General features: G+C 41.7%; 1 protein-coding gene across 1 annotated transcript; it reads left to right on the top strand.

Annotated features, from left to right (window-relative positions):
- The first annotated feature begins 16273 nt into the window (after window positions 1–16273).
- Window positions 16274–62754, top strand: lrfn5a (leucine rich repeat and fibronectin type III domain containing 5a). Its single transcript, XM_047157493.2, has 3 exons — window positions 16274–17314; window positions 51637–53044; window positions 60635–62754. Exons 2-3 carry the CDS (start codon window positions 51657–51659, stop codon window positions 61578–61580), a joined length of 2334 nt encoding a protein of 777 aa, XP_047013449.1. The 5' UTR covers window positions 16274–17314; window positions 51637–51656; the 3' UTR covers window positions 61581–62754.
- The last annotated feature ends 9335 nt before the right edge of the window (window positions 62755–72089 follow it).

The raw sequence follows: 72089 nt of genomic DNA, 5'->3' as shown, positions 1-72089 counted from the left end.
CACGACATCAAACACAAAATCAGACATCAAAAGGTAGGAATGAGTTGAGAACCGGAGTGTACGGGGAACCAAGAAAACAAGGCTTGGATGGAAATTTACAAAATGCATGATAAGAATTTACAACATCACACTTAAACGACATGGTATGAGTAGACAAACTAATCAAGGACTAACACGGTACAGGTGAACACGGTCAGGCAACAAACATAGACAGGACTAGATAAAAAAAATAAACAAGAGCACACACTATTTGTTACTTTGGAAAGCACATCACAGAAGTGGAAAATGTACTGCTCTGTGCGCATAACGCATAACATACCATTATTTTTACTTAGATACAAACTGAACTAGACACTTAACAATAACTTACATGTTTAATGCTAGCAGAAGTAGCAGAAGGAATACTTGTGGAATAATATATGGAATTAACATATGGAATAATTAAGTTATGGAAAATTATGGAAAAATTCCTTAACATATGGAATAATTAAGTACCATTCAGAAACATTATGTAGCATTCAGTGTAGTTAAGTATAATTTGTAGTATTTAAGTAACAGTCGGAGTAATTAAGTACCAGTCGGAGTAATTAAGTACCAGTCGGAGTAATTAAGTAACAGTCTGTATAATTAAATAACAGTCGGAGTAATTAAGTAACAGTCAGAGTAATTAAGTACCAGTCGGAGTAATTAAATAACAGTCGGGGAAATTAAGTAACAGTCTGAATAATTAAATAAAAGTCAGGGTAATTAAGTAACAGTCGGAGTAATTAAGTAACAGTCGGAGTAATTAAGTAACAGTCTGAATAATTAATAACAGTCAGAGTAATTAAGTAACAGTCAGAGTAATTAATAACAGTCAGAGTAATTAAGTAACAGTCAGAGTAATTAATAACAGTCAGAGTAATTAAGTAACAGTCTGAATAATTAATAACAGTCGGAGTAATTAAGTAACAGTCAGAGTAATTAATAACAGTCAGAGTAATTAAGTAACAGTCTGAATAATTAATAACAGTCAGAGTAATTAAGTAACAGTCAGAGTAATTAAGTAACAGTCAGAGTAATTAAGTAACAGTCGGAGTAATTAAGTAACAGTCTGAATAATTAAAAAACAGTCGGAGTACTTAAGTAACAGTCTGAATAATTAAATAACAGTCGGAGTAATTAAGTAACAGTCTGAATAATTAAATAACAGTCGGAGAAATTAAGTAACAGTCTGAATAATTAAAAAACAGTCGGAGAAATTAAGTAACAGTCTGAATAATTAAATAACAGTCGGAGAAATTATGTAACAGTCTGAATAATTAAATAACAGTCGGAGAAATTAAGTAACAGTCGGAGTAATTAAGTAACATTCAGAGTAATTAAGTAACATTCGGAGTAATTAAGTAACAGTCTGAATAATTACATAACAGTCAGAGTAATTAAGTACCAGTCGGAGTAATTAAGTAACAGTCTGAATAATTAAAAAACAGTCGGAGTAATTAAGTAACAGTCTGAATAATTAAATAACAGTCGGAGAAATTAAGTAACAGTCTGAATAATTAAATACCAGTCGGAGTAATTAAGTAACAGTCTGAATAATTAAATAACAGTCGGAGAAATTAAGTAACAGTCTGAATAATTAAATAACAGTCAGAGTAATTAAGTAACAGTCGGAGTAATTAAGTAACAGTCTGAATAATTAAAAAACAGTCAGAGTAATTAAGTAACAGTCTGAATAATTAATAACAGTCAGAGTAATTAAGTAACAGTCTGAATAATTAATAACAGTCAGAGTAATTAAGTAACAGTCTGAATAATTAATAACAGTCAGAGTAATTAAGTAACAGTCTGAATAATTAAATAACAGTCGGAGTAATTAAATAACAGTCAGAGTAATTAAATAACAGTCAGAGTAATTAAAAAACAGTCAGAGTAATTAAGTAATAGTCTGAATAATTAAAAAACAGTCGGAGTAATTAAGTAAAAGTCTGAATAATTAAATAACAGTCTGAGAACTTAAGTAACAGTCTGAATAATTAAATACCAGTCGGAGAAATTAAGTAACAGTCGGAGTAATTAAGTAACATTCGGAGTAATTAAGTAACATTCGGAGTAATTAAGTAACAGTCTGAATAATTAAATAACAGTCAGAGTAATTAAGTACCAGTCGGAGTAATTAAGTAACAGTCTGAATAATTAAATAACAGTCGGAGAAATTAAGTAACAGTCTGAATAATTAAATAACAGTCGGAGAAATTAAGTAACAGTCTGAATAATTAAATACCAGTCGGAGAAATTAAGTAACAGTCGGAGTAATTAAGTAACAGTCGGAGTAATTAAGTAACATTCGGAGTAATTAAGTAACAGTCGGAGTAATTAAGTAACAGTCTGAATAATTAAATAACAGTCAGAGTAATTAAGTACCAGTCGGAGTAATTAAGTAACAGTCTGAATAATTAAAAAACAGTTGGAGTAATTAAGTAACAGTCTGAATAATTAAATACCAGTCGGAGTAATTAAGTAACAGTCTGAATAATTAAAAAACAGTCGGAGTAATTAAGTAACAGTCTGAATAATTAAATAACAGTCGGAGAAATTAAGTAACAGTCTGAATAATTAAATAACAGTCGGAGAAATTAAGTAACAGTCTGAATAATTAAATAACAGTCGGAGAAATTAAGTAACAGTCTGAATAATTAAGTAACAGTCGGAGAAATTAAGTAACAGTCGGAGTAATTAAGTAACAGTTTGAGTAATTAAGTAACAGTGTGAATAATTAAATAACAGTCAGAGTAATTAAATAACAGTCAGAGTAATTAAATAACAGTCGGAGTAATTAAGTAACAGTCTGAATAATTAAATAACAGTCAGAGTAATTAAATAACAGTCAGAGTAATTAATTAACAGTCTGAGTAATTAAGTAACAGTCTGAATAATTAAATAACAGTCAGAGTAATTGGGTAACAGTCGGAGTAACTGGGTAACAGTCAGAGTAATTAAGTAACAGTCGTCGTAATTGAGTAACAGTCGGAGTAATTGGGTAACAGTCGGTGTAATTGGGGTAACAGTCGGAGTAATTGCGTAACAGTCGGAGTAATTGAGTAACAGTCGGAGTAATTGAGTAACAGTCGGAGTAATTAAGTAACAGTCGTCGTAATTGAGTAACAGTCGGAGTAATTGGGGTAACAGTCAGAGTAATTGAGTAACAGTCGGAGTAATTAAGTAACAGTCGTCGTAATTGAGTAACAGTCGGGGTAATTGGGGTAACAGTCAGAGTAATTGGGTAACAGTCGGAGTAATTAGGTAACAGTCGGAGTAATTGGGTAACAGTCAGAGTAATTGGGTAACAGTCGGAGTAATTGGGTAACAGTCGGAGTAATTGGGTAACAGTCGGAGTAATTAAGTAACAGTCGGAGTAATTGGGTAACAGTCGGAGTAATTGGGGTAACAGTCGGAGTAATTGGGGTAACAGTCGGAGAAATTAAGTAACAGTCTGAATAATTACATAAAAGTCGGAGTAATTAAGTAACAGTCTGAATAATTAGATAACAGTCGGAGTAATTACGTAACAGTCTGAATAATTAAATAACAGTCAGAGTAATTAAATAACAGTCTGACTAATTAGGTAACAGTTGGAGTAATTAAGTGACAGTCGGAGTAATTGGGTAACAGTCGGAGTAATTGGGTAACAGTCAGATTAATTGGGTAACAGTCGGAGTAATTGGGTAACAGTCAGAGTAATTGGGTAACAGTCGGAGTAACTGGGTAACAGTCGGAGTAATTGAGTAACAGTCGGAGTAATTGGGTAACAGTCGGAGTAACTGGGTAACAGTCGGAGTAATTGGGGTAACAGTCGGAGTAATTGAGTAACAGTCGGAGTAACTGGGAAACAGTCGGAGTAATTGAGTAACAGTCGGAGTAATTGAGTAACAGTCGGAGTAATTGGGTAACAGTCGGAGTAATTGGGTAACAGTCGGAGTAATTGGGTAACAGTCAGAGTAATTGGGTAACAGTCGGAGTAACTGGGTAACAGTCGGAGTAATTGAGTAACAGTCGGAGTAATTGGGTAACAGTCGGAGTAACTGGGTAACAGTCGGAGTAATTGGGTAACAGTCGGAGTAACTGGGTAACAGTCGGAGTAATTGGGGTAACTGTCGGAGTAATTGAGTAACAGTCGGAGTAACTGGGAAACAGTCGGAGTAATTGAGTAACAGTCGGAGTAATTGAGTAACAGTCGGAGTAATTGGGTAACAGTCGGAGTAATTGGGTAACAGTCGGAGTAATTGAGTAACAGTCGGAGTAATTGAGTAACAGTCGGAGTAACTGGGTAACAGTCGGAGTAATTAGGTAGCATTCGGTATCAATAACAATCTGAATAATTAATTATGGTCAGTATAAGAGTGTAATGTTCTGAATAATTGTTTAACGTAGAGAATAAATTAGTCGCATTCTTGGTAAAAATATTTGACAGAAGTCAGCCATCATTATGTTGCTTTCTGAAAGCGTGAGGCTGGAAAATGCAGCCTGCATCTCGACTGGAACAAAAAGCTTTTCTCTCTGAATCTTTTCTCCCTGCGTTTCTTTTCTGTCGCTCCCTTCGGACGGTGCATTACCGAGTAGCTGTAATCACAGCGTGTGCTGCTTTTAAGCTGTGTTTCCTCAGGAACGCCTCAATGTGACTGACAGCGCTGAGAAAAACACAAAGCCACAGACACACCGAAAGAACACCAACATCTTACACAAGCATCACGGTTTATTTACCTCACAGCGCTGCGGAGTTCTGGACTGTGATTGGTCAGAAGGCGTTGATGAATTTTCTGTAACAGCAGCTCTGACGGTAGCGCAGCTGCACATCACAGGTTTGTTTATAACTAGCACACTCGCTCTAATTTGTTATTGTTTCTATAGCAACAGCTCATTCACCGTGTGATGCTGGTGATCCAGTGAATGTTTATGTAACATCTTTGGAAGGAGTCTCCAGTGTCAGTGGTTTGTAACAGTGAGAGGTAAAGTGCGTGTATTCCTGCGTGTATTCCTGCTTCATACCTATTGTTCCCGGGATACACGCTGGATCCACAGACCGTCTGTCTCTCTGCCTGTCTATCTCTTTTCTCAACCGGTCTGTCTGCGTATCCAGCTGTTTCTCTACCTGTCTCTCTCTGGCTGCTGTCACTGTACCTGTCAATCTTCATGTATATCTATTGACCTATCTGTCTCTGTACCTGTCTGTTTCCCTACTTGTCTATCTGACTATATTTGTGGTTCTCTATCTGACTACGTCTCTGCCTGTCTATCTGAATAATTCTGGTCTCTGTCTTTCTTTCTATTACACTATTGTTCCTTTTTCTACTCTTTCTTTCCCTTTCTGCCTCTCTATTTCTGGCCCTCGCTGTGCCTCTCTCTGCCTCTTTCTTTCTCTGTATTTCTGTCCCTCTCTCCACCTCTCTCTTTCTGTCTCTTTCTCTGTCTGTCTCTTTCTGTCCCTCTCTCGGTCTGTCTCTCTGTCTCTTTCTGTCCCTCTCTCTGCCTCTCTCTTTCTGTCCCTCTCTCTGCCTCTCTCCGTCTGTCCCTCTCTTTCTGTCCCTCTCTCTGTCTTTCTCTTTCTGTCCCTCTCTCTTTCTCTGTCCCTCTCTCTGTCCCTCTCTTTCTGTCCCTCTCTCTGCCTCTCTCTTTCTGTCCCTCTCTCTGTCCCTCTCTTTCTGTCCCTCTCTCTGTCTCTCTCTTTCTGTCTCTTTCTGTCCCTCTCTCTGTCTCTCTCTTTCTGTCTCTTTCTCTCTCTGTCTGTCTCTCTGTCTCTTTCTGTCCCTCTCTGTCTGTCTCTTTCTGCCCCTCTCTCTGCCTCTCTTTTTCTGTCCCTCTCTCTGTCTCTCTCTTTCGACTGTCCCTCTCTCTGCCCCTCTTTCTGTCCCTCTCTCTGCCCCTCTCTTTCTGTCCCTCTCTCTTTCTGTCCCTCTCTCTCTCCCTCTCTCTGCCTCTCTCTCTGTCCCTCTCTCTGTCTCTGTCCCTCTCTTTCTGTCCCTCTCTCTGTCTGTCTCTTTCTGTCTCTTTCTCTGTCCCTCTCTCTGTCTGTCTCTTTCTGTCCCTCTCTCTTTCTGTCCCTCTCTAAGTCTGTCTCTTTCTGTCCCTCTCTCTGCCTCTCTCCATCTGTCCCTCTCTCTGCCTCTCTCCGTCTGTCCCTCTCTTTCTGTCCCTCTCTCTGTCTCTCTCTTTCTGTCCCTCTCTCTTTCTCTGTCCCTCTCTTTCTGTCCCGGTCTCTGTCTGTCTCTTTCTGTCCCTCTCTCTGTCCCTCTCTCTATCTCTCTTTCTGTCTCTTTCTCCATCCCTCTCTCTGCCTCTCCTTTTCTGTCCCTCTCTCTATCTCTCTTTCTGTCTCTTTCTCGGTCCCTCTCTCTGTCTGTCTCTTTCTGTCCCTGTCTGTCTCTTTCTGTCCCTGTCTGTCTCTTTCTGTCCCTCTCTCTTTCTGTGTCCCTCTCTCTGCCTCTCTCTTTCTGTCCCTCTCTGTGTCTCTCTGTCCCTCTCTCTGTCTCCCTCTCTCTGTCTCTCTATTTTTGTTGCTCTCTGTCCCTCTCTTTCTGTCCCTCTCTCTATCTCTCTCTTTCTGTCCCTCTCTCTGTCTCTCTCTTTCTGTCTGTCTCTTTCTGTCCCTCTCTCTATCTCTCTTTCTGTCTCTTTTTCTGTCCCTCTGTCTATCTCTCTTTCTGTCTCTTTCTCTGTCCCTCTCTCTGTCTGTCTCTTTCTATCCCTCTCTCTGTCTGTCTCTCTCTCTGTCCCTCTCTCTCTCTGTCCCTCTCTCTGTCTGTCTGTCTCTTTCTGTCCCTCTCTCTGTTTCTCTGTCCCTCTCTCCATCTCTCGCTCTCTGTCCCTCTCTCTTTCTGTCCCTCTCTCTGTCTCTCTCTTTCTGTCCATCTCACTGCCTTTCTTTCTCGCTCTCTGTCTGTCTGTCTCGTTCTGTCCCTCTCTCTCTCTCTCTCTCTCTCTCTCTCTCTCTCTCTCTCTCTCTCTCTCTCTCATCAGCACTGGTGCTGCTCATTAGCTAGTCTTTTTTTTTTTTTTTTACTCCTGCTGCAGACTTTTGTGTGTGTGTGTGTATCTTGTGCGTGTGTGTGTGTGTGTGTGTATGTGTGTGCGCGCGTGTCACACTAACCATGCTCTCGTTACCCGAGTAGGTTGAAGGATGTTCCCCTATTCGCACACATAGTCGCTCAGTGTCACATTGACACACACACACACACACACACACACACACACACACACACACACACACACACTTTCTCTGTCTTCTCATTTGTGCCATGTTCATGTCACTGTATCCTGCAGTGAAATATCACACACACACACGCTGCACGAGGAGAGCCGAAGTGGACTCGCACACTCTTTCGATTACGGAGATTCACACACTCTTCCTTAAAATAACACAAGCGCGATTATCTACTTTACACTCCGAAAATGGAAACTAAAAACGTCTCACACCTGCTCTCTCTCTCTCTCACACACACACACACACACACACACACACACACACACACACAAACACTTTTTAATCACAGTGCCGCTCTGGAGAGAAATTAGCTCTGTGTTCTTTTGTAACACGTGTGTTTTATTAGCCAGATAGCTAAAATTAGCATGGATCACCTTCATAAACACTTAAATAAATACATAAATAACAACCTTTAACTCCTCTCCAAAATCCTGCCATGTTAGCTCATAGCAGCACGTTAGCATTAGCATTATAAACATTTTATTAGTATGACTTAACACATTAGCTAGCATTGTAGACATTTAATTTAAATGACATAAAAATCCTCTGAGAAATCCTGTCAGGTTAGCTCATAGCAGCTATTTATCTAGCATTAGCAATGAAGATTATAACTATGAATGCATATGACCTCTCAAAAACCCTGTGAGGTTTGCATGTGGCTAACTGTATTAGCAGTAGCATTATTATCAGTAAATGTTATGCGCATGCATGATTATGACTTAAGAATTCACCAAATATGTTGAGCTTGTGTTAGCAGTGAAGATATAGATTTATGTGCCTTAAAATTTCTCCCAGAAATTTTGTCAAACTAACATGTTTGCTAGCTAGTATTATTAGTGAAGAGTATGGACATGACTTCAAAATCCTCTGAGACGTCAAATCTAACCCTAAATCTGTCAGGTAAGTAGATTGATATAGCTAGCATTAGCAGTGACGATTAAAAACCATTTATAATGTATATAAATATGACCATTTTATTTTTGGAAATCCTGATCATAGCATTTGTTTGCTAGTATCAACATTAAATATTAAATATGAACATATTTATGATAATGATTTAAAAGCTTGTGTTAGACAGTTAGCTAGCATTAGTAGTGCAGATTATAAACATTTATAAATATGGCTTACAAATTCCTCTCAGAAATCATGCTAGCTAACTGATTAGCATTAGTAGTTATTACATTAGCAGTGAAGATTATAATAATTATTAATAAGATTTAAAATTCCTCTCAGAAATCATGCTAGCTAACTGATTAGCGCTAGTAGTGAACACAAAAGCAGTGAAGATTATAGTAATTATTAATAAGATTTAAAATTCCTCTCAGAAATCATGCTAGCTAACTGATTAGCGCTGGTAGGGATCACATTAGCAGTGAAGCTTTAAAATTACTCTCAGAAATCATGCTAGCTAACTGATTAGCGCAAGTAGTGAACACATTAGCAGTGAAGATTATAGTAATTATTAATAAGATTTAAAATTCCTCTCAGAAATCATGCTAGCTAACTGATTAGCGCTGGTAGGGATCACATTAGCAGTGAAGCTTTAAAATTACTCTCAGAAATCATGCTAGCTAACTGATTAGCGCAAGTAGTGAACACATTAGCAGTGAAGATTATAGTAATTATTAATAAGATTTAAAATTCCTCTCAGAAACCATGCTAGCTAACTGATTAGCGCTAGTAGGATCACATTAGCAGTGAAGCTATAAAATTCCTCTCAGAAATCATGCTAGCTAACTGATTAGCGCAAGTAGTGAACACATTAGCAGTGAAGATTATAGTAATTATTAATAAGATTTAAAATTCCTCTCAGAAATCATGCTAGCTAACTGATTAGCGCTAGTAGTGAACACATTAGCAGTGAAGATTATAGTAATTATTAATAAGATTTAAAATTCCTCTCAGAAATCATGCTAGCTAACTGATTAGCACTAGTAGGGCTCACATTAGCAGTGAAGCTATAAAATTCCTCTCAGAAATCATGCTAGCTAACTGATTAGCGCAAGTAGTGATCACATCAGCAGTGAAGATGATAAAAATGATGAATACGATTTAAAATTCCTCTCAGAAATCATGCTAGCTAACTGACTAGTGCTAGTAGTTGATCACATTAACAGTGAAGCTTTAAAATTCCTCTCAGAAATCATGCTAGCTAACTGATTAGCGCAAGTAGTGATCACATCAGCAGTGAAGATTATAATAATTATTAATAAGATTTAAAATTCCTCTCAGAAATCATGCTAGCTAACCGATTAGCGCTAGTAGTGAACACATTAGCAGTGAAGAAATCCTTCCAGTTTTCTCACCTCGTGAGTGTTAGCTTGGTGCGCTAGTTTAGCCATGAGTATCAGTAGATAACTCCAGCTCAGTGACTCTTTTTTTCTCTACTGAACTCCTCATCAGATCATTTCTATCCCCTCATATTGAACAGGAAGTTTCCTCCTCGCTGCGTTCGCTCGCTAATCCTTCTCTGTTTTTCGTGACAGTTTGGACACTCCAGTGAGCTGGACTCTCCTGTCCCGAACCCATAATAATAAGTGGCTTTTCTCAGGGGAAACGAAATTCTCTCTCTCTCTCTTTCTCGGTTCCTCTCCTGGTTTCTGCAGCTGACCGATCTGCCCTGCAAGCTTCAGAGAAAAAAGATCCATTTTTTTTACATATTTTTTTTTCCATCAGGACTTTCACTCACTGGTGAAAGTCATTTCTCTTTATCTTAAAAAAAAAAAAAAAGTGAAAGAGAACAAAAATGGAGCTGCTTCTGAAATGCTCACGCAGGCGATTCAGTCTTTATCGTCATTAAAGTGTGTTTACATGCACGCTGATTGATTAATAAAGTAATATAATAGATTAAAGTCGATCATTTTCGCATAACAGTGTTTTTTTCCTTTTATTCCACAGCAACTTTCCAACTGTTACATTTTTAAATTCATTAAAACAACAGTTTTTTTTAATCCATTTATAGTTACGTGAAACATTTGTACTCACGCTATAGCAGCTATAAGCAGATGTTCCTTCACACCGCCTCTCGTTTTTTTCTCAGAAGAGTAAACTCCTCTGAAAACTCACAGCTTCACCTCTGACTGTTACAAAGCGCTGACACTGGAGACTCCTTCCTTACACAAGTTACATAAATACAGAAAACTTCACCGTATCAACGATTACACATTTAAAATCCGTTTACATTGGCGCGTCCCTTTGAACGATGCTGTTACCATGGAAACGATAATGTATTGCACTTTAAATGAACATGGCAGGATGACAGTTCAGCTCGCCTGTTTTTTTTTTGTTTTGTTTTTTTTAACGTATGACGTAATGACATTATGAGTTTTCACACCAGGCAGTGGGCGTGTCTACAGGACGTCGGGTCGTAAACACTGGTCGGATGTGTGATCGATGTGTTTTCCCGCCCTCTTTTGATTGACAGGATATAATCGGTCCTGATCATCAGATGTTTTTGTGTGTTTTTTGGGCCCGTCTGTGTGAAATCCACCAGAAATGCACGTGTGCCAGATTTATCAGTATAACTACAACCTCCATGAGCAGGCTGTTAGATCATATCCAGCTGTAATACATGAAAACGGAACGAAGCTTTCATGTCATAATGTTTTATTTTTATAGTCTTTGCTTCTAAGAAACTCTTCAAGGTGACGTTCAATTTCAAAATATTTGAATCTAGAAATTCAAGGATCTTTTTTTTTTTATCGTGGTGTTTTTTTCTTTATTTGTTTTTTTTTTTTGCTGAGCTTCCTGATGGTGAAACATAGCTGTCTCTCTCTCACACACACACACACCTCTCTCTCTCTCGGTCTCATTTCAGGTGCTCGAGGCATGTGAATGAGCGATGAGGTTGCTCTCTTTTTAAACGAGTCCCATTCACTTTGTTCTCTCTTTGACTTTTTCTTTTCTGTTTCATTGCCCATCCAAACAGCGCTTGAGTACAAACCTGCTGAGCTCGTGTTCCCATCATTCCTCTGCAGATCTTCCTCTGATCCGTAACCCCCTCGCAGCTGCTTCTCGTTCCCTTCTTTTACTTTTTAACCCTCGTGGGCACAAACGCCTGCTGTGAGGAACACAGGAAGTGATTCTGTGGCTTCATCTCGTTCTGTATTATATAAATAATTCCTTAGATGTCTATAGTGCTTTTCTAGGACTTAAAGCGCTTTACATTGTATGGGGGGTGGGGGGGGGGGATCTCGTCAACCACCACTGCCATCCACCTGGATGATGTTTCGGTAGGACACCGGGGTTACACCCCTACTCTTTTACGAGAAGTGTCCTGGGATTTTAAATGACCGCAGAGAGTCAGGACCTCGGTTTAACGTCTCATCTGAACGACAGTGCTGTTATTACAGTCTAGTGTTCCCCGTCACTAAACCGGGGCATTAGAACCCACACAGACCACAGAGTGAGCGCCCCCTGCTGGCCTCACTAATACCATTTCCAGCAGCAACCTTAGTTTTCCTCAGGAGGTCTCTCATCAGGTACTGCCCAGGCTCAACCCTGCATAGCATCAGTAGGAAACCAGGCGAGAGCTGCAGGAAGATTATGGTTCTGGCCATTTTTAAATAAAATGTTGTGCGTGCTCTTTCGCAGTGATGTTCGTCGGTAAACGAGACCTTTTAGCTGTACTCATGTTCGACACACGTGAATCGAAGAGGGCATCATGACATCACATGACTCATCTTGGCCCAAATCTGCACAAAATCTGTGGTAATTTAGAAAAATTCAAACTCCTCTGGAATATTGGGGACTTTGCTGGATTTTGCTTTCATTTCTGAGGTCGCAGAATCCCGGAAGGTCTTATTTAATGGTGTTTTTTGCTCATCAGAATTTGATACTTTACTAAATGTGAACAGCTTGTAAGAAATGTGCCACAACAGACCCGCATTCCGTCACATCTCTCTTAGAGGAATAAATGCTGCTGAATAAAAACGCAGCCGTGTATTAAGGAAGTGGCATTCTGTAGGTGTCACTCTGTCTGTGTACAGTAGAGGAGGTAGAGAAAAGACTGAGAGGCTAACCTTGAAGCAGAACTCTTTATCCATTCCCTGAAGTCCTGAGAGAGCTACTTAAATTTAGAAAGAGAGAGAGAGAGAGAGAGAGAGAGAGAGAGAGAGACCCAGAGAAGCACACAGCAATGAGAAACAGAGAGAGAGAGAGAGAGAGAGAGAGAGAGAGAGAGAGAGAGAGAGAGAGAGAGAGAGAGATGGAGAGATGGAGAGAGACCCAGAGAAGCACACAGCAGTGAGAAACAGAGAGAGAGAGAGAGAGAGAGAGAGAGAGAGAGAGAGAGAGAGAGAGAGAGAGAGAGAGAGTGAGTAAACAACCTACCCTCTCAGACAAAGTGTTCTTCAGTGGGTTCTTTGTAAACTTCAGGATTCTTATGTTCCTGAATGAGTTCTAGTTTGGAACCCTTTCTCATAGAGAAACACTCTGTTGTAAGGTTCTCCATTAAGTTCAGGGTCCCTCCCTGAGGGACAACTGGAGAACTGATGTTTTTTCTAAGAGTGTATAAAACGTTACTCGCACCTTCAAGCCTAATTTAAAGAGCAGAAAAGCGTAACGCTTATTAAAGACGTATACGATATATTTAACGATATGTTCGTTTGTACGTCCAAGACAAAAGAAACCAGTACACAATCTTTCTACGAGACAGCCGGATCACTCGGGGCCGCTAGACCGGATCAAACACATCCCCAAAATGGACTGGATCTCTCTCCGGTGTGCAACGAGAGGAACGGCTGAAATGAAAACAGCCTCCTGATTGGCTGCAATGAACAGCTGCAGCCCTTGACGTAAAGCAGAACCGTTTTGTCCTCAGAGTGACGATAATCGCAATCGTCCGTATTCATTCATAATCATGAACATGAACGGACTTCTCAAACTGTAAACATTTAGTCGTTTAGACACGTTTTACTGTCAGAGCTTTTTTTTAAAAACAAAAAAAAATCACTCTCTGGAGAACTGACCGAGTCCAAGGCCATGTCGAGTCTCACCGCTCAGCTCCGAACGATTTCACATTCCTCCAGGCGTTAAATCAGGCACAAGCCTGATGTCGTAAACATGTGTTGACTGGCACGTCGGTCTGTTCTGGGTAATTATCTTTTTTTTTTTAAACCGTATAATCCCAATGAAGCGTAGTGAAATTAAAAGCACTCCTTACTTCAAACCATCAGCTCAGAGTTAAACTGAAAGGTCGACCGAGATGTTCAGTCTTCTGTAAATCCATTATTATTATTACTATTATCCATCCATCCATCTTCTATAGCGCTTATCCTTTTCAGGGTCACGGGGAACCTGGAGTCTATCCCAGGGAGCATGGGGCACAAGGCGGGGTACACTCTGGACAGGGTGCCAATCCATCACAGGGCCCAATCACACACACAATCACACACCCATTCATACACTACGGACACTTTGGACACGCCAATCAGACTACCATGCATGTGTTTGGACTGGGGGAGGAAACCGGAGTACCCGGAGGAAACCCCCGCAGCACGGGGAGAACATGCAAACTCCACACACACAGGGCCACGGCGGGAATCGAACCCCCGACCCTATAGGTGTGAGGCGAACGTGCTAATCACACATTTATACTTTTACGCCCGTTATCAACCCCTTTTTGAAATACATTGATTTACTTTGAGCTAAATGCACTGAGCCTAGCCTGTCAGAACTTCTTCACTGGTCCCTCTTTGGAGAACCCTTCAATTCCGTGGTAGAACTTCTACACTAGTGGAGCTCGTACAGTACGGTACGGTACGGTACGGTTTTAGAAGCTTTTCCGGACGTGAGGAGCCTCTTATTACTCCAACGATCCACTGAGAAACCCTTAAAGAACCCTTCGCATGTGCTTTCTGAGTGTGTTTATTGTACTGTGACGTCATGCGCTGTTTTTGATTGTTTTCAGGATAAATAATAGAAAAATAAATCACAGGGACCAAGAGGACACGGCGCCGTGACCGTACAGGAATACGACCAATAAACTTTTATTTACACAGCGCTCTTTCATTTCTTTTCAGGTTGTATTGGACACGGAGAAACGGACAGTGGAGTATGAATAAAAAAATGTATTATTATTACTATTATTATTATTATTATTATTATTATTATTATTTGTGGACGGACACCCTGGTGTTGTTCTCCATGAAAAAACAAAACAAAACAAAACAAAACAAAAGCAACAATTTCCCTTCTCATTTTGTCCCTGTGATTGATTTCCCCCCATATATATACGTATTTATATCATTTTTTTCAGGGCAGAGCGTGAGACGCCGCGATGTGACGAGGTTTCCGCTCGGCCGCTCTCAGCGAGTCGGATGAAGGTGTGCTGCAGGAGTTTATTGCACACGAATTCAGGAAATCGGTTTCTCACCAGCAGAAGGACAAAAAAAATGTCGTAAATAAGAAACACAAGGTCCTGCTGTAACAAGAACACGTTCTCTTCACACACACACACACACACACACACACACACACTGTGAATCATTCACCATGATATTATTCTTTACGCCGTAAACACGAACACGTGAGAAGAGAAAAGCAGGAAGTAGCGTTCATTCGGCATTGTTCAACACGTTTATTCGACTCCACGTGAGCGAGTAATGTTCACGTTCGTCCTGTACGCTTTTACAACAAAAATGGATCAGGAATTCGCATATGTTACCACCCCGACGTGTTTGGTTCCTCTTACACCGCACCCGTTCGCCGAAAAACGCGATTTTTAATTCGTTAAAGAGCGACACGTCGTACCTTTTTATCCGCTTATACTTACAAGTTACTTCCTGTTCTCGTTTACGTCGTTCCCTCACCGTTTCCATTTACTGACCGTTACAACGCGCGGACACCGGAGCCTCCTTCCGTAAACGTCAAATAGACACGTTTCTCCTCACGGAAAACGTCACCATTTCAACCATTTTGCGTATTTTTCTTTGTTGAACATGAACGTTTTGAAAAACAACAACATCTGTTTAGTTAGATTACGTGGAGCGTCCGCTGTACACGTCCCTGTGAATGAGCTGTTACTATAGAAACGATAACGTATCAGAACGAGCGCGTAGATTATAAATAAACCTGCGATTCACGTTACGGCCGGAACGACAGTCCGGATCTTTGCGTACGCCGTCATACAAACATATCGCACACGTTCTGACCAATCAGATTGGAGAATTCAATCCACTACACCGTGGTGTATGACGAACAAGAAAGCAAAACGTTACAGTTTTTTTACGTCTGACACTGGAGACTCCTTACATACATGTTGAATATTAAAGATGAACTCTTTATAGCTTGAAAATCTATTTAAAGTACGTAACTGCACCAGTTTCAGTTTTACTGATCTCCACTTCCAGGGGTTCATCATCACAGCATCGCAAAATGGCCAACCTGGACTTCATTTCCCATCAGCCTCTTCACACTACTCTACAGCCGAATCACATGACCCTGTCCCATGCTAGTGCTGTTCTGATTGCACTCACCTGTGCTGTGTTTCTCTTTGATTAGTGGATCTGTTTGAAGGCCTGCTGAGTCTGGGTTCGGTGGTTAAGGTGCTCTTGTGGCCAGGGATCTATAAATTCTAGATTTGTGTTACTCTGTTAACTACTGCACGTGCACGATACACATTAAAGGCGTGATTATGTATACCAGTGGACTTTTATTTCTGAGGGTGTACATGTCCCTGTGAATGAGCGGTTACTATAGAAACCATGGTTTATTATTGATATAGCTGTTGTAAATTAGTTCTTTTATTTGTAAGTGAATGTTATACTCTTTTTGTTTCTCAGCGCGCGTGCGTGCGTGCGTGTCTTAATCTGCAAGAATCCAGATTAAAAAGGACGACACACACACACAGTCACTCTGAGCCAATCCAGGACTCTTCTTCTTGCAGAAGACAAACAAAAGCGTGTCTTCTCCACTGTTTCAGTTTTTTTTTTTTTTAGGGGCGTTTGTAGATGTGCTGAATTTGTGCACGCGAATTTCGGTCTCTCTCGCGCGCGCGCGTTTACGGGCTTGCTTGCTTGCTTGTTTGTACGCACGCGCGCTTGCTTGCTTTTTTTTTGTATAACAAACACCTATAGCACATATATATAAGATTTCTAAATATTTCTTCTCGGAACTGGAGAGAAGATGGTGAGGAAGAAATTGGTGATGTTTGTCAGTTAAGGAACGCGGATGAAGGAAAGACGCAGCGATCCGCGGCGGCGTGCGTGTTTGTGTGCACGCGCCGGCGCCCGTCTGCGCGCACGTGCGTGCGCGTGGACCAAACTCGAGTCCGCGCGGAGAGCGGCAGAAGCGGAGCGCCGGGAGGAAGCGTATATGCGCTCGAGTAAGAGATCCCAGATTTTTACCCCCCACCTCCCCTCTTCGGCTCTCATCCGGTTCTAATGGTGGGGAGCTGTACATGTATGCTCGTGCGTTATTAAAAAAAAAAAAAAAAAATCCTCGTGCATCCTTACATCCATCTTCTTCACCATCTTCTCGAGAGGAATGTAGAGGGGATGTAACTCTCTCTCTTTCTCTCTCTCTTTCTCTCTCTCTCTCTCTCCTGAGATTGAGGCATGATCTAATCCGGATCCTGGTCTTCTGGACGGAGGAAAGACGTGAAGGGAAATCTTTTTGCGCGCGCTAAATTTCATCTGAAGCATGTGGAGGTTATAATGCGTTATAATGCAGGGGTGTTCGTATCATGCAACTTGATATAATGGAGTTTTTTTTTTTTTTTCCATGAGTATGTTTTCTGCTGCACCAAATGGAGAAGCTTTTCCACTCTCACACCTTCTTCTTCTTGAGGAGCATCACGGGATTTTGACTTTTTTGGATTTCTGATTTTTTTATTATTATTATTTAAAAAATTTTTTTCTTTTCAAAAGGGCGGATTCGTAGTTACATTTTTTGTGTGTGTGCTCGGAGTGAAGGATATGTTCTGCTGCTTTATCGGATGCTCCAGCAAAATGGTTTTAGGATCGGACCGGATGGAGGAGAAGCGAGCAGCAGGAGGAAATCCGACATGTGAGGAGATCGAGCTGCTCTGACCCTAACCGATCTCCCGAGCAGAGCTGACATTACTGATCTAAGGTAAAGTTCATGCATGTTTATTAGATCATTTATCATTTATAATATTGATTCGGGGACACAGAGCGCGTGCCTTGTGGTGTGTGTGTGTGTGTGTGTGTGGTTTGGGTTTGGAGCTGTCCGGTTAGTCATGATGTGCTGTGATGCATGATGATACCCCTTCTTAAAATCTGGGGTGCTGCACGGTTCTGATAAACGACTAGAGGTCTAAAGGTGTGTGTGTGTGTGTGTGTGTGTGTGTGTGTGTGTGTGTGTGTGTGTCGTTAACGCAGCACCTTCTCATCTACAGCCTCACCCCGTGCTGAAATCCGTATCAGCAAAATGTACATGTGCACTCTGATCTCATATTCCTCTGCTGTTCTGTGTGTGTGTGTGTGTGTGTGTGTGTGTGGTTTCTTGGCAGAGGTCCAGAACGATCATATAGTCATCTACTCTCTTCACCTCCATAGAAGACATGTGTGGGTTTCACCAGCGGTGTGGTTCACTCCAGAGACACCATCGCCCGTCTCAATTAGAGAAGTGTGTGTGTGTGTGTGTGAGAGAGAGAGAGAGATAATTAGCAAGATGGAGAAATGAACCAAAGATACCTAGCGATGGTGATGTGGAAAATGGAAAGAGAGGATGAATGAGATGATGATGAGAAAATTGTGTACAGGATTCATTAGTGCATGAGATGGATGGATGGATGGATGGATGGATGGACAGCATAATGCAGATCTGCCACCTGCAGTCGAAATCCCTCGTCTTCCTCCCTTCCACTCAGTTTAATGTGATCAAATCCAAATAATAATGATTTATTTTTATTCAAGAGGCCAGAGAATGATCCGCTCAGACGGTGAAGGTTGTCTCAGTTTGGTGTGAAGTTCTTGGCCTGAAGAAGTGCAGTGCCTCTTCACTTGGCTGGTGGTGCTGTAATGCAGTTTACGCTGCAGCTGCATGCAGTGTGTGTGTGTGTGTGTGTGTGTGTGTGTGTGTGTGTGTGTGTGTAACCATACCACACTAGTGTGTTTGAAAATTCCCAACAGATTGATTGATTAAATCCGTTTCTTATACGTTGCATTTGATTCCATCACCTGAGGTAGAACGTCTCGGGAATGTCCTGCATGGTGTAAAGATTATTTTTCCCCTGGCTCACGTCAAATCTTTTCCGAAAATACAACCACCTTCTTTTTTTTTTTTTTAAATTAAACAAAAGAAATTGCTTCAGTGCATCTAACCGGAGCTCGCCAGCAGATGACCATGGCTGCTACACATGACCGGTTAGCAAGATTAGCCACATTGCTAATGTTAGCACAGCTGGGTATCACTGCATGTGGTGTGTAGAATCAGTTGGAGTGGAGCTTGTAGTAGTAGTAATAATAAAAACGAATCAAAACCCCTCCATCCTCACTGTTTCGTTGCAGTTCACAGCGTATTAACGTTTCTGCTTCCATAGAAGCTGATTCCAAAAATGACCCCATAAAAAACCGTCTAAGTCAGGGGTGTCCGATCTTATCCGGAAAGGGCCGGCGTGGGTGCAGGTTTTCATTCCAACCATCTAGAACCCACACCTGAGTCTACTGATCAACTGATTACACAGGTGGAATAAGGTGTGGCTCCTGCTCGGTTGGAATGAAAACCCGCACCCACACTGGAACTTTCCGGATAAGATCGGACACCCCTGGTCGAAGTGCACCAAGAGCTAAATGCTAAATCCCTGTCAAGTTCTAGCTATTAAGAAGAAAACAATGAGCAGTAATTTTGTAAAAGAATTAGAACCTGTAAAGGTTCATTGGTTGTTGAACCCATTACGTTTACGGTTAATACACACACACTTTAAATAAGATATAAAAAGAAGTGGAAGGGGTGCTTGAAGCGTTCTTTAAGGGTTAATTGGGTAATTAAACGTCCTTAGCATTTGAAAAGAGCGCTAATTGGAAGCGTTTCAAATAGGAAAACACTTTGTTGTAGTTCCCCCCAGAGAGTGCAGCTGTTATCATAGTGAGCGATTGATGAGAACACGCAAACGAGAAGGACGTTGTGTTTGTGTTCTTTTTGCTTTCGTTTCCTGCGTTAACGGATCGAATGTGAAGTATGTTGAAGCATGAGCAGCGGGTTGGGAACCCGGGTTGTACCCAGGGTTAAAAAGTGTCTGAAAGTGAAATGATTACTGATCCGTTCAGGCGTTATTGGATTATTCGTGCACGTATGCGTTTGCTATGACTCGGATGGCTTTATCCTAGGATAAATAAATACGCCTTAATCGTGTTTCTGCTCGTTCTCGCCGAGCCGGAAACGCGCCGAGTGTTGCTGTGGGACAAACAGGGCGGAGATGCAGGATGTAGGGCTTCAATTTCGCCTTCAGCGGCAGTTATTTCTCTTCAGACACTCAGACGGCGACTCTAATGTGCACCATTTCCTGTTTGGCAACAAATGATACAGATCATCAATAAAATCACCAGCATTACCAGCACATGGCGATAAACTGTACTGTTTAACATAGTTTAGTGCTGGAGAAAGAGTGTGTGTTTTAACTAGGCTTAACCTTTTACTGTGTGTGTGTGTGTGTTTTAACTAGGCTTAACCTTCTACTGTGTGTGTGTGTTGGATAGAAAAATGACTGACTAATTCATTGATTCGTGCCCTTTCGCTGTATAAATTCACGTTCGGATGGTTTATTAGTGTATGGAATTGCTTATTGATGGCGTGTTTATTGTGTTTGCTGTACGCTTGCCGCAGTTTGGCTTCGAGGGGAACTACTTCATTATTTTTCACTTCCAGCTCCACGGACACGACAATCAAGCTTGACGTGACGCGATGCAAACGAACTTTATTTAACCTTCGTGATCGTTCGGGACCACTAGGGGCTCGAGACGAAACAGGTTAAAGCAAAGCAAGCAGAGGATGTTAATATTTCACACGCAGGGACCGCCGTGTGAGCCGGAGTGCTCATTATTAATGAATCGGCCGCCATTAGAGAACTGAGGGAGAGTTGTTTACTCGTCTTATCAAGCAGATCTGCACTGGCATCATCATCGCCGTCAGGACTGGTTTCTGGTGGGGGGTTTAGGTAACATGGTACTTCTCTTTTGTTCTACATTTTGCACTCGGAGAGATAACGTTGCTTGAAACGCCTCAGTATTGGAGGAGATTAGACTTCAGGTGCCTTGCATCATGCCTACTTAAAGCGTTTACACTGCGTTCACTACAGTCTCTCTTGTCGCTTGTATTTTGTCTCGTGTGTGCGCTGTCCAGTGGATTACCAGATTAGCATAGCAGGCTATCTCTACAAGCTACATACAGTCGCCAGAGGCACTAACGATCTCTGCTACTTCCTTCCAAGCATTATTTTTTCTTCATAACGTCTCTAAACGCGTTTAACGCGAGGCCGTGTACGAAAAGGTATGATGAAACCGCAGTTATACATTTTTTTTCTTCCATTTTTTTTTTTGTGTGTCAAACAGTAAAAGGAAACTAATTGAAAGTAGGAACTAAAGTTGTGACTGGGGAACTGAAGAAATGTTGCACCACATGAGCCACGGGATCGGACTGAGGGGTCGCGGGGTTGAGCACGCAGAGACGTCATTATGAACCGAATGGCATTAAAATGGCTGCCGTTATTATCTAGCTTAACGTTAACGTCATAGCCTGTGCTCTGCACATGAACATACCACCATTATGATTGTTGCTATGGTTACATCTCGTTCTGTTTTTCCATCACTTTTAATCAAGCATCGTAGCCTATAAATAATCAGCTATGGTGATGACAAAGCATAAACACAGCGCCAATTGTTTTTTAAAAGTTTTTTATTATTATTTTTTATAATGCATGTAGGCATAGTTAGGCATGGTCATATGAAATATGGTACAAATGATCTAGCATTTTTATATATATATATATATATATATAAATAAAATATGGAAGTTCAATGATACGTTTATTTAACGATATGTGAAATCGATGCACATGCGTATTGTGCCGTCATTATTCCGTGTGTTGAAATAGTAACACATTTTTGGCTCTGAACTCTGAAATCTTGTTGTTTTTATGATTGGTATTTACATAGCTCTCCATAACTGTTATTAGGAGTCATCAAAAGCTCACATCATCATACATCACTTGGATTAAGTGCGTGTGTATCCTGCAGCGTTTTGCAGATGCAGCATGACCTGAATCCTTTGTGGGCTATTTTAGAGAATGAAAGGACAGAGTCAGGGTTTTAGAGCTCAGCAGGCACTTTAAGTTTAACAGGAAGTTGAACGAGAGAGAGAGCGAGAGCGAGTCATATACCCCTACACTGTGACTGACAGCACAGGGGCCACTCCCCTTACACTGAGCCTGACAAAGTCAAACGCAAAACCTTTTTTTTTAATGAGACTTACAGAATGGAGTACAGAGGCCACACCTCCCTCACCATGACAGGTGCAGAGGCCACACCACTTTCACTAGAACTGAAAGTATAGTGGCCATGCCTTCTGAACTAGGATGGGTGCAGAGGCCACACCTTTTTCGGTAAAACTGACAGCACAGAGACCACACCTCAACTATGACTGGTGCAGAGACCAGACCTTCTTCACTAGAACTGACAACATGGAGGCCACGCCTCTTTTTCCTGTGATGGGTGCAGAGTCCATGCCTCCTTCATTACTCCATGTCTTCCTTACTAAGGTTGACAGGCAAACACTTCCTTCACCAGCTCTGACAGCAGAGAAGCCACACCTCCTTCAGAGGAACTGACATGTGCACAGGTCATGCCTTCTTTATGGGAACAGCTGCAGTGATCACACCTTCACCACAACGGCAAGTTCAGAGACCACACCTCTTCTGGTAGAATTGATGACATCTTTTTTTGTGACTGGTGCAGAGGTCACACCTCCTTCATTGACTGAGACTGATAACATAGATGCCACACCTCCTCTATGTTGACAGGTGCAATGATCACACCCACATGACTCGAATTTCATCCTCGAAGCTGTACCTTCTTAAGTGGGTCTGAGCCACGTGGCAAAAATATCACTTGGATTACATGAAAACATTTTTTCCACATTACCGCGTGTCACATTATTTCCTTTTGTATAAACTAAAATAAATTTAAGAAATGGTAAAACATGAGCCCCATATTTGAGAAATCCACCAAAGCATTTAATTTTCCTTTAACCTTTCATTTCTTTTAACCAAAAAAAGGGTTTAATAAACAACAGGAGTAAAATTTTAATATCGACGGTATTGGGGCATTGCCCGGCACTGTTTGTTGCCCTGAACATGGTAAATGGTGTATTTTGGAGTGTTGGCATCACAGGTGGGATGAAATGGTGCAGTAAACAGCAGGGTATCTGTCTGTGATAATGAGCTGTCAGCGGTGAGCTCTGATCTCGACGACCTGCCAGTGCGAACTGTGGGAAAGTGACAGCTGTGGATAGAAATAGACACTGTGTATAAAGGCCAATGAGGTTGTAATGTAATTAGACGTGTCTGTGAGTGTGTTCTGTTCATTTGCGTGTGTGTGTTCCGTGTCCTGTGCCCTCTGTATAGACAGGGTTGAAGAAAAAATGAGTGCTTTCCTTCAGCAGGGTTTAACACAGCTGCATGAGAAAAGTTTTGTAACTACAGACACGCAATGTCATGAAAATGTCTGTGGCATCATGTATCGCAGTATCGTTATCTAAAAACTCACCTGAGCCTGTAACTATGGTGGACAGAACACAGGATCTGGAGTAGAGTATTACTTCAGTAAAATAGAATTTACAGTTGAATACTGTAGGCGATTTAATGTGAAATGAGAATCGATGCATATTCCATCATGTATGGGCTATCATTATTCCGTGTGTCGTGTTGAAGTAGTTGTAATACCAAATTGTTGATTCTGAACTCAGTCAAAAGTTGTGATTATGACTGGTGTTTATGTCTCCGTCTACATATGTGTTATTAACTAGATTAACTCATTAAACTGGAAATGACAAGTACACAGGCCACGCCTCATTTATTAGTACTAATATAGTCCCTGGAACATAGTTAATGGGTCACCCGGGACTGACTGGTAGAGAGACCACACCTCTTTCACTTGGACTGACAGTTAGGCAGGCCACACCTATTCCACTGAGACCGACTGAAACAGTGGTCACGCTTCCTTCACTGGGACTGATGGGTAGAGAGACCACGCTTCCTTCACTGGGACTGATGGGTAGAGAGACCACGTCTCCTTCGCTGGGACTGATGGGTAGAGAGACCACGCCTCCTTCGCTGGGACTGATGGGTAGAGAGGTCACGCCTCCTTCGCTGGGACTGATGGGTAGAGAGGCCACGCCTCCTTCTCTGGGACTGATGGGTAGAGAGGCCACGCCTCCTTCGCTGGGACTGATGGGTAGAGAGGTCACGCCTCCTTCACTGGGACTGATGGGTAGAGAGACCACGCCTCCTTCACTGGGACTGATGTATAGAGAGAACACGCCTCCTTCACTTGGACTCATGGGTGGAGAGACCACGCCTCCTTCACTGGGACTGATGAGTAGAGAGGCCACGCCTCCTTCACTGGGACTGATGGGTAGAGAGACCACGCCTTCTTCCCTGGGACTGATAGATACAGTGGCCACATCTCCTTCACTGGGACTAACGGGTAGAGAGGCCACACCTCTTTCACTTGGAATGACAGTTAGGCAGGCCATGACTCCTTCACTGGGACGGACTGAAACAGTAGCCACGCCTCCTTCACTCGGACTGAGCTGTATTTCTCGGGTTGAAACGCTTCACAGATCTCTTCAGGATCTTCACTCTGCTGCTGATCAGAACTGATTATTCAAGTCTAATTCCGTCTGATGACTCCTTCCCCATTTTCCACTTCATGCTACTTCATCTTTAAATGAGCTTCGCCTCTGAACCGCGAGTGCTGGAAGAGAAAAAGCACCAATGAATCAAGACTCATTAGTTTGCTTTCCACTTACATGTTTTTCTGGCTAGAGAAGACAGAATTTCAAAAACTGGCTAAATATCCCAGACAGTCTTTAACTGTGAGGGAATCGGGTCAAACTCGGGTTCTTCCTTTTACATGCCCAAATGGAGCACGATCATGTAGTAGACGTAATCCAGACAAATCCACGTAAACGGATCAAAAGAACACGTTTGATCTGTGGTTTGCTGAAGATATCTCGAAGATGTTGTTTATTGAACATTTAGGGAAGTGACAGCTCTTTGTCACACTCCGATGTTTTCTGACATCCCGCACTTATTTCTAATCATGTACCACGTTCCCAGATCGCGTAATGTTCCTCTCTGACAGGTTCTAGGCATCGAGGGGGGGGAAAAAAATAACGAGCAGTAATTGCTTTGAGTTTGTCGGCCGCACTTACCCAGTTCAAGTATTCTTGAAGCGTTCATCAGATAATTAAGGTTTTTGTCTTCTGAAAGACTTCTGCTCGGAACTCTGTGAGAGAATGAAACACCCTGTCGTAGGATTCTTCACAGAAACTTTATTTAATAAGCTTTCATTCAGTAACGGTCATCTCTCTCGGTAATATAGACGCGGTTCCTAGAACTGGACGTTCAAATGGATTTTCATTAGTCCGCCATTAGAGAAATCGAGTCTCTCACATCCAGCATTTCATTTCGTTTAAAACATTAAACAAATGAATAAATAAATAAATAATAAAGCTGGCTTTTACTGTAGTCCCCATATTCGCTTTTTGGCTTCTGAGATTGGAATAAATTGCAATAAAAATGTTTATGTTTAAAGAGTGAGGTGAAAGGTGGAGCAGTGATTGGATTAGGGATAAGCTTAATCTGGCCTCAGAGACACACACACACACACACACACACACTAGCGTCTAGAGCATTTCCCAAGCTGAACATGTGGTGCTGTGGGATTATTACAGAATCTCTTTATGCACCGTGTTTATGTTTGACCTTCTGCAAGTGATACAATAATAAAAATGCTAAATAAAATAAAAAAAAAACTTATACCGCAACGATACATTTTAAAGAAGAAAATTCTTTGAGCTATGTGTTAACAATGCCGACATTACTAAATGTTTTACTTTCAAGCCTCTGAACCTTCAGAACTCATCACATGAACAGAGTGTATATGATTTGTCTTTATTTATTTATTTATTTATTTATTTACTCATTTATTTTTTGTGGATCAGCTACGCGATTCCTCAACATGTAGTCTATTAAAATCTAGCATGCTGGCTAATACATTAGCTAATACAGCTTTAGTTTCGGGTTAAACCCTGACCCAAGCAAGATGAATATTCATGAGCTGTGATGGCTGAATTTCAATAAACCGAATGAGACTTCATTTGAAACACTGATTGAATCACAGTAGCTGTTAATACAAACCGAGCCACAGGGTCCATCCTAAAATGGCTTCCTGATCCACGCCGTATAGTGCACTGTGGAGTAGTCATGCACCGACATGAAAATTCTTGGCCGAAGCCGAACACCGAACACGTTTCTTCCATTTATTTTTCCATTTTTTTTTTCACCACTGCATAAATTAAATAGTCAAAATGTGCTTTTTACTATTTTGTCTTGCTTTTCATAGAAAAAAAATCAATTACAAAAACTACACTTTCAAAATATTTATTTAACGCTGAACATTTTTTTTTCATTCCAGCAGGCATCGGCTACCAACGAGGCACAATATAACTTTAAATGAGTAAAAAAAAAAAATATTTTGATGTGGTCATCTTTGAGCCCCCTTGATTAGCTGATGTTAGGCCTATAACTGACTGCTGAAAGAATGCAACACTCTGTAGCCTACAACTAAAAGTGCATTGACGAGTGCAAAAAATGGTTCTATTGGGTTCTGAAGGGCTGATTATATTGGGGATATATACCGCTCGCGTCCCTGTACACCGCGCGGAGTATTATTGTAGATATAGTATAGATAGATACGTTGTTAATGTTATGTTCCTTGATAGATTTAGTCAGTTTAAACTATAGATCAGTTCATTTAGTCCCCGCTGGTGTTTCCGCTCCCAGTCCGTAGTACTAGTTCCTGTTTCTTGTTTTGTGTTGCGACCCTGTTTTCTGTGACCGCGACTCTGATTCCTGCTTTGCCCCGTTTATGCCTGCTTGCCGATCGCCCGACCCTTCGCATGTCTTGACTACGTTTTCTGGATGACGATTTGGATTCGTCTGCCCGCCCTTAAATAAATACGTCTTTACCTGCTTCCGTACTCTACTCCCTTACGTCTCGCGACGTGACGGAATACTCCGGAACAGAAACGAAACGAACGCACGTGTCCGCGGTAAACAACGTCACGGTTGTCAACATCCGAAGAGCATGCGCAGCTACGTCTCTCCGGTTTTATTTGTATCCGCCGGTGACCACCATGACCCTGACCAGGCAGTTGCTAACGATGATGAAAGCACAAACACTGGAAACGCGATACGTCACACAGCATTGCGGTCTCATGTTAACGTTCACATTAACGTTCCCTGGACCTCTCGCCTCTCGTTCGACTTCTCACCTCCTCCGCCAGGATCCCGGTCTCGATCCGTACCTCCATTCTCAACCTGTGAACCTTTCTGGCAAACTTTCTTTCTTTCAAAAAACAATTCACAATAGTGCCTCTGTAGTTGTATATCTGTTTAGAACACTTCATCCATTCAGTCCTTATCTGTTTCCGTCCTGAGTGTACGAGCCGCTATGCTAGGTTTTACGCTACGTAGGGAGAAGGAAGTCATTTAGTAATTCTCTGGATTGATGGTTACTATAGAAACAGCTTGCATGCACAGTACCTGGGGAAATAAAAATCTGAACTAATATCCTTTTTTTATTTGCGTGATATTTGAAGCAAACCGTTTGAACCTTCATGCTTGAATCGGTACAGAGCGTCTCAGCACCTGAGCGCTTGCAGTACAAACACACGCGGAACCCTGAGGAGGTTCTTTTCTTTACTCCGGATCGCAACGTGAAGGTGCTTCTTCTGTGGAAGTCTGTGTTTCTTCGGGGAACTTCTCAGAGTGACGCGCATGAAAAAGCTCATTTAGGACACTCACGGTTGAGGAGTGTGTGTGTACACGCACGGTTATGAATAACTGCTTTATTTATTCTCTTTTTACACGATGTACCCCTGTGAGAGATGAAATGTTCTGTACTCGTGGACGGAGAGTTTGCTCTGCATGCCGGAGGTTTCTGTGCCGTGGAGGCGGCCATGTTTTGATGGTGTGACCACAGGGGAAGTTTTGCACGCTCAGCTGGAGGCAGTGTTGCTGTTGGTTGGTGTAAAACAGCGTCGCTGTCCGTGGTGCTGAACTCCAACTCTCATTGGTTCTCTGATCAACATCCTGACCAATCACACGGCAGGAAATACAGCGTAACAATCTCTCTCTCTCTCTCTCTCTCTCTCTCTCTCTCTCTATTGCTCTGTCAGTCTTTGTCTTTCTCTCTAGAGCTGTCTTTCTCACCGTCTCTTTCTGTCTCTCTATCGTTCTGTCACTATCATTTCCTCTTTCTCTCTCTTTCTCCATCTTTCTCTTTCATCTTCTCTCGCTTTTACATTCTGTCTTTGCCCTTTACACCTTCTTTTTCAACGTACTTTCTTTTTCCTGTCTTCTTTCTGTTTCTTTTTCTTCCTTTCTACCGCTCCCAACAAATGTTTTACAACATCATCTTCACTCTTTTTTTTTATTTTATTTTTTTTTATTTCATTTTGTGTCTCTTGTTCTTTCTCCCCGTTTCCATGTTGTTCTTTTATCAACCTTGTTTCTCTCCCTCTTTCTCTCCGGCTCTTTAACCCCGTTCCGCTAATTCCTGCTCGCTGTTTCTATTTATCCTTTTTAAAAAAGTATATATTGTTTCTCTTTTCCCTATTTTGTTCTCTATCTTTCCCTCTCTCTTGCCTTTTCATTGATCATCTTTCCTCTCTTTCTACTTTCTCAACTTTTCACCACTCCTCCGTTGTTTCTTTCTTACTCTTACTATATTCTCTCTCTCTCCCTCTCTCTCTCTCTTTATCTTTCTCTGTTTCTGTTCCTCTTTCTCCCTCTGTCTCGTATCATTCTTCACTTTTTCACTGGTTCTCTCTCTCTCTCTGTCCTTCTCACTTTCTCTGTCTCATATAGCTGTGCTAAATCCACACACTCGTCCTCCAGCTCTCCGTCTCTCCTCTGTGATTAATCACACACTGCAGGTGTGTGTGTGTGTGTGTGTGTGTGTGTGTGTGTGTGTGTGTGTGTGTGTGTGTGTGTGACCTGCATGCTGAGATAACTTTTATTTACTTATTTATTGCAGAAACACAGGAGATTTCTGAGACAGAACAAAGGGACAGAGTGAGATTAAAACGTGAGTAATTCAGGCCAGTGAACATCAGGGGAATTTTCTGAAGTGTGTGAGAGAAAGAGTGTGTGTGTGTGTTTGTGTGTGTGTTTGTGTGTGTGTTTGTGTGTGTGTGTGTGTGTGTGTGTGTGTTTCAGCACTGTTGTTATGAGCGAATTCCTCTGAGCGCAGATTAAAGAAAGATTTAATCTGCTTATTTATCGCGACAGTAAATGACTGCATGGTTTCCCAGTAAAGGTAATTAACTGACTGAACAAACAGGACAGAGGCCACGCCTCCTTCGCTGTGGCCGGTGTGCAGGCCACGCCTCCTTCGCTGTGGCCGGTGTGCAGGCCACGCCTCCTTCGCTGTGGCCGGTGTGCAGGCCACGCCTCCTTCGCTGTGGCCGGTGTGCAGGCCACGCCTCCTTCGCTCTCTCTCCCTGCCTCTTTCTATTTTCTTTCACTTTCTCCCTTTTGACTTTTTTCTCTCTCTCTCTCTGTTTTGTTCTTTCACTTTTCTTCTTTTCTTTTTCCTTCTGTCTTATTTCTCTATCTGGTTCTTTTTCCTTTTTTTCCACCCACCTTCTCCCTCTCTCTTCCTTTTTTTCCTTTCGCCTCTCTGCTTCTATTGTTTCTATGTCAGTCTCTCTCTTTTTTTTATTTTTTTATTTTTTTTATCCCTCTCTGGTCCTCTCTTTTTTCCAGCTCTCTATTCTCTTTCTATTTTCGTCTTTTGTCCCTTTTGTCCTCTCTTTATCTCATTCTTCTTTCTTTTTTTTCCCTCCTGTATTATTACAGTATCAATCTCTTTCCCTTTCACCGCTCTATCACCCCCTGCCCCCCCCCCCCCCCACCCCACACACGCACACTTTTATTAATGTCACTGTCAAGAGCAAAACTCTCTCCTTTAGTGAAAGTTCATCTTCAGCTAACATGCTAATAACAGCTGGTTAGCTTGCTAGCCTCGACTGTTTTGTGAGCCAACGACCTGATCACCTGATCGCAGTCCTGTATGTGAGACGGTCAAGGCTGTCTGCTTCTTCGTCGTCCACTTCTAACTAGCTAATCCCATGTTGAGATGTTTCTCTGTGATCATTCGTTAGCGTTGTTATTGTTGTTGGTGGTGGTGGTGTTAGTTTACAGGTCTACGTAGTGCATTTGTGAATCAATCTTTAGCCGTACTACTTCCAGGTCTGCTGATGTTGGACGCACTCGAGCTAATGTTTTAGAGTATATTTTTCTCTCCTGACTCTTATTAATATCTAACAAAACTATTTTTTAAGAAAAATCCTCCATATTGTAGCTTTTAAACATTCAAATGTTCAAACGCTTTGGCTTTGAAGACGTAAACATTATGTAAATTCAGACAGTGAACTAACTGTGAAAATTGTTCTGACAGCCCTGATAGATGCTGAAATATTCCAGAAGTACAATTTGTAAAATCCTCCATGTTTGATGATGATGATGATGATGATGATGATGATGATGATGGAGTCAGTTCAAGTCTTAAACCAGTGGGAACGCGAGCCGGGTGTTAAACCTCACTGGGTTACTCTGTGATCATCAGGGCTGTGATGGAAAGCTATAACCTGCTTTGATCTGTGTCATGGACCCCCCTCCAACACACACACACACACACACACACACACACACACACACACACACACACACACATTGTCGATTGGCCGCTTGGTGCAGTCCGGGTCGAGGTCTTTCTGCTCTGTAGCTCCAACCGTGATGCATAACTCCATTATTTGGCAAACTGGGTCACGGTAAATTTATCATTGGCTCTCTCTCTCTTCTCACACACACACACACACACACACACACTCACACTCACACTCTCTGCGCTACACATCTGGGTCATCGAGAGACAGACACAGAGATGGAAGTGTTCACGTTTGAACTATTATTTGTAATGTTAGTGTTACAGAAATGAGAGTAATAATAATAATAATAATAATAATAAGTGAGATTATAATGAGTACTTCCATTCCCACTCTATATTTAGATTAAAAAAAAAAAAGTAAATCTGGAACAGGGAAGAAAAAATTTACGCATAAAATCATCACACACAACCTACGCTCAGGGTGACGCTACCACCACCGTGCTTCCAAGATGTTCTCAGGATGATGTGCAGTCTTGGGTTTTTTCCTGATCAACCTAGCGCTTTGTGCTAGTTCTCTGTCGATCTTATCTGAGCAGAGAAACTTCTTCTTTTTTTCCCCCTCATGCTAAGTGTTGTCATGTTAAGTAACTTTCAAAACAAAAAAAATCTTAACTTTTCCATCCGACAGTGCAGCCTCATCGATCGAGAATATCCATAATACAGGTTTTTAGGAAGCAGAAATCAGGGTCTAGGACGCCGTTCCAGTCTCGACTACGGCACGCGGTTATCAAAACGCTCATTTATGATCGTTTCCTCGCAGCACATGTCCGGCGTTAATCACGTGCTCCCATCTGCATGTCCCGTTTCCATTCAGATCCTCCAAACGTGCAATACCGTTCAAGAAACCGCACGTATCAAGCTCCACAAGCGCACATAAATCCGAGCTTTTGAGTATTATTTATTTATTTCCCCCTCCGTCTTCATCCGCGGTGTGTGAAACGTTATGATTAATCACGCGGCGGCCGTTAATGGCCTCCGGACACCACATGATGTACGATCTCCCCTGTTCCCTTCTCTGAATATGAAGGAAAAGCCATAAAATTCGATGACAGCATTCCTTTAACATCAGGTCACACATCAGGGAGAATACAAGGAAATATACCGAGTGCACGCGGTAGCGCCTGTAAAAAGCACCACGGCTTTAAAAACGATCGACTCGGACGCAGAGCCAGTCATTTCCATCATTTTACAGTTTATTAGATTCAGATCGGATTATTAGATTCTCATATTCTCAGATGTTCGTTGTTAAATGTGAAATAACAGGTTTATTTCGCCATGAATTCATCATTTCCTTCAACTATGTAGTCTTTAGTGCAGAATTTGTGGTTTTCCAAACGCATAATAAAGTGAAGTCTATAAAAAACCTTTTTATTAGATTAAAGTCTTCTCACAGGACTCAGTAGTTTGCTTTCCACGCCGGTTTGAGGACATTTGGGGGGGGAGGGGGGGGGATACTGTGAGTGGTTTCATGTTTCTGTTAAACAGTGAGATTATGCTAAAGTAAGATTATGATCAATTTAATCGATTTTCAGTAAACTGAGATTATGCAAGTGAAGACAAAAACCACCCTGAAATGCTACTAGTTAAAAACATTTGCTAGCTTTGCTGGACTGCGATTATGCTGCTGTTGATAAAATCGTTATGGTAGTTTAAAAAACCTGAATATGTTCAGACAAAAAAGGTTATGCTAGTTTTGTTAAGATGAGGTTATGCTAGTTTTCATAAAATGGTTATGCTAGTTCTGCTAAAATGCGGTTATGCTAGTTTTGACAGGATGAGGTTATGCTAGTTTTGCTAAGATGAGGTTATGCTAGTTTTGTTAAGATGAGGTTATGCTAGTTTTCATAAAATGGTTATGCTAGTTCTGCTAAAATGCGGTTATGCTAGTTTTGACAGGATGAGGTTATGCTAGTTTTGCTAAGATGAGGTTATGCTAGTTTTGCTAAGATGGGGTTATGCTAGTTTTGTTAAACTGAGGTTATGCTAATTTTCATAAAATGGTTATGGTAGTTTTGCTAAGATGCGGTTATGCTCGTTTTGCTAAGATGAGGTTATGCTAGTTTTGTTAAACTGAGGTTATGCTAGTTTTGACAGGATGAGGTTATACTAGTTTTGACAGATGAGGTTATGCTAGTTTTCATAAAATGGTTATGCTAGTTCTGCTAAGATGAGGTTATGCTAGTTCTGCTAAGATGAGGTTATGCTAGTTCTGCTAAGATGAGGTTATGCTAGTTCTGCTAAGATGAGGTTATGCTAGTTCTGCTAAGATGAGGTTATGCTAGTTCTGCTAAGATGAGGTTATGCTAGTTTTTTTAAACTGAGGTTATGCAAATTTTCATAAAATGGTTATGCTAGTTTTGCTAAGATGAGGTTATGCTAGTTTTGCTAAGATGCAGTTATGCTAGTTTTGACAGGATGAGGTTATGCTAGTTTTGACAGATGAGGTTATGCTAGTTTTGCTAAGATGAGGTTATGCTAGTTTTGACAGATGAGGTTATGCTAGTTTTGCTAAGATGAGGTTATGCTAGTTTTGACAGATGAGGTTATGCTAGTTTTCATAAAATGGTTATGCTAGTTCTGCTAAGATGAGGTTATGCTAGTTCTGCTAAGATGAGGTTATGCTAGTTCTGCTAAGATGAGGTTATGCTAGTTCTGCTAAGATGAGGTTATGCTAGTTCTGCTAAACTGAGGTTATGCTAGTTTTGCTAAGCTGAGGTTATGCTAGTTTTGCTAAGATGCGGTTATGCTAGTTTTGCTAAGATGAGGTTATGCTAGTTTTGCTAAGATGAGATTATGCTAGTTTTGACAGGATGAAGTTATGCTAGTTTTGACAGGATGAAGTTATGCTAGTTTTGACAGGATGAGGTTATGCTAGTTTTGCTAAGATGAGGTTATGCTAGTTTTGCTAAGATGCGGTTATGCTAGTTTTGACAGATGAGGTTATGCTAGTTTTGACAGATGAGGTTATGCTAGTTTTGACAGGATGAGGTTATGCTAGTTTTGACAGGATGAGATTATGCTAGTTTTGCTAAAATGAGGTTATGCTAGCTTTGCTAAGATGCGGTTATGCTAGTTTTGCTAAACAGGTTATGCTAGTTTTGTTAAGATGAGGTTATGCTCGTTTTGCTAAACAAGTTATGCTAGTTTTGTTAAACTGAGGTTATGCTAGTTTTCATAAAATGGTTATGCTAGTTTTGCTAAACTGAGGTTATGCTAGTTTTGACAGGATGAGGTTATGCCAGTTTTCATAAGCTGAGGTTTATGCTAGTTTTGATAAGCTGAGGTTATGCTAGCTTTGCTAAGCTGAGGTTTATGCTAGTTTAAAAAAAAATTATATAGATGTTTCAATATACTGAAGTAGTGTTTGAAGTGTGTTTAACTTTTCCAGGACATTCGTACAGGATGCCGACTCCTCGTTCTTCACGAGCTGTGTGTAGTTTTTCATGTCCTTCGCATGGATACTTTTCCCTCGTCTGCCTGTAGCCTACTGCATGTCTGAAGCGAAGCTGAGGGAAGAGTGTGAATGCTAAACCATTTTCCTGTCATTATGGTGTGTTTGCTAAAGCTAGACCTCCTGGGGTGCACATGACACACACACACACACATACAGGATCTGACGCATCACAAATACTCTCCTCTCATGTTTGTTCTAAGATGGTGAGAAGTTTGGAGAAGTCAGCTCTGCTTTTCGGACTGATTGAATCTGAGGTTGAACCGATTAGCTTTATTACATTTATTATTAGATCGAAGTCCTCGAATTGACTCTCAGGACTGGAAAACTTCCAAATCTTTCTCGAAATGAAAACGTGAATGGTTTTATTGGTTTCCGTTAAACCCTGAGACTGTACGCATTTCGATAATCTGATGTTTCAGCACAGAGTTTCATTCAGTACAAATGGCTACTATTGATAAACTAGGATTATGCTAGTTAAAAAAAACAAACTCCTCAGATTATACTAGTTTGGAAAACCTGACCTTGTTAAATGCGCGATCAACTGAGATTATTTTAGCTAAATAAAGCCAATTGTGCTAGTTTTGAAAAACGAACATTATGCTAGCTAAGATCATTTGAAGCAGTGATGGTTTCAATCAATTGAGATTACACGAGCTTTGATAAACTAAGGTTATGCTAGTAAACAAATAAACCCCCAGATTTTTTTAGTTTTGAAGATCTGATATTCTGCAGTCGGTGATAAACTTCAGACCGTGCTAGTTTCAATAAACCGCTCTGCTAGTTAAATCTGCGTCTTAAATTCTAAACGAAACGACCCATTCAGGTTTAAAAGTCCTTGTTATGATGATTGTTCTCAGAACATTTTTGTCGGCTAGACGAGCGAAGAGGAGGAATACCTGCTGAAATAGGAAGAGATTAAACACCGATCAATAAACTGCAGTGATTATTGGATTGAAGGTCGAGCGACGAGCTGCAAAGAGCGCTGACTAAACTCAAAGAGCAAAGAGAACGCTGTCGAAACCGCCCGAGCACTAATCCGTTACACACGGCGCTTCATTAAAGGGTCATTACGCCTTAATGACACTAACGATTCAACCTGAGCAATATGAGACTCGCACACCTGGGGGAGGTGAGATACCATAGAGTGAGTGAGTGTGTGTGAGGGAGTTATAACTCTTTTCAATGACTCGGATCATTTGACTCCATCGGAGTCGACTCCCAAATGACTCCCTGGCATTTTCTGGCCAAAGACGTTGGTCTTTTGTTCATCGGCCACTTAAATGATTCAATATAATCTTAATTTGTACATGAGTTAGTTTAGTTCTAAAAATCTCACCGTTCTTGCTAAAAACAAATCTAGATTTGATTCATTGAATTCATTTCTTTCATGACTGCACTGTATGTGATTAACTTGATTACATTTTCCAACCTGATTCAATTAAAATCATGAAATTTTCACAGAACAAGGTAAAAGGTTTCAGCAAAAAATAATATACTAAAAGTGTAAGCATCCATTATATAGTTCTTCAGATATGCGAGTTGACTTATTTATTTCTTTTTTATTATTATTTTTTACTAACTTTTGGCTCATTTTAAACAGCATCCCATCGTATTACGCTACATGATGAGATTTTGGCCATCAGGTGTGCTAGCTCTAACAGGATAGACGTGACGAAAAGATTCGACTCTGAATCGGCTCGTCTGCAGGAAGTGAATCGAACGTGTTGCATGTCGGGTTTGAAAGAAAGGGAGACCGTAAGTGAGAGAGAGAAAGTAAGAAAGAAAAATGGCTCATACATCTACATTACTCTTACTTTCTGAGTCGTATCTTAACGTTCAACTAAAAGACTCGACTCCAGGAGTCGAATCGGAGTGTCGACTCATTCTCCGAAGGACACATCTCCAAACTGATGTTTCGTGTTCGCTAAAATGATTTGCTCGTTATTACTGTACGTAAAACGAGGAAACGGTGCAGTGTGTTAATGACCAGTTCTGTATATAGTTCTGTATATAGTAATGGCTTAAAAAGCCAAGCACGACAAAATAGCTTTATTTCTTTTGGCATAAAATATCTTCTCAAAAATAACTAAACGAAAAGGTTAACGAGCAATTAAAAATCATCTTTCAGAAACTCCTCTTTATTGATAGACGAACATTTCCACCTCAGCGGGGTGTATTTTTCTTTTTTTTTTCTTTTTTTGTTGTCGCAATATTTAGGCTTTAATTTAAAACATAAAAAAGGCTTTCATTCAAACGGTTCTTTCAAAATTTCCCAAAAAGACCTGGAAGGAACCGGTAACGTTAATTGCTGTCGTTTCTTTCTACGACGAACACCTGTGCCATAAAAATACCCCTTTTATAGATTTATATTTGTGACGAATCGTTGAATCTTCTTCATTTCTACGTCCAGATGTTGCGTTAGTGTTTGATGATCTGATGTCGTTGGACCTCAGATTTCAAGACGTCAGCAGGGAGAGAGGAAAAATCCAAAAGTGTTGATGCAGCCATTTTAACCACACACACACACACACACACACACACACACACACACGCGCACACAGAGACCATGGACACACAGAGACTAAGTTCACGCCACTTTGCACAGCAACATCTGGTCCACACTAAACTGCACATCCGACATTTTTTTTTTTTATGCTGCTTTTCTACTTTTGATCACCTGCAGATCCACAGATTCTGATCTACTTAAGTGAGCATTTTAAAGCATAAAGCCTGAAATGATGGAGAAACATGCGCGTAATGCTGTTTCATGGAGACAGGTCAGCGTTTGTGCAGGTAGATTCTAGCCGAGTCGTGAGTGAACAAGGACGAAAGCGACACTGCCTGATGTTCCATTAGCTCCTGAGAATCATCTGAGAATGCAAAATGGATAACCTGAAAACAGAGTGATTCACGGCACGTTCACATCTTCTGTCCGTTTGAACGGAACCCTGGTGTGTTCTCCTGCTCAGGGAGGTTCTTTAGGCCGGAGAGAACGCAGTCATCGCGCTCGGGTCCGACATCTGAGCGAGATGGACTCTTGCAGGTGAACTTTATCGCAGTGAGAAAGTGAATTGATTCTGAATCGACTCCCTTGAGGAAGTGAATCAAACATGTCTTGAGTATTGAGTAGAAAGAAAGGAAGAAAAAAGCAGAATAAGGATGAAAGAAAAGCAAATCATATGCAAGTTGAATCTGTGTTCACAGTGTTGAATAAGAGAGTCAACTCGTTCGTAAACGACTCGTTCGAGACTTCACTCAAACTTTTTGTTCATAATTATGTAAAACTAGGAAACAGTGCAACGAGTCCAAGAGTTGAACGTGTGTGTGTGTTATATAATAGACTTCTTCCCTTTATTTCTGCCCAATCAAATGTGAATTTAATGAACACACTCGTCTCACAATGTTGCACACGTTTCATTAAAATCGCTCGTTTTTTCTTTTTTTTTAAAAAAAAAAGCCTGTTTGGGCTTGAATTATTTATTTCCTGATAATCGTGCCTGCTGATCCGCTGTCCAGCTAATTTCCCCCGTATGTATAATTCAGCTCTGTGTGTGTGTGTGTGTGTGTGTGTGTGTGTGTGTGTGTGTGTGTGTGTGTGTGTGTGCTGTAGCCACTTAGTGCATGAGGCTGTTTCAGCCACGCACACGGTCTCTGACTCCGCTTCCTTGTTGTCTTTTTTCTTCTTCTTCTTCTTTCTTTGCTGTGAGCTGGGTGTAGATGTGTGACTGTGTCATGTTCACAATCTGCAGTGTCAATTATGACTGGACGCTCTCATACACACGTACACGCACGTACACACACCGAGAAAAAGAGTTGACACAGTTGTAGAGATAGAAAATATAACCAAATGATATATAAATAAAAATTAAACACAGTGTGTGGTGTTGGTTATAAGAAAAATGATCAGTGGAGTGTGTTATTCCTCTTACACTACAGCAATTTAGAAACCATATAGTATACTCTTTTATCCATTTTTTATCTGTGCTCTCTCTCTCTCTCTCTCTCTCTCTCTCTCTCTCTCTCTCTCTCTCTCTCTGTGTGTTTACATTATTTGATTAGAAAGCAGATTTCTCTCTCTCTTTGCATGTATGCAAATATTTACTCTGTAGATTTCTGTATATTTCTGTGTACACTGAATATTTGCTGTGTGTGCGCGCGTGTGGTTTTCAGTGGTGCTGCACTGGTGATAATATGGTGAATATATTACTTAATTTATGCAACGTTATGAAGGAGGCTTACATAAACGCTCCAGTGTGATATAACAGTGAGTAATGATGCCTCGACTGTATTACAGCTACATAACACACACACACACACACACTTGGTGTTCATTGCACACACACTCGTGCACTGCAGACCACCTCGCTGGCTTCTAATGACTCTCTAAGCACTTTGTAAAACTAAAATTATAAAACTCACAGAATCGTGTTATGCAGATTTTCTGTATATATCTTTTTTTTTTTTTTTTTTTTTTTTTTTTTTTTTTGAAGAGCTAGTGGCTCCATTGTTCCTGTAGCAGGTTTTGTAAGTTACGGAGGCGAAACACAGCTTAAAAATGTTGTACTCGTCTAACTTGCTTAATTCTTAGAGTTTTTACGGTAGGCCTGCTACTCCAGCAATTACGGCTTCTGATAACACGACTGTAATGTTAAAAATCAGTCCGATATAAACATTAATGTCGTGATAATAGTACTATAAACAATACAGTGCTGAAGTACTGAAACAAATCAAGGAATCGAAACCTTTTTAAGGATTGAAATGACTCAAACAGGGCAGTGGGAGCTCAACCTTGGACTTCTGAGCAGAAGGTCATGAGTTCAAATCCCTAAAGCCCTTGAGCACGGCCCTTAACCCTTAATTGCTGAGTTGTATAAAGGTAAGTTGGTCTAGATATCAAACTGATAAGCTGAAACCTTTCGAAGAACCAAACTCTGAATGGGGCTCATTAAGGAATCAAATTGAGGAGCTTTAAAGAATCAAGTTTGTCATGTTCATGAAGAGTGCTTTGAGCATCCATGTACAGTGAAATTCTTGTGCCACAGGTGACCACTCGTACCCAGACACAGTGCACAAATAAGTGACCCCTTGCAAAAAGTCTGGAACCTCTGCAGATTTCCGTGAGGCGGGTGATTAAGTGATTCCTCGTCTCTCGTCGGTAGGAGAGCCGTGCTCTCGGCGGGCAGAGCTTGTTGTCCAGAGATTGAACGTTTGTCAGTAGAATGCTGGGTAATGGGGGTCGATTAGTGCGGCGTCTTAAGGCCTGTTCACACCAAGAACCATGACTATAAGGATAAGTATATTAGTGTCCACACCGACACACGATATCTTTTGACCCGCTCGACTAGTGGCCCATCGATGGTGATGGGGGGTGTGCTCCATGTCCCATGTCTCCTAAAGTCCAGTACAAGCTCCTTGGTCTTTTTGCTGTTGAGCGAGAGGTTGTTTTCCTGGCACCAGTGAGTCCGAGTGTACACCTCTTCTCTGTAGGCTGTCTCATCGTTGTTGGTGATCAGACCTACCACTGTTGTCGTCGGAGCGGTGTGTGGCTACGCAGTCGTAGGTGTATAAGGAATACAGGAGAAGTCTGAGAACACAGCCCTGTGGGGCTCCAGTGTTGAGGGTTAAAATGGAGGAGTTCTTGCTTCCCATTCTGACCACCTGGAATCTCCATGACAATTAGCCCAGGATCCAGCTGCACAGGGAGCTGTTCAGGCCCAGAGCCCGGAGTTTCATCTCAAGCTTGGAGGGCACAATGGTATTGAATGGCGGAGCTGTAGTCCACAAACAGCATTCTCACATGCGTGTTCTTTTTCTCTAGGTTGGAGAGAGCGGTGTGTAGGGTGAAGGCAATGACATCATCAGTGGAGGTATGTTACAATGAGCAAACTGCAGTGGGTCGAGCGAGGCGGACAGCACAGAGCAGATTGTGTCTCTGATAAGCCTCTCAAAGCATTTGCTGACAATGGAGGTCAGAGCAACAGGGTGCCAGTCATTCAAGCAAGTTCCCATAGATTTCTTCAGTACAGACACAATGTTGGACCTTTTAAATCGTGTGGGGACTGTAGTCTGTAGTAGACAGGCAGAGGGAGAGGTTGAAAATGTCAGTAAAAACACCAGCTTATTGGACTGCGCATACTTAGAGGAGAAAACTCCTGATTTGGGATCTGAATTGTTTTGCTCGGCATAACGTCTACGCACTTCCTGATGAAACATGTTATGGTATCCAATGAAACCTCGATGACTCCATCGGAGGCAGACCGAAACATTTCCCACTTCATGTGATCAAAACAGTCCTGTAGCATAGAATCTGATTGGTCTGACTAGCAGTGGATCATTCTGAGGGCGGGTGCTTCCTGTTTCAGCTTCTGCCTGGACAGGAGATTGATCCGATTTGCCGAAAGGCGGGTCGGGGAGGGATTTGTGGGTATCCTGGAAGGAGGAGTAGCATTGTGGGGACTGGGCCCAAAACCTGTATTGCATGTAATGTGTAGAAAATATTTTGGAGTTATTGTTCTGAGAATGGCTTTGTTGAAGTCTCCAGTCACAATAAACACTGCCTCAGGCTACATGGTTTCCTGCTTCTGGTCTGTGTCTGTTTGAGGAGGGATGTGCACAGTTGTTGTAATAACCACCATGAATTCCCTCCGTAGCCAGTATGGCCGACACAAAAGCACGAGCTATTCCAGTTCAGGGAAGCAAATAGACTTGATCGAGCGTACGTTCCTCTGATCATACCACAAGTTGTTGACCATAAAACATACACCCCGTCCTCTGCTTTTCCCCGAAAGGGCTTTTGACTTGTCTGCATGGTGCACAGAGAACCCCTTGGGCTCGATGGCTGAGTCTGGAACCTCCACAGACAGTCCCTCATCTTTCATTGGTAGGAGATCTGATCTGTGCTCTAAACTTGCATAGCTTGTTGTCCAGAGATGGGCCAAACTGGGTCAGAGCTTGTGGCCTGCCAGCCATACTTGGTGACATCTTGGAGTCTTAACCTGATAAGTTGAGGATCATTAAGGAATAGAATTGACATGTGAGACCCATTAAGGAATCAAATTGACAAGCTGAAACCTTTTAAAGTCTTAAGTTGATTCCGTATGAATCTTTAAGGAATCAAATGAAGTGGTAATCCTAAAGGAATCAAATTGTTAAATGGAATTATAAAGTAAGGAATCAAACTGTTAAGCATGAATCATTCGAAAATCAAATAATTTCAAGTTTATAGCATTTTTAAGCTGTAACCTGTAAAGACTCATGTGTGAATCATTAAGGAATCAAATCAAAAGAGAATCGTTAAATTTATATATTCAGTTTATGCATAGAAATGGTTAAAGAATCAAATTGCTATGCCTGAATCGTTTGAAAATCAAATCACATTTACAGTGTTGTTAACAGCACCATGCTGAATAGAACTGATAATCTTCTAACCTTTTAAAGAGTCATATTAATAAGCGGGCATCATTTAGGAATCAACATGTTAAGCTGGAACCTTTTAATGAATAAAACTTTATGTGGGAATTTGTTAAAGAATCAAGAAATCAAGAATGATGAAGGGAACCATTAATGAACCAAATTAATAAGCTGGGAATTGTTAAAGCATAAAACTGTTAAGATGAATGAAATTAATAAGTGGGGATCATTTAAGGAATCGGACGTTTTAAAGAATCAAACTCGTAAGGTAAGCTTGAATCATTTAAGGAATCGAACTGATTAGAGGGAATCATTGTAGAATCTAGTGAATCAAATTCACATCATTGTTAAGGAATCAAATCGATCAAATTCACGGACTGTTCCTGAGTGCTGTGGACTCCACTGTACTTTTTATTATTATGGGGTGATTTGTGAAATAAATTTGTTTAATGAAGCTAATCAGTGACAATAGTGGTGCATGCAACGAGCACACACACACACACACACACACACACACACACACACACACACACACACACACACACACGTGTATTATCAAGAGTACCTGAAACGCTGAACAGTAGTGAATGTGCAAATGGAATGCAAAAGTGTCTGCATGCGTGTGTGTGTAATGCCAGAGCATGAAGAGGCATAAGATATTTGTTTGCTTTGACTTTTCTTCATGACCACTGCAAAATCTGAAATCACTTTCCTAAGGGCAGAAGTGGAGGGGGGGAGGGGGGGAGAGAGAGAGAGAGAGGGGGGGAGGGAGGGAAGGAGGGAGGGGGGGGGGAGGGGGGGAGGAGAGAGGGGGGGGGAGGGGGGGGGATACATGGACAAATGTCTCTGAGAAAGAAAAAACAAATCAAAAAGGAGGAAGGAAAAGAGAGAAAGAAACAACAAATAAAAGAATGAACAAAATTAGTGAAAAAAATTAGTGTGTGCGTGTGGGGTGTGTAGGTGTGTCTTTGTGTGTAGGTGTGTCTTTGTGTGTGGGGTGTGTAGGTGTGTCTTTGTGTGTAGGTGTGTCTTTGTGTGTGGGGTGTGTAGGTGTGTCTTTGTGTGTAGGTGTGTCTTTGTGTGTGAGGTGTGTAGGTGTGTCTTTGTGTGTGTGTGAGGTGTGTAGGTGTATCTTTGTGTGTGAGGTGTGTCTTTGTGTGTGTGAGGTGTGTCTTTGTGTGTGTGAGGTGTGTCTTTGTGTGTGTGAGGTGTGTCTTTGTGTGTGTGAGGTGTGTCATTGTGTGTGTGAGGTGTGTAGGTGTGCCTTTGTGTGTGTAGGTGTGTCTTTGTGTGTGTGTGTAGGTGTGCCTTTGTGTGTGTAGGTGTGTCTTTGTGTGTGTGTGTGTAGGTGTGTGTAGGTATTCAGGGTGTCCGTGTGTCCTTAAAAAGTCTTAAAATGTCTTAAATTCCTTAATCTATAAGTAAGGTCTTCAATTATCATTACAATGTCTTAAATTCATGTTTCAAAGGTGTTAAAATGCAGCGGAATGACACGGTAAAGCGGATGTAGATGTGGTTGGTTGCTGTGTGAGACGGTAAAGCGGATGTAGATGTGGTTGGTTGCTGTGTGAGACGGTAAAGCGGATGTAGATGTGGTTGGTTGCTGTGTGAGACGGTAAAGCGGATGAAGATGTGGTTGGTTGCTGTGTGAGACGGTAAAGCGGATGTAGATGTTGTTGTGGCTGGTTGCTGTGGGAGACGGTAAAGCGGATGTAGATGTCGTGGGAGACGGTAAAGCGGATGTAGATGTTGTGGGAGACGGTAAAGCGGATGTAGATGATGTGGCTGGTTGCTGTGAGACGGTAAAGCGGATGTAGATGATGTGGTTGGTTGCTGTGTGAGACGGTAAAGCGGATGTAGATGTCGTGGCTGGTTGCTGTGGGAGACGGTAAAGCGGATGTAGATGTCGTGGGAGACGGTAAAGCGGATGTAGATGTCGTGGCTGGTTGCTGTGTGAGACGGTAAAGCGGATGTAGATGTCGTGGGAGACGGTAAAGCGGATGTAGATGTCGTGGCTGGTTGCTGTGGGAGACGGTAAAGCGGATGTAGATGTCGTGGGAGACGGTAAAGCGGATGTAGATGATGTGGCAGGTTGCTGTGAGACGGTAAAGCGGATGTAGATGATGTGGTTGGTTGCTGTGTGAGACGGTAAAGCGGATGTAGATGTCGTGGCTGGTTGCTGTGTGAGACGGTAAAGCGCATGTAGATGTCGTGGCTGGTTGCTGTGTGAGACGGTAAAGCGGATGTAGATGTCGTGGGAGACGGTAAAGCGGATGTAGATGTCGTGGTTTGTTGCTGTGGGAGACGGTAAAGTGGATGTAGATGTCGTGGGAGACGGTAAAGTGGATGTAGATGTCGTGGTTGGTTGCTGTGGGAGACGGTAAAGCGGATGTAGATGTCGTGGGAGATGGTAAAGCGGATGTAGATGTTGTGGCTGGTTGCTGTGTGAGACGGTAAAGCGGATGTAGATGATGTGGTTGGTTGCTGTGTGAGACGGTAAAGCGGATGTAGATGTGGTTGGTTGCTGTGGGAGACGGTAAAGCGGATGTAGATGTTGTGGCTGGTTGCTGTGTGAGACGGTAAAGCGCATGTAGATGTTGTGGCTGGTTGCTGTGTGAGACGGTGAAGCGGATGTAGATGTTGTTGTGGCTGGTTGCTGTGTGAGACAGTAAAGCGCATGTAGATGTTGTGGTTGGTTGCTGTGTGAGACGGTAAAGCGGATGTAGATGTGGTTGGTTGCTGTGGGAGACGGTAAAGCGGATGTAGATGTTGTGGCTGGTTGCTGTGTGAGACGGTAAAGCGCATGTAGATGTTGTGGCTGGTTGCTGTGTGAGACGGTGAAGCGGATGTAGATGTTGTTGTGGCTGGTTGCTGTGTGAGACAGTAAAGCGCATGTAGATGTTGTGGTTGGTTGCTGTGTGAGACGGTAAAGCGGATGTAGATGTGGTTGGTTGCTGTGTGAGACGGTAAAGCGCATGTAGATGTTGTGGCTGGTTGCTGTGTGAGACGGTAAAGCGGATGTAGATGTCGTGGCTGGTTGCTGTGTGAGACGGTAAAGCGCATGTAGATGTCGTGGCTGGTTGCTGTGTGAGACGGTGAAGCGGATGTAGATGTCGTGGCTGGTTGCTGTGTGAGACGGTAAAGCGCATGTAGATGTCGTGGCTGGTTGCTGTGTGAGACGGTGAAGCGGATGTAGATGTCGTGGCTGGTTGCTGTGTGAGACGGTAAAGCGCATGTAGATGTCGTGGCTGGTTGCTGTGTGAGACGGTAAAGCGCATGTAGATGTCGTGGCTGGTTGCTGTGTGAGACGGTAAAGCGCATGTAGATGTTGTGGCTGGTTGCTGTGTGAGACGGTAAAGCGCATGTAGATGTTGTGGTTGGTTGCTGTGTGAGACGGTAAAGCGGATGTAGATGTTGTGGCTGCTTGCTGTGTGAGACGGTGAAGCGGATGTAGATGTTGTGGCTGGTTGCTGTGAGACGGTAAAGCGCATGTAGATGTTGTGGTTGGTTGCTGTGTGAGACGGTAAAGCGGATGTAGATGTGGTTGGTTGCTGTGTGAGACGGTAAAGCGGATGTAGATGTCGTGGCTGGTTGCTGTGTGAGACGGTAAAGCGGATGTAGATGATGTGGCTGGTTGCTGTGTGAGACAGTAAAGCGGATGTAGATGTCGTGGCTGGTTGCTGTGTGAGACGGTAAAGCGGATGTAGATGTTGTTGTGGCTGGTTGCTGTGTGAGACGGTGAAGCGGATGTAGGTGATGTGGCTGCTTGCTGTGTGAGACGGTGAAGCGGATGTAGATGTTGTGGCTGGTTGCTGTGAGACGGTAAAGCGGATGTAGATGTGGTTGGTTGCTGTGTGAGACGGTAAAGCGGATGTAGATGTTGTTGTGGCTGGTTGCTGTGTGAGACGGTAAGGTGGATGTAGATGTTGTCGTGGTTGGTTGCTGTGTGAGACGGTGAAGCGGATGTAGATGTGTGCGACGTAAAGCCGGGTGACTGTGTTACACTCGGAGTGTGTGTGCGGCTCATCTGTGTTTTAGAGGAAATGACGTCACACACCGACTTCATCTCTGTCTGAGTTTCTAACCTGCATTTACACCCAACACACACCAGATTCACTTTGGCTTTACATTTGACTAATCTCACACATTTCAGTGGGCAGAGGTTTACAGCTTTTCACCTGATTGATGATGAGTGAATTTTTAAAAACCGGATCCCTGCAGTTTTCCGCCAAAATAAAAGCCACAAGTTCTAACACATAAAAGTGAATTAATTAAGAAATATATTACTATTTGTACCCCAAATAAAAATGTATTATTATTATTATTATCATTAAGTATTATTCAGTGCAATAGTAATATTGTAAAATAACAGAGTTTTTTTTTTTCTTATATCTTCTTCTTTACAAATATTTCTGTACATTTATAACACTACTTGTTACATTACCCTGGCACTAAATTAGAAAACTCCTGGTAAACACTGCTGAGGAGGTTTCTAATACAGCTGCTCAGGCACTGATGGTACCTTTCACCTCTTTTTCTCTTCCGACTGCCGTAATCCATCTCTCTATAATAGTTTTTTCCTCTCTTGGAAAGTCATGGGAAGGAAATACTGGATTTTTTTCTTTCACTGTTGGAGTAAATGGTAATTCACAAAGGATTATTTGCTCTGGTCTCCCATCTGCCTGTGTAGAAATTTACCCTGCTATAGTTTATTAAACCTAGAAATGGATTTATTGGCATGAACACTATCCATTATAGCTGATGTATCGTGTAGCATGACTGAAGTGATGTACAGGTATTCAATGTTTTTTTTTTTTTTTAAGGAAATGTCTTGAATATGGTATTAAAAAGTATTAAATTTGAAGTGCTGATACCTGCAGGTACCCTGGTATGTGTGGGGTGGGTGATAGGTGTGTGTGAGGGGTGTGTGATAGGTGTGGGTTGGAGGATGATAGGTGTGGGTTGGTGGGTGATAGGTGTGGGTTGGAGGGTGATAGGTGTGGGTTGGTGGGTGATAGGTGTGTGTGAGGTGTGTGTGAGGGGTGTGTGATAGGTGTGTGTGGGTTGGAGGGTGATAGGTGTGGGTTGGAGGGTGATAGGTGTGTGTGAGGGGTGGGTGATAGGTGTGGGCTGGAGGGTGATAGGTGTGTGTGAGGGGTGTGTGATAGGTGTGGGTTGGTGGGTGATAGGTGTGGGTTGGAGGGTGATAGGTGTGTGTTGGAAGGTGATAGGTGTGTGTGAGGGGCGGGTGATAGGTGTGTGTGAGGGGTGGGTGATAGGTGTGGGTTGGAGGGTGATAGGTGTGGGTTGGAGGGTGATAGGTGTGGGTTGGAGGGTGATAGGTGTGGGTTGGAGGGTGATAGGTGTGGGTTGGTGGGTGATAGGTGTGTGTGAGGGGCGGGTGATAGGTGTGGGTTGGTGGGTGATAGGTGTGGGTTGGAGGGTGATAGGTGTGGGTTGGTGGGTGATAGGTGTGTGTGAGGGGCGGGTGATAGGTGTGGGTTGGTGGGTGATAGGTGTGTGTGAGGGGTGTGTGATAGGTGTGGGTTGGTGGGTGATGGGTATAGGTGTGGGTTGGTGGGTGTGTAATAGGGATGGGTGGATGGGTGTGTGATAGGTGTGTGAGAGGGGCGTGCGATAGGTGTGTGTGAGGGGTGCGTGATGGGTGTGGGTGAGTGGGTGGGTGATAGGTGTGGGTTGGTGGGTGTGTGGGTGTGTAAGGGATGGGTGGGTGGGTCGTTGTGTGATGGGTGTGTGATAGGTGGGGGTGGGTAGGTGGGTGTGTGAAAGGTGTGTGTGTGAGAGAGAGGTGAGTGTGTGTGAGGTGGGGAATGAGCAGTGTTCAGCAGTTAACTTTACAGGCTGATGAGTATGACCTATAGTGACCTAGATTAAGGAATATAGATTAATGTTCTGAGGGTTCTAAGCCTTTATACACGAATGTTCTGAGGGTTCTACGCCTTTATGGACGAATGTTGTGAGGGTTCTAAGCCTTTATGGACGAATGTTCTGAGGGTTCTAAGCTTGTATGGATGAATGTTCTGAGCTTTCTAAGGCTCTCGGACCGTTCTAAGGATCAGTGCTACAGTACTCGGATATAATGGATTTAATTGTTCGTGCACTCCATATAAACACTGAGTGCTGAGATCAAATCGTTAATGTAGCGTCCTCCATCTCACATCTGCCCTCGCCATTACACTCTCACACACTCCTCCCCCGCTCTCTCTCTCTCTGTGTGTGTGTGTGTGTGTGTGTGTGTGTGTGTGTGAGAATGAGAATCGATGGTAAAGAATTACAGCTGTGTAATGAACACGAGCAGCGAGTCTCTGAACGAGAGTGGGTCGCCCCCCACCCCCCCTCCTGCTCTGCCCTTTGTACGCATTACAAACCTGCAGATCGATTGCTCATCAACTCTCAGGCTTCGGGCCAAATGTATTGGCACCCCACAAACATTTTGATGCCCTAATTACATCCTGTACCGGACTGCACTTCAGCGCTGCACTATGATGAGGAAATGAATACGCTGTAGATACAATGCTGATTTATTTCCATCTTTATCACTTTATTATTATTTTTTTTTGTCATTTGTTCTTATTATTCTTATTTTCTTTTTATAAACTTAAATAAATGAGTGAACAAAGAACAAGAACGACAGAAAGAAAAACACGCAATTAAAGAAAAAGGTTCCAGTTAGAAACAAAACAGGTTTTTTTTTTTCAGCCTGTCGCCATAGGAGAACGCATAAGTTGCACAAAGAACCTTTTACTTTCAAGTTCTTCAGAGAACCATCTATTTACCAGTGCTTTAAACAACCCATAAATGGTTCTTCATAGCAGTGCCACAAGGAACCATGTTATCATAAGTTCTCTTAAAGCACTATTACAAGGGTTTTTTTTTTTTTTTTTTTTTTTTTTTAAAAGAGCAAAAGAACCAGGAGAACCTTCTTCAGTCCCACAAAGAACTTCATAGTGTTCACTTTAACCTGCTAAGGGTTGATACCTTGAAGAACCAATACACTGCTCTGAAAAATCTTTAGTATAATTAAACCTAAATAAACTTCTTTAATCTCCAAAGCACCATAAAGCTCAACTCAACAACCCTATACAATGAAAAATTATTTGTTTGGGGTTTTCTTTTTTTGACAAGAAGGAGGTTCTTTGCAGAACCTATGGTGTTGTAAAAAAAAAAAAAAAAAAAAAAAAAAAAAATTGAAGAACCTTTTTATTTTTTTTTTAAGAATGTTCACCCATGATTTGGATCCTAAATCAAAATGAGAAACCAAGGAGAAGGAAAGAAAGACAGGAAAAAAGAACGAAAGAAAGGAGATGAGGAAAGAACGAGAGAAACAGAGAGGAGGAGTGTAAGGATCTGAACGGTGTGTGATCGTTACGGCTTATACAGAAAAGTTCTATAATTGCGCTTCATAAACGACACGAAACTCGTTTTTGTACACGACGAAACCTTTCTCAATCTAGCGACATCAACTAATAAAGTTATTCGCAAGTGATCTGAAATCCTTTTGAACTTTTTCGAGTCGATTCTAAAATCATTAAAAAGTAAAACTCGGGTCTGGATGGAGTTAATGAGCCCGATGTTTGTTTGTTTGTTTGTTTGTTTGTTTGTTTGTGGCGATTGACTGAAAGGAAGGTTAACGAAAGTGCTGAATGGTGGGTGCCAATATTTTTGCACAACACTGAGGAAGTAAATTGGGCTCTGATTCACACGAATGTTTATTTTCTCCTGACAGAAATAATCAAGCCTGAGACTTTCCTCCGTAAACTATTCATTATATATTATTTAATTATTATTATTATCATACTCTCCTTATTAACATCGGGAACGGTGACACAACTTCAGCCACCATTTTGTTTCTGGGAAAAAATCAGAGGTGAGATTGCGCTAATTAACATTTATCTCTTAGTATTTATCGCCCTACTAAAAAAAAAAAAGAAAAAAAAATGAATCATGCTTCTGTTTTTAATGATTATTTATTATAATTATTATAATACTGTACAGTTATTGAATCATATTTATGCATTTACTTTTCCATGTTTTTTCACAATGTTAAAACACATACATTTATTTATGTATTTATTTACTTATTTATACATGGGGGGTTACATAGTGGTCTAGCGGCTAATGATCCCCCGCTCTCACCGCCAATGCCCGGGTTCGATTCCTGGCCAGGGAACCCCAGATGTCCTCCATTGTTATTGTCTACATACTTTCTGGTTTGTTTGTTTGTTTGTTTGTTCTCAGATTGAGCCTTCCTATCACTCTGAAGCACTTTATCTGTAATTATGCATTTTAATTATTTTTTTTTGATGCCACACTGGAATAAATTCTCAGTTTAATTGAGAAATGTTCTTGTGAAAATGTCATGAGATTAATTATCGGTATTGCGGAGTACATTTGCATCCTGACGTCTTTACCGTACCTGACGCAGCTAGCGGAGTGTGTTCGGCGTCTCGGCGAAGGTCTGAGACCTACTTCACATCCACAGGTGTTATGAAAGCTTTCTGTTTTTAACACGGTGTTAAAAGCGGCGAGGGTGAGTCAAGTGTGTGTGTGTGTGTGTGCACACCGGATCATGAGTCATGCTGAGAGGTGTGTCAGAGCCAGACAAATACAATGATGCTTATAAATATCTATCAAACTGTATAAATTAAATATGAGCCTAAGTGAGAGCGAGTGAATCGATAATGTTCCTGATCTGTGGAACACGCCGAGGAGCCGAGATCGTTCGTCTCAGACGTAATCGGAGCGCTTAGTCATGATTCCTAAAAAATAAATAAATAAAAAAACGACGACATGCTGCTTCACAGATCCGGTTTGTTTCAGGCAGGATTATTACACACCGGCATCCTTGGTGACGAATGAACACCTTCGTTAACGCTTACAGAGCTGAATTACGGGTTCTTCGGTTGTATCGCTAGATCTTAGAAGAACCTTTTAATTATCCAAAAGAACCCTTTGTATTATTCTTAAATAAATAAATGCACAGATAAATATATAGCGTAACGAGCAATACTATATAGAATTAATACAAACAGTAACAATTAAATACACAAATGACTGAATATTAATTACTTCTCAGTCCATACAGGATTTCAGAGTTGCTGTTGTTTGTTTGTTTTTTTGTTTGTTTTTTTGTGCTTTTTTTTTTTTGCGGAAATCTACTTAAACTGGTGACATTACAATTGCACGGAATTTTACTGCACGCTCTTTCGCGGTGAAGTTTGTTGATAAGTGAGATCTTTTAACTGTACGCGTGTAGTCAAGTGCATGGCTTTGGCTGAATGCGCGTTGTGATGGTCACATGACGCGTCTTGGCCCAAATCTGTGGTAATTTAGAAAAATCGCAAGGCCCTCCGAATATTATGGAGTTTCCTTGATTTTTGTGTTCAGTTCTGCCGTCGCAGAATCCCGGAGGAACTGACCGGTAAAATGTATTTGTATTATAAAAACAGTAACTACATTTATGAGAGAACCATTCAAATTTCTGTCTCGAACCCTACAGAACCCAACAACGGTGTTTTCCTATCGTAAAAGGTTCCAAGTGGGATCCTTATTTAGAAAGAAAGCTTAAGAGCGCTAGAAGAACTCTTCGCAACCAGAACCTGTGAGAGGTTTAAGATCGGAAATGCTTTGGGGGAAAAAGCGGTTCTTTGGGTAATTAGGGGTTGGAACCATTTCTGAAAGGGAAACACTTTGTTGTAATCTGTGTTTTCTATCCAGTCGTTAAGGATTCCCCGAAAGGAACAACTGAAAATCCCCTGAAGGTTTCAGTGGTTGAACACTTCTCTTGACTTTGATGTACGTGGTAGTGTTTGTTCATCCACTGGTGCTGGTTCCTGGTTGTGGAACTTGAACGACGGACCTTCCTGGTATTGGTCTTTCGTGCACGTTCATGGAGGTGTTCTTCATATTGATGTGGAGTTTCACTCCCCCACCCGGTTCTCTGATTGTTTGGTGCTGAGGTTCATGGTTGCTTCATGGACACTCTGGCTGAGTGGTGTATCATTTAGAGGTGTAGTGGTGGTTGACCTTGGCATGGTGTGTGTGTGTGGAACTGTGATCAGGTAAACAACGGCAGCTTTGAGAAGGCTCTGCTACCTATCTTGGAGCTACCAGTCCCTGAAGGAACTACCTTCACGATCTACATCTCAATTCAGCACCATATAAGTTAGTTCAACTCCTCAAGCGTACTTTCTCGCCTTTAAGTCTATGAGATTAGTGTAAAGCAGTGTGAAACGGACACCTAAAGTAAACTGTTCTTGGTGGACCTGAGAACTTTTAAAAGTGAATATTTGCTGAAAAAGATGTTGGAAAGGTACAGGTCTGGAAAACTACTGGTAGAAATGATTCACCTGTTGGTCAGGAAGGGTATAATTGGCCTTAAATCAAGAATAATTCAGTAGGATTTGCTTGCTCACCCCTCGATTGTTGGTTGTTTTGGTTCACCACGGGGGTAGATGAAGTTGGAACGTTTACCAGGTTTATATTTAAATACACAGAAATGCTTATATGATATGATCTGCTTTGTTTCGCAGGTGTCCGAACCCTCTTTACAATGGAAAAGCTGCTCGTCTGCCTGTTGGTCATTGGAATGGCAGTGAAGGCCCAGATCTGTCCGAAGCGCTGCGTGTGCCAGATTTTATCGCCCAACCTCGCAACACTTTGCGCCAAAAAAGGGCTTCTGTTTGTGCCACCCAACATCGACCGGCACACGGTGGAGCTACGGCTTGCGGACAACTTCGTAACTAGCGTCAAACGGAAAGACTTCGCCAACATGACCAGACTCGTGGACCTCACCTTGTCGAGGAATACGATAAGTTACATTACGCCTCACGCGTTCACGGACTTGGAAAACCTTCGCGCCTTGCACTTGAACCATAACAGGCTGACTCGGATAGGAAATGACACGTTTAGCGGCATGTCCAAGCTGCATCATTTGATTCTCAATAACAATCAGTTGACTCACATCCACCTGGGAGCTTTTAATGACCTTCTGGCCTTGGAGGAGCTGGATTTGTCCTACAACAACCTTGAAACAATACCCTGGGAGGCAATTCAGAGGATGATCAGCCTTCATACACTCAGCTTGGACCACAACATGATTGATTACATTCCAGAAGGCACTTTTTCCCTGTTACAAAAACTCAACCGACTGGATGTGACCTCCAACAAGCTCCAGAAGCTTCCACCGGATCCTCTTTTCCAAAGGGCGCAGGTTCTGGCAACATCTGGAGTGCTCACGTCTTCATCGTTTGCCCTGAGTTTTGGTGGAAATCCTTTGCACTGCAATTGCGAGCTGCTCTGGCTTCGCCGACTGAGTCGTGAGGACGATTTGGAGACTTGCGCGACCCCTGCGCACTTATCCGGACGATATTTCTGGTCTATTCCGGAAGAGGAGTTCCTGTGTGAGCCACCGCTTATCACGAGGCACTCTCAAGAGATGAGGGTGCTCGAAGGTCAACGCGTAACCCTTCGATGCAAAGCGAGAGGAGATCCTGAACCCGTGATCCACTGGATATCACCTGACGGCAAGCTGGTCTCGAACTCCTCGCGTACCATCATTTACAATAACGGGACCTTGGATATCTTGATCAGTACGGTCAAAGATACTGGATCCTTCACTTGTATCTCTTCGAACCCAGCCGGTGAAGCCCACCAAACCATCGAGCTTGTCATTATCAAGCTTCCGTACATCAGCAACAGCACCAATAACATCCAGGAGCCAGATCCGGGCTCGTCGGATATATCCACGTCCAGCAGAACCGGAGCCAACGGAAGTAACCACACAGCAGACTCGAAAGCGAGCTCAGATAAGCGTGTGGTGATCGCCGAGGCCACTTCATCCACAGCGCTCATTAAGTTTAACTTCCAAAGGAATATTCCTGGGATTCGCATGTTTCAGATCCAGTACAATGGCACCTATGATGACTCTCTTGTTTACAGGTAAGCTAATGCAGTTTATAGTTCAAAGTGCTTTTATTGACCGAAATCCTTAAGGACGATGACACATAATGCATAAGAGTTGATGATGATGATGAACTTTTTCAAGCGAGAATGTAAAAACACGAACCTGTGAGTTCAGCATCAAGTGATACAAGTCCTCATGCCAGTAAAGTTCCTCATATTCAGAGTCGGTTTCTGCACATATGTTCTGAGCTCCCTTTTAAGATTATGCAAATCACCTGTGTGTCGTTCATCTCCCTGGAAGTTGCTAGATTTATTTATTTATTTATTTATTTATTTATTTATTTATTTTTTGGAAAGTGTCCAAGATGAGGTTTGTCAATAGCATCTGTTCATAATGTCGATGTTATTAACGAATAAGTAGGTCTCGCGAGTGTATTTACAACCAAGACATACATTTCAGCTTGTCATATTGCAGTTCGATCAAACTCTGTGACTGACCGTCACTCGACCTGAAATCACGCAGGAAAAATGCGCTTAGGTCGGAGACGCGCCTCTGCTTTAAACAGACTCCGCCCCTGCGTACGTAACTCTTGCGTCGATTCTGAACAGAGCCGAAGTCCGTACTTAAATCTGGGGTCTGAATACAGATGTGTGTAGCTTTACTGTTAAATCCTCACTACGCGAGTGTGACTCAACTCCGTATACGACCCGTGATGTACGAACGTGGAAGAAGAAACAACCGCATCTCCTAATGTTTTCATTTGGAACATACGGTAAGTAGTACGGTATAGTTGTTTAACTTATGCAGTAGATCGTATACATTTTGGCTACTATATTGACATATCACATTTCAAAAAGCAAGATGGCCGACATCCAGAGGTGGTGGTGATGATGATGATGATGATGATGATCATAATGATGATAGCGGCTGCTCCACGCCCGCCTGATGCGACACCGATGACTTCCTGTTTTGTACAAAAGATTAGAAGAGCGCATGAGATGCCATTAGAATGAAATATAAATCACAACAAATTAAGAAAATTTCATTTCATTAAAAGAAAAAAAAAAAAAAAAGGGATGTGAGGTGAAAAATATTTGGATTTTAGTTTCAAGGACGTCCTTTATTTCAATCAACAGCGGATTCACATCATTGTAAAAAATACAATACGGGATAATAGACGCGCCCTCGGCTAATTGTTATTTTTTGCTAATTGAAAAAAACAAAACAAACACACACAGTCCTCACTAATGGAGACTTCTGGACCTCGCTGTGTTGCTAGAAACGCTTATGCGAGTGTGCGACCGCAACTTTTAATTAGACAAAGGCCAATAATGGCAATTAACTTAATGAGTGCGTCTCATTTTCATTGTTAAGCGACTGATGGGTAATTGGACCCGAATTAGCTTTAACACACGACAAGCTCGTTGTTCTTCCCCGTCAGATTTCATACACGGCTTATAACTCCCCGACCCGAAAAGTTTGGCTGTGCAGGAAATGAGCACCGCTGTTTAAGCTTACAAACCAAAAAAAGCATAAAACTAAATAAATAAATAAAAAATGCTGATGATAATAACGAACAACAGCAGCAGCAATAATTAAGACGTAAGAAGAAAATGATATAATAAATGAAGCTCATGGAGATCAGTGTGCTGTATTTCACACTAAATGCCATCTGTTGCTCATAAATAATAATATTAGTAATAAATGCTTTTTATTATAAAAGCCCAAGGACACTTCACGAGGTTGACACTTAACACACACAAAAACCCCGCATACATATTCATTCACGCATGTGTTTTGCATTTCATCAAATAATCAGAGATCTAATTAAAGAGCGAGGAAAAACAAACAGGAACATGCACAGTCTGAAAAATCTCAATAAACCAAGACGAGCGCGAGTCTGCGGTGATATTTTATGGTTAAATGAAACGAATAGAGACGGAAAACAAGAAAACGCATTCTCGGACGATTACAATTATTTATTTATCTATCTATTTATTTATTAGGCATGATTTCGATTCATTGTTTATTTGATATATTTTTCATGCAGTATTGTTCATTTATTTATTTTGTATGTTTGTATTTATTTATTTATCGTATATATGATCAATTTTTCTTATTCGTAATTCTATATATTATTTATTTTATTCATTATTATTGTATTTAGTATCCCTTTATTTTATTCATTATGTATATATTTTTTTTAATTTGTAAAAATTCATGATGTTTGTATTAAATTTATACGTTTTTATTTTCACCATGCTAGTACAGTTTTTTTTTTTTTTTTTTTTTTTTTTTTTTTTTTAAATAAATTTTTAACATTTATTTACCCCATGTATTTTGGTTTTTTTGTTTTGTTTTGTTTGGTTGTTTTTTTTTTTTTTTCTTTTCTTTTTTTCCTTCAGTTAGTCATTTTGTCAAATCCAACCCACTAGCTATCAAACAGCCGCGGTGAAGGCCAGCACGTGCTCACGTCCTCCACGACACTTCGAAACATCTACGTGTCTTTCCTCACCTGCATACGCAAACTCACGGATGCGTCTGATTGGCAGACGTTTGAGAAACCCCGCCCCTCCCGTCCCACCTGGAACAGAGCGAACGCTTTTAGCCGTTCCGCACGCAAGTTCTGTTTTCAAAATCCAGCACCGTGATAAAAATGTAACAATTACTGAAATACAAAAAAGTAATGTCGGCTCACGGCTACCGGTACGCCATTGATTCTTTAAGAGCGCAGCTTCTGCGTTTTCTTGGAAAAGCGGAGGATTTTCAGTCGCTGCATAGAGGGGGAAAAAAAAGCACATCATTCCGAGTCTTTAAGTGCTTTTCGGCGTGGCATGGGGCTGCTGATAATTGCATTGAGAGCGCCGTCTCTGAGTGCAATAACCATCAGCATGTCTGGAGGGAAAAAAAAAGCCCTCGATCACTTCCATTAGTGAACCAGAAAATGTTCTGCTGCTGAAATTCCTGAGCTGGGCTTCAGGATTCAGCGGTGATTTACTGAGAGGGTCAGAGAAGAAAGTGTAGAAGATTTTAAACAAAACAACAACAAAAAAACCTCAATAAAACGACACCTTTAATGAATATGGAGGTTTTATAAATCCCTGTCATTTCAAATAATTAAAAAAAAATCTTTCATTTATTTTTGCAAATAAGTGTTTTAGCAGGTTGCTAATGTGTAATTAATGACCGCGCTCTCCTGTGATGGTTCGTACACACACACACACACACACATCCCACTGTTACTGAGAAAATATCGTTTATTTCTTGATAGTTAAATATGATAAATGTGAGAAAGAATACGCTTGAACAGATATGGATATATCACTTTTTAGACAATAATCAAGACGAATCAAGATACTTTTACACAAAAAACAATATAATAATAATAATAATAATAATAATAATAATAATAATAATAATAATAATAAAATGAAGGGAAAGTAAACTCTCTGCTGGTCATGAAGAATATACTCATGACTAGTCACATTTATTTATTTAATTGTAATCGTAAATTATTCATTTATTTAGTACTTAATTCTTCTTCTTCCACTTTATAACAGCACTGTTTATTTAACTAAAGGTGCAGCAAGCCCCGCCTCCTCTCTCATTTCATTGGTTGGCACACGTAACCAATCCTGATTGTTTCTTTCCCTCTTAGCGTTAGAATTAGACATCCAATAGCAATTAAACAATCTAGAACAATGTTTTTAATAATAATAACAATAATGATGTTTTTTCGAACACTTATATTGTTAACTGTATACAGCGATAAATAAACTAAAAATACAACCGGGATGCTTTATGTAGTAACGCATCTCTAAAGAATAACACGCTTTTGTCTCAGTAATCTGAATCCTGCCTATTGCATAACCCCACCTCTCAAAGTTTAGGCCACGCCTCCTACCTTGTGAAAAGTCATTCATCTTCAAAATTTTGCGCCGTGACCTGTTTTTATCTCATTCTTTTAAACCATGTGTTTAGCTGATTGATGCTAAACTGGGCTAAACATGCGCTTCCCATATCTGTTAGCCACATTCTTTATGCTGAAGGTAGTGTAAGAGGAACACTGGGAGGAGTTTGTGCCTCAATAAAAAAAATCATTTGAATCCTTCTGACTCCCCGAAAAGAGTCGTTTAAATAAAAGAGCGATTCGTTCCTGAATCGCTGATCATCAGAGCGATGATGAAGCAAAAATATCTACAGTATGTGCTGCACCGCTACTGTTCAGAAGTGAAGGCTCCAGGATTAGACGGTACATATGAATCAATAACGGAGCTCAGGTTTCCGCTCCGAGTTCAGGAACTAGGACGGAAAGAAGGAGAACACAGACAGAGAAGGAGAAAGAGAGGAGGCGAGATGTCTGCAGGAGGGGGGGGGGGGGGGGTGTGGAGGTTACTGTGATTAAAATCGGTTGAAAAGGATGTACGTAATCAGTCAGAAATCTCACTACAATTTAGTAAACACCTTCAGACGCTGCGTCTGTTGTAATCTAGGTCACATGACTCACAGATCTTTCTTCATCACAATGCATAAATTAGGAAAACAAAATCTCTGGTTAGCAGAGAAGCAGGAAAAAAGTCCAAAAAAAAAAAATGGAAAGAAGACGCGTGTATGTAAATAAATAAATAAACCCTATAACCAATTTGTATTAATTAATTTATTATTAATTCGTTTCATTAATAAATTCAATAAATGTGTTCTTTTTTTGTAGATTGTAGTAAATATAGGTCTGAAAGGGTTAAATTGTCTTGGTAGGTTTTTTTTTTTTTTGGCAACGTTTTTAGACCATATGGAAGTTTTTTTTTGGACTTTACTGAATGAATGAAACTGAAATGAAATGAAATTTGTGCTGAAGTGTTGAAAAGTATTTTGTGCTGAAAGAACGCTGTTTATTTTTGCCACGGAGTTCACTGTATTCAGTGTTTTATTTCTCACTGTGGGTGGGGCTTAACAGCACTTTACTCTCATTGGCTGGTGAGATTTGGATGGGCAGCTCCTTCATTGGTTCTGGATGCGGTTCTCTGTATAGTCTCAGTGTCTGTGCTGTGTAGTGGAAATGCCTCACTGAGTTAGTATATTAGTATGTGATTGATATTGGAGGTTTGGGTCTCGTACCACTATTTAAAAAAACTATTTTTTTAGATGAGCTCTCAGGAGCGGCACGGAGCGTCCTTCTCCTCTTTTTCCCCTCCTTTCCTCCTCCTGTCCTCCTCTCTTCCTCTCCTCCTCCTCTCCTCCTCCTTTTCTCCTCCTTTCCGCTCCTCCTCCTCCTTTCCTCCTTCTCCTCTTCCTTTCCTCCTCCTTTCCTCCTTCTCCTCCTTTCCTCTCCTCCTCCTTTCCCCTCCTCCTTTCCTCCCCTTCTCCTTTTCCTCCTCCTTTCTGCTCCTCCTCCTCCTCCTTTCCTGTCCTCCTCCTTTCCCCTCTTCCTTTCCTCCTCTTCTCCTTCTCCTCCTCCTTTCCTCTCCTCCTCTCCTTCTCCTCCTCCTTTCCTCTCCCCCTCCTTTCCTCCTCCTCTCCTTCTCCTTTCCTCCACTTCTCCTTCCCCTCCTCCTTTCCCCTCCTCCTTTCCTCCTCTTCTCCTTTTCCTCCTCCTTTCTGCTCCTCCTCCTTTCTGCTCCTCCTCCTTTCTGCTCCTCCTCCTCCTTTTCCTCCTCCTTTCCTCCTCCTCCTCCTCCTTCCTCTCCCCCTCCTTTCCTTTTCCTCCTCCTTTCTGCTCCTCCTCCTCCTTTCCCCTCCTCCTTTCCTCCTCTTCTCCTTCTCCTCCTCCTTTCCTCTCCTCCTCTCCTTCTCCTCCTCCTTTCCTCTCCCCCTCCTTTCCTCCTCCTCTCCTTCTCCTTTCCTCCACTTCTCCTTCCCCTCCTCCTTTCCCCTCCTCCTCTTCTCCTTTTCCTCCTCCTTTCTGCTCCTCCTTTCCTCTCCTCCTCCTTTCCTCCTCCTTCTCCTCCTTTCCTTTCCTCCCCCTTTCCTCTCCCCCTCCTTTCCTCCTCTTCTCCTTCTCCTTTCCTCCTCTTCTCCTTCCCATCCTCCTTTCCCCTCCTCCTTTTCTCTTCTCCTTTTCCTCCTCCTTTCTGCTCCTCCTCCTCCTTTCCTCTCCTCCTCCTTCTCCTCCTTTCCTCTCCTCCTCCTTTCCTCCTCCTCCTCTTCTCCCTCCTCTTCTCCTTTCCTCTCCTCCTCTCCTCCTCCTTTCCACCTCCTCTCCTTCTCCTCCTTTCCTCTCCTCCTCCTTTCCCCTCCTCCTCTTCTCCTTTTCCTCCTCCTTTCCTCTCCTCCTCCTCCTTTCCTCCTCCTGTCCTTGTCCTCCTTTCCTCTCCTCCTCCTTTCCACTCCTCCTTTCCTCTCCTCCTCCTTTCCTCTCCTCCTCCTCCTCCTCCTCCTCTACTTCAATTAGAGTAAATCACTGCTAAGCCACGTCTCCTCCACGTCCCCATCATTTTCCAGCCATGTCCCTGTCACGGCTCCACCACTTCACAGCCACTTCTCCATCAGTTCCCAGTCACGTCCCAGTCACGTCCCAGTCACGTCCCAGTCACGTCCCAGTCACGTCCCTCCTCTCACTCACGTAATCTCTTACAGCTGTAAATCTGCTCGAGCCTCGCCATACCTGCGTTGGTGTGCTATCGCTCCCCGAGCCTTTTTTCGCTTCACACACTGAACAATGGCATCACTTATCGAGCAGCCGCATACACACACACACACACACACACACACACACACACACACACACACACACACACACACTCTCCACCTGTCTCTGCTTCAGTGAGACACACTCGCCCCATTCAGAGCACTGAAAGGATGCCTGTGCATTCAGAACACACGCGCACACACACACACACTCACTCACTCGCTCACACTTTCAGTGGAAATGGATTTAGCCGCTAGCAAAGGAGTCTGACTGAATGAATGGAGATTGTAAAGAAAAATGGGTTTGTGATTGGAGTGAAGTCAGTGAACAGCGTGCGGAAACCATTTCAGCGTCCGGTCGAGTCAGTGTTAATCGTCTGCTCTGATAACGAGACGTGAACGGAGCCGAGTTCTCAATTATTATTGTCAGACTTAATCGAATGGTTAATCATGTCGCGGATCATGAACAAAATCCGGGAAGATAACGATATCTTATGATTTTCACACACACACGCGTCTATATTCTGTCTGCTTTGAGAGAAAAACAATCAACATATAACTCGCTAAAGAGCAACTTGAAACTTTTATCTGTTTCTAGCTACGTCAGCCATGTTGCTTCCTGTTCTCACTTACGCTATAGCAGCTATAAACAGTCCCTCATGCAGTTTACACACACTCACACACTCTCACACACACACACTGTATAGTTTTATTTAAATGCAAGGTTTTATCTTAACTATCAACTTTTTTGAAATTATTGGCACCCCTACTATTAATAATTTCTAAAAGGTCTAAGAAGATTGTAAAGGACTGCATGTGTGCATGTGGACTTCCTGTTCATAGTTCACGTGAATAGTTGCGGATGCCTGGGCGGCGTTAAAGACCTTTTATATATCGATTGTGCTTAATGATGAGCGCTTATAATGAACAGTGGCCTTATCTATGCGTTTTCCGAACTCCAAGTGCTTGATTGTGTTGTTTTTCTTCTCGTCCACACACAGAATGATTCCACCGACGAGCAAAAACTTCCTGGTGAACAACCTGGCGGCCGGGACTCAGTACGATCTCTGCGTCCTCGCCATCTACGACGACGCCATCACGTCCCTCACGGCCACGCGCGTCGTCGGCTGCGTCCAGTTCACCACCGAGTCCGAGTACCTCCGCTGCCACTTCATGCAGTCGCAGTTCCTCGGAGGAACCATGATCCTGATCATCGGCGGCATCATCGTCGCCTCCGTTCTGGTCTTCATCATCATCCTCATGATCCGTTACAAGGTGTGCATGAGCAGCGACCGCGCTAAAGGAACCGACGCCGCCACCAGGGTGCAGCCCGACGCCGCCGTCAGTCCCATGGCCAATAAAGAGGGCGCGGTGGCTCCCGAGGGTGGCGACGAGTGCCAGAAAAGCTCCGCCCCCGGATTTCCGGATTCCCTCACTCAGTCGTCAGAGACTTCTCTTCCTGATTGTTCCACCGAGACGTCCGTCGTGAGCCAGAGTTGGGACACGGGAGGATCTTCGGGGTCCATCAAACCCAAACGGAGACCGGCGCCGAAGCCGGAGGAGAAGACCGATCCGGTGCTCGGCGCCGAGACGCACAACACCAACCGCAACAACTCGAAAACACCACTCCTGCGTTCCGTTCCGCCATCAGGCCCCGCCCCTTTGCTGCCTTCTCGCTTCAGGGACACACCCATCCTGAGGAGGGCGCCGCCTCGTCCCTGCGTATCGAAATATCTCACACTGCCGGCAGAGGGGACGCGAGCTGCACCGCGCAGGTACTCGCTAAACGAAGACTTTTCCAAACACCACTACTACGCCGGCAAGCCCGGGAACGCTCGGTGTAAGCGGAGCGTATCCATGAACGGAATGCTAGCCAGCGTGGAAAATTCGGATATGGATAAAGGGGTGTATTCCAGTTCAGAGTGGATCCTAGAGAGCACGGTGTGAAAGACTAGCTAGTGTCCTACATCACGTGTGTGTGCATGTGTGCGTGTGTGTTAATGATTTTTAAAAATTCGTAAGAATTCTCACGATCCAGCCGGTGTGTAACGTCGACGGTTATTAGCGGTTAGTGCTCGTAGCTTTAAAATTTCACAGCACCATTTATAAAAATCCAAATTGTACTACGTACACGCCGTAGAATTCTTACGAATTGTGTGTGTGTGTGTGTGTGTACACATTTGCATGTGAGTTTTGCAGTTTTTTTTTTTCCCTCTCGTTCTCAACACTTGTATTTTTTTATTTTATTAGGTTTTTTTTTGTTTTGTTTTTTTTATAAATATCCAACTTCTCTGAAAGCTCACGGATAAACAGGACGCTCGCTTGCCTTGAGGAAATTTCCTCATTCTGCTCATCGCGCTGACAAAAACAAACACGTCAGTGCCTTCTTATTAAAAAAAAACAAAACAAAACAAAAAATGAAAGAAAAGGAAAGCGCTCCAGCCGTTTGAGGACCGTATTTCTCCAGACTGAGGAATATTTCACGCAAAAAGCCTTTCTTAACCTTTCTTTAAAGGGAATAACATTTCCTGAATACGACAGAGAGACAGAGAGACAGAGAGAGAGACAGGCAGACAGACAGAGAGAGACAGAAAGAAAGAGAGAGAGAGAGACGGAGAGAAAAGTAGAAAAAAAAAACCACACGGTATTAAATACTCAAAAAGACTGGACCTGTTAGTAAAGTGATATTTTTTAAAGAGAAAAAAATTCAAAACAAATCAAAGGGTTTTTTTCTTTTCTTTTCAGTGACATTGATATTGCCTTAATTTGAAGGCACGGAAGTAAAAAAAGAAAGAGGAAGAAAAAAAAAAAAAAAAGAGAAAAGAATAAGTGTACAGAAAGACAACATCTACTGTGTTGGTATGTTGTGTAAAATAAAATAAAAGAGAAAAAAACAAACGACTACATGACGTGTTTGTCAGTGGTGTCATGACGGTGTTATAAACACACAAAACCGGTCCCGCTGAACCCGGAGACGAATAAAGCGACGGAAAAGAAAGAGTAAGCAGTAAAAAAAATCGAACATTGTACGTCGTGTGATTTTTTACGATGCGGTGCTTCTAGAACTCGCTCGTGAAACGTTTACGATTTCCAGACTTTCTAATCAACTAACAATTTATTTTATTTTTTTTTTTGGTAAAATATTCGATTTAATGTTTCACCGTGAGAGTGTTTTAATATCTTCCTTTTTTCCAGTCAAATTGTTGTTTTCCTTTTCTTCTTCTAAACTGGAAAAAAAAACAAAAACGATCACGTGTGATGAGGGAAAGGGGGCGGGGCTTCCGCGGCATCGGTTAACATCAGAGTTTTCAGACTAGCAACGTGGTTAGTGCTTAAGAATAAAAGTTTTATTTAATTACCATTTTACATTTAAGGTGGTCAAAATCGCCATCGTGGGTTGCTTTTTTTTTTTTTTTTTTTTTTTTTTTTTTTTTTTTTCCCAAAATAATTTTATTACTTTCAGATTATGAATAATTCTTAATTAGTAAATATTACACATCGCTAACTTACGTACGGTTTAATTTGAAATTAAATCGTCACTAAAGCGTGAGCCTGTGGGTCAATATAATGTTCAGTAACAGCCTGTTTATAAGCAAGTAATCACTATCTAGCTTGTTATAATTGATATATTTCATTATTCTATGACCATTTTTTATGTTACTTTATTGTTTCATGTTAAACCTGAACCTGAGTACAGCAGGACAGGAAGTGAGTCTTCCTACTGACTTTTATTATTATTATTATTATTATTATTATTATTATTATTATTATTATTATTATATGCAGACTTGTATGAGATAATTAACGAGTAAACTACATATTACTTGCTTATAAATAGTTTATTACCAAAATTTCAATTAAAATGTTACTTCTGAGCATTTTATACGTTTAATTTTTGTCCATTATGTTTACTTTGCCAGGTTCTCACAGGGGCCTGAGTCATATAAGTTCAATTATATAAGCTTTTATAATAAGTTTCCTTGTTTAATGATAATTTTAGGTTTAATTTGTTGTTCAATGTTAAACCTGGACCTGAGAACAGGTAAATTCCTGAAATTGTTTATTTATATATTTATATATATATATATATAAAATATCATTTCTATATTTTTACATTACTTGCAGATTCAGAAGCCATCTATAAATGGGTCATATTTTGCTTTTTAAACAATTTTTAAAATGTTTAAAACAAAATTTTTTATTTTATTTTATTTATTGGATGTAATATGACAGGTTAACATTCTTTAATGTAAAAAAAAAAAAAAAAAAAAAAAAAAAAAGCATTATTTGCCGCATATGTACTATACATTATTGCAGTACCTCTATTTCCAGGCTTCCTGAAACGCTCCTATCGAGTTCCGGGTTCTCCAAAGCCCCTCCTTCCGAAAAGCCCAGAGTGCTCTGATTGGCCGGCTGACCCGTTGCGTTGTGATTGTCCAAAAACCTCAAGCGTGTGTCGGAAATATAACGCCCCTTACCATAATCGCGAGCTTCAGCTTCCAAGGCTTCTAAAGCGATTCTAAGCTCCTAAGCAGCATGTCGGTTTTACCGTATGAGTTCGAGTCTGATTCAGAAGACGCGGATGATCAAGCGGACCCAACTCTGCGAACACGACTTCAGCAGAATGTTTCACAGTGGTAAGTATTTATTTTCTAACTCTCACCTTTTCAGATACGATGTAAATTCTAACTATGGCTGTACGCAGCTTGTGTGTGTATATAGGCACTCGTGTGATATATCTTTGGAAAGCTAGGATTGTTCTGATCGGATTTGATGTAAATCGTTTCAAGATACAATCACAACAGCAGCTACGATCAACGTCTCCGTCAGACCACCGACATACAAACAAACACTTACAACACGGAAGCGACTTCGCGAACTTTAGCTAGTGCATTAGCAGACGTCTACAACTGAGCCACAACACAGAACTCCACATTTGAACAGTCAATAGCAGATGCTTCATAAAATAATCAGATATGCGTACATTCAGACACGCAAGATTGTCATTGAGCAGAGTGGGGATTGGGCATTTTTCAGGAGTAGCCTCCGTGTAGCTTGCGTTGTACTCGCCCAGGTTCAGGGAGGCGTCTACATAAAATACGCTGTGCACAAGTATGCGTTCGGGTTGTACGGCTCAGGAACAGCGTTATAAATAAGCAGAAACCTCTGATTCCTGAATTCGTCCGTTTTCGGAAGGCTAAACACACAGCGTCTCCACGACACGGCGTCCGAATCTACTGAAGCCCCGCCTTCTTTCTTCATGGCTGCCTTTGAGGAGGATTATGCTGATGTTTCACGTAGTGACGTAGACGTTTGCGGAAGTAATACCTGAACTTCGACTGTGGTGTTTTGGGCAGGTTTGGAGCGGTGTTCTCTGTTAAATCCCTTCTGGGGAGATTATGAGCTTTGTGACCTTGCAGATGTTCTGCATTGGACACCCGGACAAAAGGAAAACATTCAAAATCATCATATGACTCCTTTAATGGCTGTGTATTACTTGATTATAAATAGTTTATGAACAAACTGTATATTAAAACGTCGCTTTTATGTCACTTTTAAATGTCCTGGGCATTTTCTACATTTATTTTTTTAAAATCCAAACTGTTTAGTGAGTTTGTGGCAGTCGGTGAGGGACAGGACAGGACAGGACAGAACAGAGCGGAACGGCGTGATGCTAATCCGGTATGATGCTAATCCGGTATGAATGAGAGTGGCGTGAGGGGATTAAAGATTTTGCGTCGCGTGTAGACGACGTATCGATAATCCGCTGATTTTGGATTGCGATTGGACGGAGTAATCCCCGGCCTGTGGGAGATTTCTGATTCTGATTGATGTGTATTTAAAACGCTACGCTCTGAAAATAAACACACACGCACATTACAGATCAGCACAGGGAAGTCCAGGGAGCCCATTGTGTCCGCGGTTTTTCTTCAGATTCAGAATCGACTCGGATTCCGGTTCAGTGAATCAGGAAATCGAAGTTCGTGCGTCACGTCGCTCGTGCTGTAGATCCGTAACGCCGGTTCTGAAAAGGCTTCTGTTCGGATTTTTAAAAAAAAGCGTCACGTGGATCTTTTCAGTCGCGGCAGCTCCATTTAGAATCGCTTTTCCAGAACCGGATTAATCTTAAGCTCACGATAAGATGCTTTCACACTCACGAATCATCGCCGCTGTTGAATTTTAACAAGACGACGGAGGCTAATCCGCGTCGGAGCCTCGAACGCCCGCGTGGGATTCTCGGAAACGTCTGGGAACGCTGCGGAGATGGAACACGCGCTGGAACTTGCTTCACATATCTTCCATGACGTTATTTGTAACTATAAATGGATAAAAAGTCTGTCAATCTTTACAAAATTTGTACAGTGAATATAAGAGGAATAAAAGATGCAGCGGTGGACAAAGCGGGAAGAAATCGCCAGGGACGTGTTTAAACGGTCTCTCACACACACACACACACACACACACTGGCCTTGAGTATTCATGACATTTCATTTAGTAGTTAGCTGTTCATTTCTGCAACACCTCACTGCATCACATCGTGACCTCGACGTGTCCGAGCGTCCTTCAGCTGATAATCTTCAATCTTCGCTCCGTAACACTGTTCTAGAGGAACGTGTGAGATTACAGCGCTGAGTCCTGCAAGCGTCATATTCCGAACACACTCTGGAAATAAGAACAGGAAAATCTACAAAGCAGTAGTGTTTACGGATCGCGATCGGCCACGTTCAAATATATATAAATATGGTTGGAAACAAATAATAATAAATAAAAAGCTAAAAGATATGAACTGTGCTATAGCAACAACCAAAGAAAACAGATTCTACAGCTATAATAATCATAACACGCTCGCTTTCAATGTATGACAAAATATTAACAATGAAATTTGACATAAATACATAAACTAGTGCTAGAAAATAAACTATTATAGATATTTATACACAATAAGAAATATTTGCTGTAATCTGGCCTTAATCCAGGACCTGGACGTCCTCATGAGATTATTATTATTATAGGAGGTGAATGAAGGGTTATAAACCTGCAGCCTCAGTTTTCAGTGCTTTTAAATGAGCTTCCTGGTTTATAATCTCGCCACAGACTGGTTATAAAGCTTCAAAACAGGTGTTACAGGTGCAGTAAACATCCGTCACGTCCGGCAGCACGACTATCGGACTCCTCCGTGGGATCCTTTTTAAACCATCTCCGTGACGTGAAATGCTCATTGATGCTTATAGAATGTTACTCGGCGCTTCCGAATGCGCTATAAAGTCCATTTGTAGTGCAGTCTACGTGACTATTCGATAATATCCCTCACGCTAAGGTGGCTCGATATGTTCTTGTTGTATGTGAACGCTTTGATCAGCACTTATGCGTGCGTTAGGAAGTCCTCACGAAGGCTCATTCATCATTGAACCCGAACGTGAGAGCAGGATCGTATACAGACGCGAAACCGAATATCGGTGCTTCAGCACCAATAAAAAGAACAACAACAACAAAAGTACAGAAGCACAATACTGAATACAAATGAAGCAAGGCGAAGACACGCGCACACGTACACACGTAGCAGAAAAAAAAACACGTTAACACAAATGATAGAGGATGAGGTCTGGCTGATGGACAAATGAGCGAGTGAGGATAAAATCTGCCTCTGATGAGAGAGAGAGAGAGAAATTAGAGAGAAAGTGCTGTGATTGCCAGCCATCTGGATTCCCTGAAGAGAAAAATATCTAAAATATGCACGGAGACAGAAATCACACATACACACTGTCTCATTTACAACAGTGCATTGAAATACACACACACACAACCAGCAGCATTGCACATGTCAGAGATCATGGACGGTTAAAGTAAAGTGTGTACACAGTTTAACACATTAGCATGAAGCACATGAAAGCATATAGCTATTCACACACTCATTTACATCTTTGGGGAATTTGGCACAATCAGTCCACCTCCTGCTATGTTTTTAGGAGGTGGGAGGAAACCGGAGACCCAGGAGGAATCTCCGGTCCTAACTCTGCTTCAACGAATTTCTGATGCACGCATTACTGCGAAAAAAAAAAAAAAAATGAAGGTCAAATTCGGAGCGATATTTCATCAAACCCCTCTGGACAAATTGCGGATCAAAGTATGAAGGCTTTCTGAAAGTCTATGCTACACGTCGGCGAAGAAGGCCAATTCACACCGGACTCGTCTCGTCCGGACCTTGTCCGATTACATTTTAACAAGACTTTCGATCCACAATCATTAGAGACGAGTCAAACTCGAGCTCCTGTGCCATGCTGGCCTTGTTTTACGCCTTTCCCCCCAGAGACGTAGCTAGAAAAGAGGCAAGGCAAGCGTGGGGCTTTCGAATTGTGATAGACCTCCAGAAAGCAAAATCCATGAAAATGTCAAATCTCAAAGTGTAGAACTCTTCCAGAACCCCCCATGGGTAATGTACAATGCTAACCCTAGGAAGCGCTCTAAAGCTAGCACGTGGGACACAAGTTGACTTTGAATCGTCACACTTTTCATACGAGAGCGTACTTGTGCGGAAGAAGAGGCCGCTGCGGTTTGTACTGGAGGCTGTATCGGGGCTATCAGCTTGATCTATACGAACAGCCAACTTGCTCTAGCTCTAAATCAAATTTGTAGAATGTAACATTAATGCTTTCAAACAGCTATCCTCATTGTATTAAGGATTTTGTGGATTTATTTATTTATTTATTTTTTTTGAAGCTTTATAGAGATGTCTGGGGAACGCCGTTCACGACAACGACGAGGAAAAAATGACCAGGAGTGTCACGTTTCAAGGTCGATGCGGAAGCAATCGCAGATTTTCAAACAGTTTACTAAACAAAGACACTAATACAACTTGGCATAATACTGTAGCGTAAGCTAACGAGATCAAAACACGTTAACATGGAACGCGGTAGTCTAAGACAAACGTAAGACAGAGAAGCAGTGCTAACAGTGGATATATATAAGCGTGCTCGTTAACAGAAACGCGATTCGGGTGCAGGCGGTCATGTGACATGTTGTAGTACAGTGCAGTGGCTGATGGGAACTGAAGTCCAGAGTTACCTCCTTGATATATGACAAAGAGGGCCTCTTGCATTTCTCTTGAATCACCTCTTGGTTCAATTGTTTTATTTATTTATTTAAAAATAAAATAAAATTAGTGTGCGAATGAGTGACGCTTAAACTGTGCACTTTATTTCAAATCCTAATCTACAAATATGTCATGATGATGTTTGTATACCGGCAGGAATGAACTTGTAGAACCGTAAATGTAACTAAAAAACGGATAGAAAGTGTTGTAACACATTTAAAACTGCAATTGTTTGCAAATCACTGTCATAAATGAGGAGTAAAAACGTCAGGATGTGCTGATTACAGAAAAAGTATCAACATTGCGTCAGTCCATAATCACACCTCCCCGACGTGGATTACTTTCCTATAACGGTATGCCCCCAACATGCTTTACTCCTTACTTACAAAGCTAATACTGCTCTCAAAACATAAAAATGAAATCTCCTGAACTGAAAATGTAAATTCACCACCTCTTAACCGTCAATCGAAGACTGGAATTGTGCAATCAGATTGTTTGTGGTGAAAGATGCACACTCGGCCTCTTCATCACATGACGTTTAAGATAATCTCCAAGAGAGCTGAATTTGAGTGTGTGGCCTGTTGTGGTAGTCGCACCGTGTCTGTCAGGATCGTCGAGAAGATCGATGGGAAGATATCACTCATGCTCCGAGCACATTAGTACACGAGTGTGTCCTAGCGGCTCGACGTGTACAGTACTGTTTACACATTCCCTCGCTTACAGTCTACATTCGATCAAATTTAGCAAATGAATATTAATGCACATTTCATAGGGAATAGTGATAAAATTACACCTATAATCCATGCATGACTCTTTATCATCCATCAATTACTAATTAACATTCGGGGTCCTAAAGTCAAACAGCAAATTTTTTCCCCAGCAATTTGATATTTTGCATGTAAACGTATGGGAAGGCAGACGCTTCCAAAAGTTATATGCCGAACAAGTAATAGTAAAAAATAATTCTTGTTAATGAATGAATATGTAATGATTAAAATACTTTAGAGTGTGGTGTTATAGGAAAAGATTCCATGATGGGTGGTATAATGAAGCGGAGTTGATTAGCACCACGTCCCACAGTGTTTTATAATGGTCATATGATAGTGATTTGCCAACAGTTCAATTTTTAAAAATGTATGAAAGCAGGGTACGTCTTATCTGTATATAGAAATATTCTGTCTAGTTCATGCTTTTGTTTTCTCTAGGTTGGATTTTTGTCATGCTTTTGCTCTCTGGTTGTTCCAGTAGCTACATTAACAAGCTCCAGTTAGTCCAGTATGCAGCAGCCAGAGTCCTTACTAGAACCAGATTTGATCACAACACCACTGCATTATAAAATACTACTAATGACAGTACTGTACTAAGTACTGAATGGTCGCGCCATTATGTTCTATTATGTACTATTATGTTCCGCCATGCCTGCTTTGATTAAAAAGTGCAGGCTCTTTGTTGGTACCTAGAATAATGAAGTCTACAGCAGGGAGGCAGAACTTTCTCCTTACAAAGCCCCACAGTTATGAAACAGACTTCTAATTAGGGTCTAATCTAGGCTGAAAACCTATATGTTTAGTAGGGCCTTTTTTTAATGTAAAGGCACAGATTGGAAGGGTTAATAATGAGTCTTTATTGATCACATATACATTAGAGCACAGTGAAATTCTTTTCTTCACATACCCCAGAATGTTTGGAAGTTGGGGTCGGAGCGCAGGGTCAGCCATGATATAGCGCCCCTGGGGCAGAGACGGTTAAGGGCCTTGCTCAAGGGCCCAACAGTGGCAGCTTGGCAGTGTTAGGGCTTGAACCCCCGACCTTCTGATCAGTAACCCAGAGCCTTAACCGTCAAGTCACCACTGCCCCATACTGTCCATGGGTATATAGTGTTTTGGTAGAGAGGGATTAGTAATGCTGTCGACCCCCCCATCCCCCACCGCCACTCAGCACTCACTCAGGTTTGTTGATGTTGGAGTGTCCTATCCTCATGTCCCAGGGCGCCTTCATATCTGTGTTAGCTTCTGGCTCTCTCTTTTAGTTATGCTTGGGTCCATGCTTGCACTCTGCACACAGTGTACATCTTCTTAAACCATTATGTTACAAGAACATACCTAATAATCCCCCTTCCCTGAGAATTACAGGATGCTGCTGAGGATGGCCCCACATGGCAAGCCTGATGATTGCTGCAAATGGTACCACACGGAAACCCTGACGACGGCTGTGGATGGTCTCACTTGCCTAAAGGTTACACTTATTCACAGATTTTGCTCAAGTCTCCTTCACTATTCAGTCAATAACTTCACTTGGATACTATACACTTAATGCTAAAACCTCTAATGAAATAAAAAATGACTCAAGATTTCTTCCTCATGTCATCTCAGGGAGCTTGTCATTGCTATCATCTCCTCTGGCTTGCTACTTTGGGATCTAAATCTATATCCGGATTTCTTTAAAGCTGCTTTGTGGCAATGTCCATTGCTGAAAGTACTATATAGATAGAATAGAATTAAATTTAATAGAAGGTCCTTTGTTAATGGCAAACAACTATAGGTGAAGTCTTCACTCTTTCAGGCAGCGAGCAGGAATAAAAACACCACGCTAAAGGATTTGCTGTGACTAATTAGACACGTCGAATGTGTTCATGCAGTGTTGATGCAATGTGGCATGTTCGGGCTATAATTGGATCGTATTTCATCACGCTACAGTGTGACGTGCCCTTCTGCCTCATAGAACTTTCTCAACTTATTATTCAGGACTACATGAGGAACAGAATAATAGAACAAAGATGTATATGAAGCTATTACACAGTATATTATAGCTATTATTATTACTGTTATCATACACTTTATTTATGAGCACCTTACTTGACACTGAAGGACACCTTACAAGCACAATAATGTTACATGTGCTTTGAATGATAAAGCACTGATAAAGAAGACACCCACATTTTTAACCTGTTTAGAAACCGACACTGGAAAACGATCAGTATTCACAGAGGAACATTTTGATTTGGCCAGATTGGTTTTTGAACCAACAAGAAGAATTTCAATTTTACTGCTGTTACCTTTAAGAAGATTTGATGCAAACCGCTCTTTAATCTCAGCTAAAAGATCTGTGAGGATAGATGGAGGAGAAGTAGAGGTCGGTTTGGAAGACAGGTAAAGTTGCGTGTCATCAGCATAGAGGTGGAATTGAATGCCAAATTTCCTAAAAAAAATATTACCAAGGGGTAAAAGATAATAATGAATAAAAGAGGGCCCAAAATGGAGCCCTGTGGAACACCAGGATTGACGTACGAAGGCTTTGAAATACACTGATTCAGCCCTACAAACTGAGTACGACTCGTAAAATAAGATCGAAACCAAGTCAAGAGG

The sequence above is a fragment of the Ictalurus punctatus genome, chromosome 9, assembly GCF_001660625.3.
Source record: "Ictalurus punctatus breed USDA103 chromosome 9, Coco_2.0, whole genome shotgun sequence".
In the NCBI taxonomy this organism is placed as follows: domain Eukaryota; kingdom Metazoa; phylum Chordata; class Actinopteri; order Siluriformes; family Ictaluridae; genus Ictalurus; species Ictalurus punctatus.
The sequence above is the reverse complement of the archived record's forward strand: the minus strand, read 5'-3'. Positions and strand labels throughout refer to the sequence as shown.

Bases quoted from the DNA above. Each gene is read 5' to 3' on its own strand.
- lrfn5a (XM_047157493.2), top strand. From the start codon at position 51,657: ATGGAAAAGCTGCTCGTCTGCCTGTTGGTCATTGGAATGGCAGTGAAG. The intron at 53,045-60,634 runs GTAAGCTAATGC...GTCCACACACAG, and splicing joins GATGACTCTCTTGTTTACAG to AATGATTCCACCGACGAGCA.